The 72,089-nt window shown below is 36.4% G+C and overlaps 2 protein-coding genes and 1 non-coding gene across 7 annotated transcripts in view; 1 reads left to right on the forward strand and 2 right to left on the reverse strand.

Annotated features, from left to right (window-relative positions):
- The window catches only part of nolo (ADAMTS-like no long nerve cord), a 752,674-nt gene extending 747,978 nt beyond the window's left edge, over positions 1 to 4,696 (forward strand). For all 3 annotated transcript variants that reach the window (XM_083130826.1, XM_083130827.1, XM_083130828.1), the window contains one exon: positions 1 to 4,696. This exon is cut by the window's left edge and continues 1,601 nt beyond it. The gene's annotated coding sequence lies outside the window, so the exon portion shown is untranslated.
- Positions 4,697 to 16,578: 11,882 nt separating this feature from the next.
- LOC145994684 (hydroxylysine kinase) lies at positions 16,579 to 45,483 on the reverse strand. 3 transcript variants are annotated; one of them, XM_083130831.1, is made up of 8 exons: positions 45,325 to 45,483; positions 36,716 to 36,911; positions 33,293 to 33,425; positions 27,873 to 27,980; positions 23,064 to 23,203; positions 22,159 to 22,333; positions 19,815 to 20,062; positions 16,579 to 17,706 (listed from the first exon to the last, which is right to left on the reverse strand). In XM_083130831.1, exons 2-8 carry the CDS (start codon positions 36,899 to 36,901, stop codon positions 17,512 to 17,514), a joined length of 1,185 nt encoding a protein of 394 aa, XP_082986957.1. In that variant the 5' UTR covers positions 36,902 to 36,911; positions 45,325 to 45,483; the 3' UTR covers positions 16,579 to 17,511. The 3 variants fall into 3 exon arrangements, with proteins under 3 accessions (XP_082986957.1, XP_082986958.1, XP_082986956.1); XM_083130832.1 differs by lacking the exon at positions 45,325 to 45,483 and adding an exon at positions 45,262 to 45,292; XM_083130830.1 differs by lacking the exon at positions 45,325 to 45,483 and adding an exon at positions 38,122 to 38,192.
- A 2,615-nt stretch (positions 45,484 to 48,098) lies between these two features.
- TRNAI-AAU (transfer RNA isoleucine (anticodon AAU)) lies at positions 48,099 to 48,172 on the reverse strand. Its single transcript has one exon. It is a non-coding gene; the product is annotated as a tRNA-Ile (tRNA).
- Between the last annotated feature and the right edge of the window lie 23,917 nt (positions 48,173 to 72,089).

Raw genomic sequence — 72,089 nt, forward strand, 5'->3', positions numbered from 1 at the left:
ATATAAAGATTTAGTTTTTGTCAAATTTTATCAGTCTGGTCATGGATATTGTAACTGGTTTCAAAAGTGAGTTTCGATTTCATGAAGTTCATATACTGTAATTCAATTAAGTGGAAGCAGAAAATTGTAACTTATTCGTGATTTTAATCCGAGATGCTGAATATCTGTGTCAGTATTCATCACTGGTGCCATGCAGTGAGGGGTAGCAATTCTAGCAGTGTTAGATGACTCAATTTTACAGTTTTTATAAGTTTAAATTGCAATATTTATTGTCCTGTCAAAGTTGAAGTTCATATGCAACCCTCTTTTTCCCCTGATGCTTTTTCATTTCATTCGAGGAATTTGGGAGAGAATTTCTGCAGTCATCATATTATTTATATATTCATATATGGTTCGGATCCCACTTTAAAACTGTAGGTCCAGTCCCGAATAGCCTTACTGTGCACAAAGTGGACTTAAAATGCCAAATCAACCAACCAACAAAACATTAGGAAATTATGTTTTTTCTTCCTTTTTCTCAGTACGGAAGAATATCATTTCCAAGAAATTGCTAAAATATTTTTTCTATAAGTAAACATTACTGCAATTTATGCATTTGTGTGTTGGGTGAGAGAGTGCATTGCCTTAAAGCACTAATTATGGGGGTGATAAATTTTAATATGTCGATTTGTGCATACAATATGTATTCTATTTGAAATAATTGTCTACCCAGCTTCAATTGCTACACCAATGCCGAAGCCACTGCACATCCCTGGATTTTTATTCATTATTTTATCAGTTAATTACTGGTAAAGAATGTCTAGACCCTGGATTAAAAGCATGTTTTAACTGTATTTGTATTTCATTCAGTTATTTACATTACTCAGTGTGCATTTGAGTTATTTCATACGTAAGAGAAAAGTTAATTTTTTGGAAATACAATTCATTCTTATCAACATCGCAAAACAGTATATTAACATCACAAATATGTGCTTTAAAAATGTGCATGTTCAAGTTACGTAGGGTGTGCAAGGGAATATAATGCATAAAATGAAAAAGTACTTATTTTACAGAGAAAATCAAAGTGGAAGTTGTGTGATAGCATGGATAAGTTATTCTCATGCAGACATTGCATTGTCTACTATCAGATATACAGCATGGTCCACAAGTACAGAAACACCCATTTAAAATACATACAGAGGGAGGAAAACAAATCAAGCACCCTTATACATATTATAGGAAAGGGGGATATGTTACCAACATGACCATTTTTTAGTGAAATTCACAGAAAGGTGACATATCCAAACGATGTAGAATTTCATGGGAAATACATTTGGCATGCATAATTTTAATGTAATGTTAACCTTTCTGCTGCTGGAGCGATTATGTTTTTTTGTGGTCCGTAAGTGTGGAATTGTGTTGTTTAAACAACTATGGATAGACCAATTAAAGTTTGCATCTCTATTCATGACATAAGAAAGGGGAAGAACTTGTTAGGGTATGTTACCAACATGGCTATCATCCTCAAGTATTTCCTCTTGGACTCTACTTCATTTTCTTAAATGAAAAGGTGGCCATGTTACATTCCCATTTAAGAAAATAAAGTTGACTCCAAAGATGGCAGACTTCAAGATGGCTACATTGGTAGCATGCCCTAAAAAAGTTCCCCTTCATTTGTGTTGTGCCTATCCATGTTTGTTTTAAATAGTTAATGTTATGTTCAAATTATGTATACCAACATGTTTCTTGTGAAATCCTAGCCCATTTTGATTTCACATGACCACCTTTCCATTTAAGAAATGAAGTTGAATCGAAGGTGATTGACATCAAGATGATCATCATGTTGGTAACATACCCTAACAAGTTTTCCCCTTTCCTATATCACGTATCGCAATGTTTGATTCGTGTTTCCCCCACCGGTTCTAAACAGATGTTTCCGCACTTATGAACTAATGGACCACGCTGTTGTAATCCTGTTAGATTATTATTTTATGTGCGTGACTTAACTTTGTGTCATTTGTACTTTTTTTGTGTGTGTCATTTGTAAACTTTTATTTTGGACAATGAGGCAATGGACTGAAATTCTGTGAATCTCAGCGAATAAAATCTGACATGAACAACTATTATATCCAAAACAAACATACATGTTTTGTTGTTGCATACTGTTTGGCACAGGTAATTATGATCAATATAGGCTTCTCAATTTCAGAAATTGCTTGTACCTCTAAAGCAATGACTCCTCACTAAAAGCAATATGAAGGTCTATAAGTTATTTTGAACATACTTTTGTTAATACATCATTAAAAAGACTGAACAATTTATCACTGTAATGATTTCAAATATTTGATTTGTGATATATTCATTTTTGCATGTATAGTGCAGACAACTTTCACAAATGTTATGTTCCTCATGAACACCAGCTTCCTCCCATTCATTCTATTTCAGTGATCGACGATTAATCTTTTGAAAAAAATCTCTCTCTATAAACTGCCATTACACTGCAGTAAAACAGTGAAATAATGATTACCTGCATGCTGTTATGCATCCTATCACTAACTCAAGATCCCAAAAAAATTTTAATGTACTTACAATTTTGACCAGTGCTTGAAGTGGGTGGGGAAGTTGTTTGCCTGAACCATGGAGGAGCTGGCTGGGGGATGCTATGATTTAACTTGTGGACAATGAAACAACCGGGGTGGTACTATGCATACATTTTCTTAGCTAGGGATGCATTCCTCCTCACTTTGAGCACTGATTTTGAGAACATTCATGCACAAATGTTAAACATTTAATTTCCGAGAAGAGAATGTGAAACATACAAAGAATCACACATTTCCAGTTTATAATTTACCAATTGCTATGCAACCAAGGGTTCAACACAATTTTGAAAGCCAATCTTATCGAAAATCCAGATCATGTTTGCCATTGTTCATGCACTGATTGAAAATGTAGCAATTATAAAATTGCAAAACCATTGAATGGCTTGCACAATAAAAACATTGAAATTAGTTTGTAGAATGTTTACAAATTCAACTACGTTAATTTATCTTCTATGAAAATTAATTTTACCAGGATTCTACAAATGTGGTAAAACTCGGTGTTATTCACCAACAAAAAGAATATCTAAACAAAATATTATCAGTGACATTTGTTCCACAGTAGAATCCTTAATATTTTCTTGTATTATCATGGTTATCACTCTGGAAAATACATTTTAAACTTTACATTCCTTTACAAGTCTGACTGTATTTTTAATGAAATAATTGCCTATACTGCATTTCACCAACTCATGAAGATTGTTTTTTTATATGTAAAACTTTATAATAGTCATATTCCTCGTGTTTAATTTTAACTATCCTGTTTTTTACACAGGCAATGCATATAAAGTGATCTCAGTTTTCATTATTTAATAGAATAGACTTAATAGTGTTTAAGTTTTTTTAACTGTAATAACTATTTTGTGCATTTCTTAATTTGTAGTCTGTGTGGTAAGGGTTTGTTAAACAAGATTATAATCTGAACCAAATGACATGCATTTTAAATTTAAGTTTACAAGTACCTACATTTATGTGATATACATATCAAGGTATTTCTAAAAGAAAAAGTCAGTGCAGAAGATCTTAACAGAAAAATATAGAGAAAAACATAATCTACACAAAACGTAGTGTCTAACCCATTAGCCTCATTGTAAGGCACAGGCATTTCATGTATCTTTAGTCTTGTTTCAGAATAAAGGGATAATTTACCTGCCACCTACACAGAATGTCATAATCATTAAAGTTGTGTGTATATTTTTGTGAGCGTTGTTTGCCTGTTGTATCTATGTTTCTATTATATGTTCTTTTATATATATACATATATATTTATTTATTAAAATGTGCATAGATTTATAATGCACCATATTTATAATGTATGATTGAAAGAACATTAATAATGATGCAGAGCGGAGAAGATCTATAAATATACTAACATGTTAACATAATTTTTAAAACAATGTTGCACATAGTAAATTAAGAGCTAAAAAATGGTGACAATTGAGTGTACTTGGTAGTATGAGCGTGTGTGTGTGTTCTTAGATGATATTCCTGAATTTATTATTTTTTTTTTGCATCCTTGGTAAATCCTGATTCTAATTCTTTACATTGAACATATATTAAAACTACCTAATGTTGTATACAAATGGTGTCACTGATTTACATGTATTATTTTTTTAAAACTTTTTAATAGACGTTGCCAGTAAAACTTCATATGCCACTAATAAACAATTTTTCTTTGTTTATTTAGGACGTGAGACATTTGATTTTTCTTATAATTGTCTGTTGCATAATGAAAGCAATATTTTAATTGTTCAGCTACCTTTAGCAAGTCCTAATTAAAAACAGTATTAAAATACCAACGAGATACAATTCTGTTCCTATGTAAACATATGAAAGCATTATTTGATGTTGAGTGTTTCCTACAATATAGTTGCTACCTAAGAAAAGCTACAATTGAAGCAATGAGCATGACATTCCTAACAGTTTTTACGTAACGAGAAGGTGTAATTCTGCAATAAGAAGTTTGGATGGATTTTTTTTTTTTTTTGTTCAACCTTAATCCAATGGAAGTAATGTACAGTGAACAAATTGTGTAAATGCAAAGCAATATGTGTGAATGTATGAAGCTGATCTTGTTGATATGATGAATACTATGTTTATTTTACAATAAACCATGAATATCTACCAATATTGTTGTTTAATTTGATACGCAGAAATTCTCACACTTTTATTGCAGGTAAGTATTACATACATAATTTGGAGAAGAGAGACGAGGTAGTAGATAAATACAGCGAAAAAGTACTCACTGTATCTGCGAAACTGTTTTTTTTCTTCTTTGTTCTATTAAAATAGCAGACGACACGGACACAGACGTACAGTTAACAACAGCGCACCTACAGTCGGGACGCGCTAGCAAGCGGCGTGAAACCACCCACTCTGGTAGCGACGCGCTGTTGCCGGATTGACCTACTTCAGGATTTTCGCGAGCCCACAGAAACACATGTAGGATTAAACATCTGGTTAAACAGTCAACAACGGGACACTTCCATTGTTCTCATCGAACTTATTTGGGCACAGGTCAAAGGGCTGGTAGCACAGAGGAACACTTTGCCACCTTTCACACCGTCCAAGATTTTGCAATTGACAGAACAGGCTATCGGGGATGTGACAGCAGATAGGTGGTGTTCGGCTATAGAACACACAAGGAAGATTATTTCCGAAGCATGGGAAAAGGAGGGAGTTGAAGAGCAGGAAATGGAGGATTTTGTAATTTCACTTGGGCAGGAAGACAGCAGTGACAGTAGTAGCTCAGATGAAGATGTTCCTTTACCAACCAACAATGATGATGATCTTGGGATAGCGCCACTGCAATGGTAGCCGGTAAGCAAAAACAACTGATTCTTTAACTACTACTTCTGTTCTTTCATTCATTTTTTATGTTTTTACATACAGGTATCTCAAAGCATTAATAACACATGTACCAAATGTATCATTAATGTTAAGGAAATCTAGCAATTGCCAAGCATTTCGTTGTAATTTGTTGAACTCTGTATTGCCAGAGCCTGTATTCTCATATAGCTTCCCAAATTATCTCACTTGACACACCCACATGTGTCTCCCCGATGGCACAGTGGTAGGGTAAGTGTTGTCGCCTTGTAATCAAGTAGTCCAGGGTTTGATACAGTGTCGAGGCACATAGTGGTTCGGATCCCACTTCCAACTGTAGGTCCATTCCAGATTAGCCGTAGTGTGCATAAAGTGGACTTTAAAACACCAACTCAATCAATCAATTCACACACATTTGATTTGTTCTTGATAAATTCTTCTCCGTAATACAGTAAGTCAGTTCTGTAAAATTCTGTTTTAGAGGTGAATTTTTGTAGGTTCCTCAAAATATAATTTAAAAACGTGTTAACGAAACGAAGTTGTACGTAATTTGTTTATACGTAATTTGCCCTAATTTTCAAGAAATACATTTCATTTGTACGTTCTGAAACTTCAACAATCGCGGCGTGATAAAGAAGGCAAAGAGAGGCGGCATGAAATCAAAGGAGAACGATTTGCCACAGTGTTGTTCATAACACAGGATGCATTTTCTTTTGTTGGTAATTGTGATACGATACAACATAAGTAAAAAGATGCCGGTAGCTGATGCTTGCAGTGTACCATAATAAAAACACAACAAAGGAAACTTCAGATTCAAACTTCTAGATTCGTTAAATTATCTCTTTACGACGGAAATAACATATATTAGCATACTGATACGTACGTGCTTAATTTCACGTGACGCTTTTTTCCCGAGCTTGCCAACAGCTGACTAGCCTGTCCGTGTGTTTGTGCAAACGTGGCAACGTAGAAACCCCCCAGCTACATGGCAGCCAACGAGGAGACAGAATTTGGTCACGTTCTACCGTTCTGCGTTCTGATTGCATGCCGCTTCTTATCGCATCCGTACTGTAGCAGCAGCCAGAGAACTACGAACAATAGAAGCACGCCAAGCAATAGTACAAGTTCCAACGAGGATGGTTGCAGTGGCCACTGAAATTAATAGGACAAAGAAGAAATAAACAGTTTCATGGATACTGTGAGTACTTCCTTCGTATTTAAGTATTACAGTTGGTTATTCCCCCTAATTTGCAACTAAACATGAATTTTTCACCTATTCTGCCTTAAAACACGGTTACAGTGATCGAATTAAAGTAAAAATGTATGATTGTATGTGACATTCTGAAATCGAGGGAATTTTTGGAAGAAATGGGAAATTTTTGCCTTGTGGAAGATCTTCACAGAAACCAAGAACAGTCTTCAAAGATTTGCTTTTCACAAACTGAAAGAGAGTTCGGCAAAAAATCCGGACATATTACGACTTGTAAGTGGTGACGAATATTATCATTAGAGGACAGAATTTTTATGAAGTTTGCCCCCTAAGCATCTGTTGATGTGGAGACGTCATTCTCCGCATACAAACACTTCCTGACCGATAAACGATTAAGCTTTGAGTTCACCAACATAGAAAGGCACAACATAATTCAGTACAACACATTCTTTTTATATTCAGAAACCACTGCGAGGGATGAGTGAAGGTAAAGACTCAAGGGTTCTCTACTGGCGAGTGTATATGTATGTAATCAAAGTAATCTTCATTTCTCACAACTTTGTAACATTTAAAATGAAAAATTATGATACACATGAATGTACTTTAGGTTTTCTTGATTTCTTTTCCCCCCACCTAAACATGCACCTATTTTGGCTTTCTTTAGGCACCTCTTTTTGCACCTAAACAGTCAAAAGTTTGCACCTAAAGATCCGGACTCTGGTAACTCCTTCAACATAAAAAAAATCAGTGATCAAAAAATACAACTATCCAAATATCACTTTTTTGTCTAAATTTCAAAATAATGGATCTTAATAACAGGAACATTAACAACAGCAAGTATGAACTCTTTCTGGGTCACATACCTTAAAGTTAAAGATGCTCATTGGCAGCAATCCATGGACAGATCCACAGATCGACAAACGGCAAATATGGTTTCCATTGGAGGGAAAGCACAGGCACACTCAATTACATGTCATTCAGTGGCTTTGTGGTTTGCACATCGTTCTTCACAGTTCCCCATATGTAGAAATCTAACTGTGGAGATCCAGGAGATTTGGGTGGACATTCGACATTTCTTACATTGCTCAAAAGAAAAATTGCTCACCTCTGTGTACACTAACGCCTACCACCTGGTGGGCTATGATGAATCTGAAAACAACAGAATCCCCACACGAGCTCTAACACACTTAACACAAACATTTCAGCGTTATTCAAGTTCAAAGACCGTAAACACTATTTTGGGACATACTGTGTGCTACTAAAGTGGCTAAAACAGTTTCCCACGTGAAGCAAATTAAACCTTTATCCAGTAATAAGTTGAAAAGAGTAAAATCCTCAAAGGGCATGTGTAAATTATGATGGAAATCCTAAATAAAAACAACGAAACTAGCGAAATTGTGGTGAACAGTTTCATGTCAACAGCATTATTCTGAAGTTTTCCGCGAAGCGGTTTTACATTATTTTCTATTAATTTCGGTAGCCACTGCCACCATCCTCGTTGGAATTCATTGTGTTGTTGCTTGACGCGTTTCTGTTGTTTTTTCCTAAATCGCCGCTAGGTGTGCTGCTGTCGCCTGCATGTCTTCATATATGTCGTCGGCTGTTCACCGGTGTTAATTGCTGCAGTAACGGAAGCCAGGCGTGGTGTGCCTGACCACTATCTATGTTCAGTTCATGGTTGTAGTGCATGATGGAATGTGTTTCTTTGATTTTTGTGTCTATGAGAGAGTGTGCTTTGTATTTGACATGTACTTTCTCAATTTTATGGTTGTGGAATTTGATATGCTTGGCAAGTCCGGTAGTAGGTTGGGCTGTTTTTGCATTTGATAGGTGCTGCTGAATTCTCTCATTGATGGGCCTGATGGATCTGCCGATGTAATGAGCCTTGCACTCTCATTCAGCATCATACACACCTGGATTGTTGAGGGGGAGAGGAAGTACCGTTTATGCTTGTTTAGTTGGTTAGCTATTTTGGAGGTTGGTTTGTGTGCTATTTGGATGTTGTAGGGGCGGAGGGCTTTGGTAAGGTGGTTGGATGTGGTAGGATCGTAGGGAAAGGCAAACCACTTGGTTTTGCTACTGGGATCTGGTTGCGATGGTGGAGCAGGTTGTGTTGATGGTGCAGGTTGTCTGACTTGGATTTCAACTTTGCTGCACCATGTGGAGAGTTGACATTCAGTATATCCATGTTTTAGTGCCAGTTTTGTGATGGTTGCTATCTCGTCCCTCAGGTCTTCTTCTCTGGAATAGTAGGAGAAGGCTCTTCGGAAGAAGTTTAGCCATACGTTGGTCTCTTGCTTGGATGGATGGGTGGATAGTGCATGGATATATTGGTTGCCTGCATCTGGTTTTCTGAAAACTGTGGTTGTGAATTTGTTGCCCCCGCGGCTGATGGTGAGGTCCAAGAAATTGATTTTGCCCTGCTTTTCATGTTCTATGGTGAATTTTAGTCTGGGGTGGATGCTATCTAGTTTTTCCAACAACAGGTTGATCTCTTCTGGTGTTTTGTATATGACTATGGTGTCATCAGCATATCGTCCATATCTGATGAATTTGAGTCCCGGAGTTTGGAGTATGCTTTTGTCGGCCAAATGCATTACTATGTTTGCTATGGGAGCCGATAGTGGGTTTCCCATGGCAAGGCCTTCAGATTGCTCATAGAAATTATTTTCAAATTGAAAATAATTGTGTCTTAAGCACACTTCTAGCAAATTGGCAGTTTCGGCTACTTCCAGTGCAGGGACTTTGTTTATGGTCAGCCACCTTTCAACTGATGTTAGTGACTACCGAAATAGAAAAGACTTTGTTTATGGTCAGCCACCTTTCAACTGATGTTAGTGACTACCGAAATAGAAAATAATGTAAAACAGCTTCACGGAAAACGTGAGTACCTTAATTATAAATAGTATGTTCAAATATTACATTACATTACAATATTACAGCTATGATAGCAGAGAGAAGAACACTGGGCTGGTATGGCCATGTCATGAGAATAAGAGAAGAAAGAAAACCGAAACAAGTAATGGAAGCGAGACCAGCTAGAAGGAGAGGAAGACCTCGGATAGAATAGGAACAATACCCGTTAAGAGATGGTTACTAAAAGAGGGAAGACACTAATGGAAGTTAAGAGAATGGCACAAGATTGCAGACCCCGATGCCTAACAGCACAAAGGGGAAGAAGAAGTAAGCAAATATATTGCATTGGCTTAAATAAAATCTCTTGTCTACCCTGATTGTGACACATTAATGGTCAAAAAAAAATGTCAGAACTATTTGACCATGAGGTAAAACTTGCCAATCCATTGCAGATGCCTTAGTAGACACCATGTGTTCCTGTGTCATGTAGCAGAAGCTGTTTGGTACAACTTCATATCAACTTTTTCACTGCTCTAAGCCCAATTCAGGCAGGTCATGGTTTATTATAGTACATGCGTGTGTTTTGGAGAGGAGGAAATATGTTATATTAATACATACATGAATGAGTTAGTTTGTCTGTCTACTAGTACTTGGTTGTTTAACAACAATCCAGTATTCTCTCCCTCAATACTCTACATGTCGTGAACATTTTCACATACAAACATAAATAAAAGTAAAAAGTAGGGATGGGCCAATATGAAATTTTGGCCGATACAGATAAAAGTACCGATACCGATATTCTACCAATCCGATATAAAATTCCAAATAGTCCTTGAAGAACCTGAATGGATCGTTGACCTCCTTAATAAATGTATGTTTCGAGGTGACTCCAGAGCAAAGAAGTTGAACATTTAGACATTTACTTTTTTTAAAAGTAGGGCATGGAGATTATTCATAAAAAATTTAACAAATTGGAAGAATTTTACACTAAATTATAAGATATTTAAAGATATATCGGATCGGTAAAATAATCAGTAATTTTACCAATAAACTGATATGTCTATATCGGCTGATACCAATAGAATACCAATCAATCTGTCCCATCCCTAGTAAAAAGATAAAATTCTACCATTCATTTGGCCACCAAGGTGGCTAAGGATGAAGAGTGATTAACATTTTTGAAGGAACACCATACCTAGGCAAGGACTTGAACCTGGAACCTTAGGTTAGAGATTGGGAGTTTAAAATCAGACAAAAGTAGGGCTGGCTCAGTTGGTAGTTCAGTAGCTCCTGGGTTAGAATCCCAGTTCGCACATGGATTTTTGTGTTCGTCTGACCTGACTGAAAAAGATAATTCAGCTACATTGATATGAGTGACGTGTGGGGAAGGCTGCTGCTTAGGATTGGTAGAGCAATTGCACAGTATACCAAAGACTTGGGTTCCAGTCCTGCCAGAGCCTACATTTTCCACTGAAATTTCTACACAGAAGTAATGTGTTTAAAACCACACAATCACCTGTGATAACAGCCACACCACTCTGACACTTCCTTTAATAATGGTGTCTCCTGGTTGATACCAATGTGTGTATGTGATCTAAACAAAACTAACTAGTCAACTCTCTATACAACGACCTTTCACAGTTCCCGGGAAAAGGGTCGTTATTTCGAAGGGGTCGTTATTGGAATTTGCACCAATTTTCAGCTTAAATGGAGCTCAAACAGACAAAAAGATTCCTAGGAGACGGTAACACCATATATCCTGGTAGTTATACAACCTGTTATTCACAGGATGCGTGTTGTGAGAAGGAAAATAAAACATGCAAAACGTTTTTACAAAAAATATTTAAAGTAATGTTAACTTTCTTTCAATTGTGCACAGTTGTTGCTCTTCCAGGAAATTCTTACAATTCTAGTTCATGAGAAACCCCTTTGCACTGAGACCTATGGAAAGGAAAACAATCTCTCGCTTATTTCAAGCGAAACTCGAAGAATCTTGACCAGTGGCGGTCCCTCCATGGAACAGAGAGAACAGGTTGTTCCCTCCTACTTACTGCGCTTTTGGGCTATTTAAATTATTTATATTAACATAATAGAACACTTCTTTCTCCCGAAATCAACGTTTCCAAAAGTAACACTGAACAAAATCTTTCACCGTGGCTGGACGTTTGTTGATGTCATCTACCCCCAACGCATCATGGTTCTCACCCCATGCTCTACCATGGTCTCTTAGTATCATGCCCTCTACTGTCTGAAGCCGAGTATTTCCGACCACGTGCGAAATTAAACGATCCCCACGGCACCACGGAAGCTGAACGCTCTAGCTGTTCCCTCAGATAGATATTGCGGATTCACTTTTCTTCCAGTTTTTGCTATGTGCTGAAGTTTAATCGCGTCATAAGTGATACTTTTGAGTGCAGAAAGTCCATAACTTCCTAATCTCATTGAGAACTTGCGTCTGACATTCATAACGAACTGAAAAAATCTTCTACAGTCTAAGCGTCTGCTAAATGTCTTGGCTAAACGCTGCAAAATAGCTTCCGAGGGAACAGCTCACATCCACCTGTTCCACCAACCCCAAGACCAAAGTTCCAAGGCACGCAGCGGCAGGACAAGAAAGCGAATGTTGCGAGTGTTGTATGATCGACCGGCTGAGTACGAAAGCCTGTAGTTCATTGAACTTTGCAGAAAATACAACAAACCAACACACATCCTAACTGAATTAAAAACTAAAACGAAATCATACACAAGGCATTTTCAAACGAGTTACTATAACTCTGTAAAATGATTAACTGGATATTCTTCCAGTGGCAAATTATATTGTTGTCCTTGTTTAATCCTGAGAAGGGAGTCTGGAACAGGTCGGGTTTTGTCACATTAACAACTTCTACTAACAGGGTGGCTACTCACTGGGAATTTCTTGAATTCCGGGAATTATGCGTGAATTATTGGCTCCGGGAATTGTGCGTGAATTCTGCTTGAAATTTTCTCCGTAGACATGAAAAATTGCAACTTTTTAAAATCCCAATTCCATTGAATTTATACATATTTATTAATGACCTGAAACAAGTTTTTCACAGTTTAGATTTTATTTTTATCAAGGAAGAAAAAGAAAGCTGCGTGGAAAATGAAACAGAATTCTCCCAATCCGTTTACTTTGTTAGTGTTCTTTGCGGAACAATCCATCTGATGGACGGAAGATTATTACAAAATAATATATCTTGAAGTTGATTAGGTAAATTTAAAATTCTTATAGAATTAACAATTTTTCGTAGATTACTATTTCCCGTAACATTTGTGACTTGTGTTTGTAGATGTATTTATAGTCCCGAGTAGCAGTGGCATGCCCAGGATTTTTGTAAGGGAGGTGTTACCTATACTTTTTCTTGGTAGTCAGAACTCATTTTGTTATTTTGTCGTATTTTCCTACCATTGACGTTCTTTTTTTTTAGGAATATTGGGCCAAAGGGGGGGGAGGGGGTATAACCCCTACCAACCCCCCCTCCCCCCCGGGCACGCTACTGCCGAGTAGCTATGTGAAATGACAAATGTAAACTCTGCACCTTAAATTATATATATGTACCGTCCAAGTGAATTAGAATTATTCGATTCATTGGAATCGCACAAACCATAGAGGCCTATTGTTAATATAAGAATTTGTTTGTGTGTATGTGTGTGGGTGGTGAGAGACGGTAAAACCTTAGTTTGAAATAGATAAAACATCTGCTTGAATTTTTGTAAAGTTCGCCTTGAAAACCAGTAATTATACTTGAATTTTATTATGGTCCTACAGTAGCCACCCTGACTAATCTAGCAAACGTCATGAAAAAACTCAACCATCTGCGTGCCATTATTGCATTGAGGAAGTTTGAATTACAAGAATACTCAACTCTATGAAAAAACATCAACTTCATCTACGAATAAAGAGATGAAACAGGTCACGACAAAATATTATTTTCTTTCTCTGATGACTCATAAATTTATATTATCAAATTTTTCTTTGTTGCGCATTAACAATTTTATTTTTAATGTTTTCTTTATATTATATCACATTTGCTTTAAAATTATTATTGTCATATAATTTTAACGTGCCTCATGTTTGTCACTTCTGACATTTCGATAAGGGTTGAATTTTACTTGATCTATTGTATTATATTAAGACACCCATGCGAGGGGGAGCAAGTGCAGGTGACCTGTTCCCCTGCCTGATATATTACCGCACGCCACTGATCTTGACACTAGTCACACTAACGCCAGCAAAAGTCTGGAGATAATAATCGAGCAGAATGAATGTTGGATTTTATACGGGTCTACTGGAGCATTGTCTGTTACAAGATTAACTGGTAAGATAAGATCTCTGGAGACACAACACAACCTTTCTAGGCACCAGATAAGGTAAAAAAGGTGTAATTTTCGTTCTGGTTCGGCTGTGTAAAAAACATCGTAAGAAAAGTCACGTTTTCTTTGCTTCGACCAACTTCATAGTCACCCCCCTCCCCCATTCAAGGGGGCAGTCCAATCTCCTTCCTCGACTTGCATTGTAATCCAGCCTGAAAAAGGAAACACTCAACTTGCGATCATTTTTTCACCTGATGCGTATTCTAGGACACATTAAACAGGGTCGCAGTCAATAATCATTCGGGTTTGGAATGGGTTGGTTGGTTGATTTAGTTTATTTTACTTCGTGTTTTGTGCCTCTTGGCTAATTTGCGAAGATGGGGATGAGTGATGAAATGATGAAATTGATGAATGGACATTCACAAACAACCAAGCCCGACCAGGATTCGAACCCGGGACCCTTGGCGTCGCAGCGCGATGTGCTAACCACTCGGCCACAGGGTCGGGCAGGGTTTGGAATTGGATTTCACTTTAAACTGTATATTTAGTCCCGATTAGCCCATCAGCATAAAATGAAATCAAAACAAGCGTTATGAAACCTGCGCATTTTCAGATATCAAAATGGGAGATCGTTATTTACTCTCACGTTAATCGACGATTTAATGTTGGATTTAGGAGTATTCTCGATGTCAAACATCCGCTTCTCCAAATGTTTTCCCCTTGAATGTTTCTTTAAATCAGTGTGAGGGTCTGAGCGTCCATCCTTACATTTGAGTCCTTCTTTCCCCCACACATGAATGGTTCTGAAGAAAAGCGGTGATTATATTGTGTGCATTTCCTTCCAACACGCTCCCAAGTGTTAAGGAAGTTTATTCTTGTGTCAGATGCAAAATAAAATTTACAGTTTTGCTTATCAGAAGGTGCAGAACATGAAGTTGTTTTAACTCTCGTTTTTCTTTCTGGAGATCGAATTTCGTTATCTTCAAATCGAAACAGCTTTGAGAGATTCAAAACAATGACTTTTTGCTTTGCACTGGATGAGTCATTGATGTTATCAGCAAGAAACAGCTTTGCAGACGCTAGACAAAACACTGGTGCCAGCTGCAGTGGAAAAACAAGACCGGCTGGAAGTTTGAGCAACAGGTGGTCGAAGAGAAAATCCTCAGCATTTTAAGATAACTTTTAGCAGCAGTGTGAAGAAGAAATAAATTACCTTGCTTTACGTTTTACTATGCAACAGACAATAATACGGGCAATATTTGCTTTGCAGTAAATAGCATTAAAAAAAAAAATAGGACCTGAATTCTGCAATTATCACATTTCCTCTCTGACATTACCGTGCACACCAGTGGTGGAGATTTTTTTTTCTTGTCATATGGTTTGCTAGTTTTCAGGAATGTATCCAGAACTGGTTGCCCCATTTTAGACGTTAAAGGAAAGGAAGAGGGGTCCACTTGCACCCTTGCCTGTAGTCACCCCGTGTGCACACACGAGCAGAAAATCGCGGCTGAAACAATCGGCATTGCCTCCCCTACACGTTTGCTGAGAGGAAGAGAGAGAGAAGTCACTCAGCCAAAGGAACACTTTTTTTGGCAAATATTACGACATAGGCACAGTTAGGAAAACGTATGAAGTGGGAAACTGGAGTTATGATGCACGTAAGATCGAAGTAAACTTTTGCGGAAGCTTGGATGACAAATCATTAAGTGGATTGACGATCTTTAGTTGGCCTATGTGGCTTTGATTATCTCTAACAGTTTCGCTTTTTTATGAAGTGTTTCAGGGAACAAACAACACGTTTACTGGAAGTTGTCGGCTACAAGGCCAAGAGTTGCTCACTCACGGGAACCTGCTGAACTGTAGGTCAGAGCTGGACAGATAGTCCAGACTTCCAGGCACCACACATCTGTATTTTGGAACATTACTGCGATCTTATCTCTAATTTCTCAAGCTGGTGTATTTATCGATGAAAGAGCTTGACCTGCCATACACATAGACAAAGACTGCAAGTCCAGCACAGTCATTTCAGGCTGCTCCCCCTCCCCCCAATCCAGTTGTCAGCAGCTCTTAGGACAAGGAAACAAGTCAAGGGCGATTTAAAATAACATCGAAGCACATTCGATCTTCTGTTCTCACTTATCAAAGATCAAGCGAAATCACAATGGCAAAACAAGCCTAGTGCATTGGATAGCAGCCGTCAGGGGCGGGGTAACATTGGCACACTTGGGGGGATGGGAGGGTAGAGGTCAAGTGCTATTTGATATCACTCAAGCTTTGTGTGGTGGTGTCTATTTTCAGATCAGATGCACTTGCGAGCGGTAGAGCGCTCGTGAAGGGAATGAGTGTGAATAAGACAAGTGCAAAAAACGAATTCTTTGGCCGATTTCCTCCAATTTTTCAATTTTTTTTCCAAATTTTTCACGGTTCCTTAGAAAAGGGTCATTACTTCGAGAGGGTTGTTATATCCAGGGTCGTAGAATCGAGAGTTGACTGTATATACCTCAGCTTTTCATACCAAATGTGACTCCCTGAAAAAAATCCCTCCTATATTAAAATAAAATAATTTTGTGACTATAGTGAAAAGTTGGGTTTGTAATACTTCAAAAGGTGTCATCAATAGAAGATTCAATCCATGCACCTCGAACTTCAGGAAATAGCCAACTTATTTGGATAAACTTAATATGGAGTTCTTTGTCCATAGTAAAATAATGATATGATCTGGTATTGAAATCCCATAAAATTACTTTTACTTTTTAGGTAAATGAATGAATTGAATTGAATTTATGAATTACATATTATTAAATTATTCCACGTAATACATATAATAATACATTAAACATTTTTTCAACAGAATTTGTAATGGTTTGCAACATAACATGCCATGTCTTCATTACTATGAATTACTCAACAATAGCTAAACTGAAACATTTTTAAAAAATGGGGGGGGGAGTCTTAATGCATTTCAAGAAGAAAGTTAAACTTAATTTGCAGTTCTTGTGCCTCATAGTGAGTCAGTCAGTCTGGATGCACAAATGAATGTAATATTGAAATGAGGATGCACCAAATGGTGACTCATTTGCACCTTTACAATTGCATATTCATATGTCCATAACACACAAAACATACCTTTAATGGTGGTTCTCTTTCCATTTGAAAACAACAAAACAGTCTGGCAGTGAACATACTTGTATAAATCACACAACTTGCTTTCCTTTCTATATTATATATTTATGACTTTGTATTGCTTTTGTACTGGGTAGGAATGAACCCAGACTCACCCATGCCATAAAATTTTATTTTCATCCATTCCTAACACTTATAAAGTGTATTTTTTAGAAAGAACCCTGATTTTATTTTTTCAGGACACCAAGATAAAACATAAAATGCAAGAAAATTGTATAACATTATGCTCTACTGGGAATGTATAATACAGGAAAATGTAAAATTCAGGAACGTAAAATCAGGATTCCACTGTATCAACATTAAGCAGAAAAGTGTGATATATATTTCAAAATGTGAATGTTTGGCATTAATACAAAACTACCTTAGCATATAGTTTCAAAACTTCAATGTAAAAATTCAAAAATGTAAATGTTATTGCTACGAGTACCTTGAGTAATATCCAACAATGACATCTTCTGTCAACTTGTCACCCTATGCACATATCCTATCTAAAACAATCAATCATCAGCATACTGCTATTTGAAACTAAATGCTTTTGTTATATTTCTTGATGATAATTTTCCACCGTTGGTACAAGTCTTCCTCACTTGTTTTCCACAGCAAGCTAAGCTGTTCCCACCCAGTCTTGGCTGTGGTCAAAATGTACTTGTTTTCTGGATCTTGATGATAAGAATAAGCTCCAAGCACAAGGGACTGGCAATACCTTGCTGCAACACACACCTGTTGAAGAAATACATTTTTTTTAAAAAAATGCATATTTACAGATAACTGTATTGATTATATATTGTATAAAATTTATGATAATTGATGAAATGGATATTGAAACAGTCCCAAAGGAACATCCATGCCCAGGCTGGCACTTGAACACAGAACTTTCGATGACAAAGTCATGTAGTAACCACACAAATCCACTTGGCCACCAAAGCAGTTTGAGATTTGCAAGCCAATCTAATAATCTTATACATATTTGATTGACTTGAAATTACTGTTGTACTGATTGATTAAAAACATGATTTTCATAATATAATATGATAAAATACAAACATACTTCCCAAGATGATCTTTTCAAATGTTCATGCCTAACATCGTATGGAGATGTATGGAAATGAAGTTATCCTGCAGAACTGCAAAAAAGTAGCTGACTAACAACCGATTAGACTTGGCTGCTCACCCCATCCCCTCCATTCAACAAATCCAGTGCATTTCCAAGTCAGACATGAACTTCTATGAGCCAAATAGGACATTTTCTGTTCAGTCCATTATTTTAAGATTACAGTATCAACTTTCGTGACTACTCCCCCTTTTTTCTAAATACAATCAACTCTAAATATGACAACTTTTCATGGTTCCCACAAAGAATCGTTATTGGAATTTGGACAAATTTTGACCAGCTGGCAAAATTACATGTTATATTAATTAAATAATTATTTATTTTAATAGGAAGCCCTCTTGTACTTTAAATGATAACGTACAGGTGCAGATGCACCCAAAGGCGACATTAACATTTCGAGAAGAAAAAAAAAACAGAAAACCATGCATTGATCGACCTAATACAACAGCTGCATGCTGAAAAATATGTAGTTCATAAATAAAACTTCATAATTTTAACAGTGATTACAATGATACATCACAGGTGCAGCTATAACCACTGATTACATCAAAATTTTCAAAAAACAGGACTGTGCATTGCGCTAAGGTTGCACTGAGGCAAGTAATACATGGCCAGTACTCTTGGCCCGGCCTCACATGGTTTGCCCGGGGACCAAAGCCTCAATGACCATGAAAATGGAGTTGTAAATATTGCACTCCAATGATGTGCATACGCTTAGCACATGTTTACATGTACATGGTAACTGTAGTTATGTTTATCTATGTTTATGTACGTTTACATGATATACATAAAATGGCACATACTTCAAATATTCAACCCTATCAAATTCACATCAACAAGCATAACAAAAAAAACATTGCTGGAAAATTAAACTGACACAAAAAAACGTAATTTTAAAAACACAAACACTAATAAGTCAAAATCACAAGTCCATATCAAATAAAAAAAATAGCATGGGTCATCAAAAATTATTCACAAAATCAAGCCAAAAATGTAATCAAATCAAATTTAAAAAAAAAGCGTAAGTCATCAACCGCAGTAATCAAACCCAAGAGAAATTAATATTATAAAAAGGTAGCACACAATTCAAGCTGCATTAGCACATGCTGAAAGATAGGATACTGTATCCAAGAGCATGCGAAATCACAGTGGCTAGATGGGTCTAGTGCATGTTGTAACAACATTTGTGCATGGGAAAACATTAGCATGCTAGGGGGAGGGGGAGCAGACAGGATAAAGTGCTATTAGCTGATGTCGATATCATAGTGTGGTGGTGGGGGGGGGGGCCTCCCCCTTGGTGCAGTGGTAGCGTCATTGCCTTGTAATCAAGGGGTCCCAGGTTCGATACCCGGTGGAGGCACAAGTGGTTCGGATCCCACTTTAAACTGTACGTCCAGTCCTGATTAGCCTTACTGTGCATAAAGTGGACTTAAAAAACAGCAACTCATAGTGTGGTGGTGTCTGTTTTTAGATATGACCCCTATGTGAATAGTACAGTGCTTGTGAACAGTATCACAACACAGCAACTGAAATACAAAGAACAGCAAAAAACATAGTTTTCAGCCGAATTCCTTTAAATAACACAACCTTTGTCCCTAAATTTTTCATGGTTCCCACGAAAAGTTTTACATCAAGAGAGATGATATTCCTGGGGTCATTAGATAGAGTTAAGAATTTTCACTTGATTGTGTCGCACTTTGCTTGAATGAACACTCACCTTCAACGTGTTAAATTCAATGCGTGGAATTTTTCGATTCTCAAGATAACCAGCTATTATATATCCTCCAGCATTGAGTGGATCCACTGTTTTGCACTGCATCATCATGTAACATATACTGATGGCTAATTCAAAAAGATAACAGGAATGCTGGCTATCTCCAAAATCCAATATTCCACAAACATCTCTGTCACTGCCAGATTCCGAAACCAGAATATTCTGTTCATTGATATCTCCATGGATCATGCCTGTTCGAAAGTGAAAAAAATACATGCTATAATTTTATTTAGAACAAATCTTTCATAACTATAAATTTTCAATTTCAAACAATGAAAATGCATATAAAAGTATGTATGAATGACCAACCAATGCTCTGGCATTCTAGAACGTCATATTTATATTATTATACACATTTTTCTGATATTGTCACTGCATAAAATGGCTCTGTGGCCCAGCTTCTAATCTACCTGGAGGCAAAAGTGATCAGAGCATGGTGCTGATCTCATAACCCCCCCACTATAGTTGTGATTGAGAATATGTAGAACCCCACTTCAGAATTCCTTGTAGGTCATTGTGGCATGGTGCAATGCACAGGGGATAACTTTACCTTTTTTTAAATATAATTATTAATGTTTGGGTAACAATATCCACATTTTGTTTTTAATAGAAGTTGTGGTATGTAGTTATGTATATCTATTTGTCAATATTAATCAACATGCATTTTTCCAGCATCACATTTTCATTCTAGCCTATCCTCACAAGCCTTAATTGTGGCAAAATTTGCAGCATGCACAAAAAACATACACTGGATAATCTTTTAATCCTTGTTGGCTGACATGAGTTCTGGTAGTAATATATGAAAACAGCATGCTCTGTGACCAAGAATGACATAAGTGATCAACTTTTGATCTCACCACAGCAGTTTCAGGTTCGAATCATAGCCTGGCATGGCTGTTCTTTTTTAGTATTAATTTTAAATTCCATACAATCATCACTCGTCCTCAATGTCTCAATTAGCCAGAAGTGGCAGAATTGATGTAAAATAACAAAAATTAAAAATATGAAAGCAGTCAAAGCTCTCAATTAATACAAAAGCAAAAATTATACAGTAATAGACAAGACTTACTTAAAAATTACATTTCTCTGTATTTTAATAATCCCATAAACCCCTAATCATAGAATATTTCAGAGCAACAACTTGACAGATTAGCAAAGAACTTTATAGCTATCACAGTAGTTTGGACAACTTGCAAAAATTAAGAATGTTAAACCATTCAGCTACGGGAGAACCAGAGATTTATTATCATTATAAGTAGGAACTAGTAAATAGGTCATGATATCATTACAAACAAGCTCAGGTTCAATAATAACAAATACGAGGGATGATCAAAAAAAAAGGTTACAAAGTCTATTATGGCGTATGTGTTAGACATAGCTGGAAGATCAACACACCTGATGATGGAGGGCACTCAATACTAGTCCTCGATGTAATCACCTTTTTTGTTCAAGCACTTGTCACAACGGTAGATGAGGTTTTCCATACCGGTTGCACAGAAATCCGGGTCAAGTTCTCGTAGCCACCGTGAGGCAGCTCTTTTGACATCATCACATGTCAGATAATGGTGGCCAGCCAAACAAATGGTAGTACCAGCTCAGCTGATATTGAGCGTAATGTTCTTCTTCTGTCCTCACGAATACACTCATCTACAAGAGCACAGTTCACGTCAGTGGTTGAGCTACTGGGCCTACCGCTGTGTCCAGGGTTGTCATTAACAATACTGGTCCGTCCTTCTTTGAAGGCACGACACCACTTCACTACATGTTGCCTTGAAATTGTCCCCTCCCCATACACCTCCACAATCTGCCTATGAATGTCAGCAGGTGTAGTGTTTTTTGCCCACAGGAACCGTACCACTGCCCTCACTTCTACTCTTGACCAATTTTCTAGACGAGTCACCATTTTAAATGTCCGCTTCTCGGGTATACATGGTCAGAATCCGAAGTCCTCAAACTCGCAACAAGACAAACATGTTATTAATTTACACATACATTTTCGTTATGTTACAGTGAATAAAACAAAAGTTATATGCGTTGTAACCTTTTTTTTCCGATCATCCCTCGTAAATAGTAATTGTTGTTAGTAATTGCATGACTCACTTCAAATTTAGTTTTAAAATGTGAAAATAATGATTAGTACTTTTAGAAAGAAAAAGATTCACATTAAACAACATTAGTTATTACACAAATAATAATATGAAAAATACCATTACATGTTCAGTTTCCCTTGTAAGTTCTTAACCATGAGATTTTTTCCTGAATCTGCATGACAGGTGAAAAACACTACCTTTTTCAAAAACATCACACTTAGAAAGGACCTGATTTTGAAAGCTGTCTATAACTTCATGCACTAATTGCTGCCTTTCCTTATCCTCGACAGCAAACAGAAATTTATGAAGGCCTGGTAAAGACTCCATCATCCACATGCTTCTGTGAGTTTCGTAACCTGGATGAGAGAAGGCCTGAAAAAAATAAAGAAAAATAACATTTCAGTATTATCTATTGTACCAATATATTGGAAAACCCAATTTTTCACAATTAATAATAAAAAAGTGGCTGTCATATTTCACAATATTAGGAAACAAAACTAAAGTATGTTTACTAATGAGTGCTTTGTTAAGTAGCATGTGCAACACATGCTATAAGGCAGACTTCGCACCTACATGACAAATGGCACATGTCATGCGTCAATTGAGGATTTCAACAATAGCCTGTCTGTTATGATATGAAACGTTCATGTTGATTAGCCCATTCCAAAGTGGCATGTGCTCTGTCACTTGTCACATCAGTGTGAAATCTCCCAAATAATTAACTTTGTAGTTTGGAGTTGAGTTGTTGTTCTATGTCCACTTTATGTACAGATAGGCTAATCCGGACTGGGCCTACAGTTTAAAGAGGGATCTGAACCAATAAGGCCCTCCACTAGGTATCAAACCAGGGACCCCTTGATTACGAAGTGATGACATTACCACCATGCCAGAAGAAAAATCCTGTGCAGTTTGGAATCTAGCATAGTAAGGACAGCCAGTTCAAGATTCATCCATCCACACCAATATTTCACTTCTTTAAATAATTGAGACAATGACCTAACATGCATTAAAATAAGAAAAATCTAAGCAAAACTTTATAAAGAGAACCGTTTCTAGATAGGTTCCTACATATTGCAATTAAAGAACAAAACAAAAACCTCACCTTTAGAACATTATCCAAGTAACCAATATATTTTCCAGCTTTGTAAAAAATATCTTCTGTACATGTTACTTCATGAAGCAGTTTGCCAGGTATATATGTTAATAATCTCACAATATGTTCTCCCACTGGACACTCCCCAACTATAATCAAAAAAGACAAAATGCAAATTACAGTATTTCATAATACACTTTGAATTACATTATCCTGAATTTGTACAGATATTCTAATTGGAAACAATGGTCATGATAAGATATAATCTTTGTAAATAGAACAGGATATCTTCCAGTCAAGAAAGTTATGAAAGTCAAGAAAAAGTAATCAATAGATAGGTCAAGAAGTCAAGAAATTATACTTTTGGTCAAGAATTATTGCTATCACAATGATTGATTGATTTATTTGTTTTACTTCGTTTTTCTGCTCTTTCTGGCTAATCACGAAGGTGAGGATGAATAGTGGTAAGATGAGATCAATGAAGCGACAATGACAAACATAGAGGTGTGACATGAGCTACACAGAGGAGCCCCAATACTGGTTGAGAGTCCAGACACCAGAGCAGGGGCGGCGCCAGAAATTTTCGACCGGGTGGGCAGAAGCTCCATATTGATAAATTAGGGTGGGCAGTATAAATGTAAGACCATATATAGTATGTGTATAAGACGTATGTATCCCCCTCTCTCTTACACTCCCGATTTTCCTCTTACTTCTTTTCCCTTTCCTTTTCTTGTTTTCCTCCTTATTCTTTTCTAATCTATTGTCGCATCTTGTTCCATTTCCTTTCGCTTTGTCTCTGATGGACATAATCATTTCAAGGAAGTATTTACCCATGCACAACCATACATTCTAACCACATTCTTCCATGCATGTTAATACAGTGAAATAAATGTGAATTAGGCTTAAGCTTGTGTTGCAAATACAAGGCACATACTTCATTTTATGTATTCGGCGACAATGATAGAAAGTGCGATGGTAGACAATCGTGAAGTTTCTCGTAATTGAAATGTATGTTCCGGAGCATAGTATTTTCATCGTATGAGTTTTTGACTGAAAGAGTTTTCTTACTCCTTGGGGGTTACTTTTCTTAGTATTCAAGGTTTTTACAACTGACAAATCTATCTGAATCTTTGTAGTAATAAGTAATAAAGAAGTAAGATTGAAAAATCTGTTCAGAATTGAAGAGATTATTAGCCAAGTTGCTATTCCTTTTCTGAACAGTCATGTTACTAATGCGGGAGAAACAATACGCGTATGGTTACATGAACATATTTTTTGAGGTAACAAAATTATTTAGGACACAAGGAATTCATAGAAGTTGATCACCGTGCCAGTAATAACTCATCTATTTTTCATAGATGTCTTGGGTTGTATGTCATGACCATTTCGAACACACTAGAATGTCAACCTCTATCCTGTGCAGCATACCCTGGAAACTTTATTATTCAGGGCAACGAGTCCCTGGCGCCTGGAACCACTGTCAAAGTAATAATTTATGAGGGTTTGTATTGAGTGTCAGCATGTGTTTGTTTTCGCCCCTTCTTTACATTCATGTAATCACCATTGAACATTACCGTCGTCAATATCAAAATTAGCAGAAAAATGACTTAAAATAAAACAAATCAACGAGAACTTACTCTTCCAAAAATGGAGTTTCATTAGTTCATACCTCATAGAAAGTTGAGGTGGTAGTTTCAATTGCACACCGTTTCATTAGTGGATCAAGGCAGCTAATTACGTGAACAATGACATTGTTTTCCGAAAGTCTCAAATATTTGTCTCAGGCAATCACCCTCTTAAAATGGACGCATCTTCTGTGGTGATAAAATGACACGTTTGGTGCGAGTTCTTTCTGTATATATTTTCTTCCCAATGGCATAACGCTGTCGTTATAATAGAGAGGTTCTGTGTTCGACTCCCTCTCCTCTGGTGGAAGCACAATGCACACTGGTTCGGACTACACGTTAAACTGTAGGTTTAGTCCCGATTAGCCTATCTGAGTATAAAAGTGGGCTTAAAAACAAACTTAACAAAATCGTCTTCTGGATACTTCGTGACATAACTTTATTTTTCTTTACTTCAGCTGCATCTACAGATTCTGTTGACATTTTCGGCTGATTCATATGGCAACATTTATGTGTGGAACGAGGATTTCTAAATAAGATAAGCCACTCATTAGCAATTGAATAATTCTCTAGTTTTTTCCACACATAAATGGTTTATTAAAATTTATTTACTTAGGTATTGTAGTGATTATTGTGATTCCTACTTATTAGTAGAACGAATATAAAGTTGATATTTCGCATACCATATTGATATATGAAGATGACAGGTATATAAAAATTGTAATGAAATAAAAAAAGGACACTTCTGGAATTTCAATGCAGAGCTAATTAAAACTATATTATACTCTGATCACATCACCTCCAGATTCGGCCGAAATCAAGAAAGTATGGGGTCCTAACTCCATACCCCCTATACGCCTTCATGGCGTGGTGCAGAGCACAGGGGAGCACTTTACATTACTTTTTATTATACTCTATATCATACTTAAACCCGAAGGTTTATGGCTGCAGCAACACAAGCCTTCCGTCTGTCCTTATCCGGGGCAAGATCAATCTAATCTTTCCCATCCTTACTGATTTCTTTCAGGTCCATCTCAACGTTATCCCTCCATCTCGTCTTGGCCTTCCTACTGGTCTCTTACCATCTGGTTTCCAAATAAGAATCCTGTAAACTATTCTTTCCTCTGCCATTCACGTCACATGGCCTGCCCATCTAAGTCTTCTTGATTAAATTATTCTAATAATAATTAAAAAGTCGAAATAATTTATTGTGTTGCTGAAGAAAGTAACGCTAAGACGAGGTTTTTATTTGTTTATTTGGATATTTATTAACCATACCCAGGCAGGGATTTATATACGTATGTGGAGGCCCGGAGCTGCAGTCCTCAAGTTTGCCCTAAATTCTGATCTAATTTTTATCATACCCTGCATAATTTTGAGCCTCCTAAGCCTAACTAGCGGCTTTTAATCATGGAAGTATTCATTTGATCACAGTTTTTGTTTCAATAGCTCTAGTAATTACTTTCACTTTTTAATGACAAAATTGGCTTTCTATGGGTTGATAATATGTGAACACTTCAGCATAGATAATATTCACAAGTAAAATATACATGTTATGAACACCAGAATGCACCCATTTATTAAATCATTCATATATCCCCAAGTATATGTACTTATTGAATTTGATTGGGTGGGCAATCGGGTGGGCACAGGAATTTTTGGGTGGGCGCTTGCCCACCCGTGCCCACCCCTGTCGCCGTCCCTGCACCAGAGCCTCGCTAGTCTGTCAAATGCAATCTAAGGTGTACTATGTAGAAGGGAGATTGACATTTGAGTGTCTTCGGAAAGTGTCACACTTTTCACACCACTATCCAACAAGAAACGTACAAATGTAAAAGAAAAGTTATGAAAAAGTAAAGAATTTTGGATGTAGTACTTTGGTAGACACTGATAAAGTAGCAGAAAATCACTCTTTTAAAACAAATATACACCGAGTGCTCACTGAATTGCGATCACCTACCTAATACTTTGTTGGTCCAGCTTTGCCTTGGTGGATGGTCTGGATTCCACGAGGTGCTGATATGTCTCCACGGGGATCTGACACCATATATTCCTGATGGTATTCCATAACAAACCAACTGACATCGATGCAGGATGCATGGTTAGAACTTGTTCCACAACATCCCACAGATGATCTATGGGATTAAGATCGGGGGAATTAGGGGGCCAATTCATATGCTGCATCTCTGTGGAATGTTCCTCCAGGCAAGCAAGTACAGTCCCGCCTTGATGGAACCATGCAAACAGTTGCATTGTGGCGTGTAAGCGGTCCTCTAACACCTCCCGATACACAACAGATGTCAGTCACACGATGGTCCATACACACCAATGGTCCCAGTCCATGCTAACAGAAGCAACCCCACACCATACAGCTGCCCCCACCTGCATGTACAGCACTCACCATGCAGGAAGGGTCCATAGCCTCGTGCTGTTGGCACCACACACACACATGCCCATCACAGTGGTGTAGCAAAAACCATGATTCATCGAAAAAACACACTTTTTCAATCGTCCACGGTCAAATCAGCATGCTTGTGGGCCCAAGCAAGAAGTCTGCGACGACGCTTCGTGAGAAGTGGGTGACGAGTGGGTTGTCTGCTGTGGATCTGGGTGTTGTGCATCCACTGTTGTATTGGTCCCATAATTCCTGGATGCTGATGCGTTCAGCTGTCATGAGTCATTTGACTCTACTCTCTTCCTGCGGTGTCACCTTCCGTACACCCTTGCAATTCTGCCTCTTGTTGGTCATTGCCCCGTTTCCTTGCCACAGCACTGTACACCTTCACTACACTGGAACGGGCACATCCGACCAGTGTAGCTGTCTGGGTTATTGATGCACCTGAGGCTCAGGCACCCACAATCATGCCCTTTTGTAATGATGTTAAATCCTGACCACCTCCCATTTTAACGTGTGCTGTTCGACTAACATGTAGCATTGTGTCTATTCATTCACCACCATACTTGAAGTTGGGATGGTTGCAATTCAGTGAGCACTCAGTGTATAATAATTGCATCCAAGAAATTAATTATATTTGTGTAAGAAGTGAATTTCAACTGTTTGTGTTATGAATTTAATTAGAAGAATCTCTATTACATGACATGTTCATAACATGTTATTTTTATAATCAAGAGGGGCAACTTGTTCAAATTATTGACAAATCTTAATATGTCATACATAAACAATGTTACTTACTGTTATTTTTGGTCCATTCATCTTCAGCTTCAATTTGTAATTTTTCAAGTGAAAAGAATTCTCCCTTCAGGTTTGGCACAGGTTGTGGGCAACTGACTGCACTTTTTGCTGAAAAACAAGAAACTGTGGTTCAATTTTTAATATTTAAATCTAGAAATGTATTAACACTGGTAAGAAGACACAAAAAAACATCACAAGAATGAGGGTGTACAAAAACTACAAGCCAGAATAAATGGGCCAAGAAGGAGGTGATGTGACTATACAAAGACTGAATGATTTGGTTTATTTTACTTTACTTTTCTGCCACTTTTGGCTAATTGCAAATGAAGATGAGTAATGATATGATGAAATTGAACACTCACAATGAACACCTATGCCCAGGCTGGGATTCAAACTCAGGACACCTGATGTCATATAGCCCTGTGCTAACCACTCCACCACCGAGGTTGTCTATAACATGATAAGAGGATGGAGGATACCAAAGGAAAGACATAGAGGAAGACAGCACACAAAAAGAACAAATTGTAAAAGGGATGGAAAGAAATGAAAAGAACTGGGGTAAGATGCACATGGTAAATGGTAGATTGTAAATATGGAGGAGCTTGAGCTTGATGCAAACCCTTCAAGAGTATGATGACAGAACACAGAAAATAAATTATTCTACCATTACAGAAATTGACTACTGCAAGTTTCATCTATGTTAGATAATATGTTTAATTTAGATATTAACTGATATGAAATTTTTGCATGTACCAAAAAGGTATCAACAGAAATTTAAACAATGGCAATCCCATATAAAACTACGTACAAATGTTCTTTGGAGAACATTACCCGATCGTTCACACATACATACACACAATGCAAGAGTTTTCTCTTAAAAAGGAGAATCTGTATATCACTGGCTGAATACTATTATATCGTATGAGCTGATTGAAATTGGACACATGTGGATTTTCAATTCACTACATGATTTGCGCAAACATTTCATTAATGTTGATGACTCATACCACTTGACATCCCGATATGTCTCTTCAGAACAAGATTCATTAACATGTAGGGAACATGATAAGATCAACTCATTTCTGATGAAAAGTGGAGATACAACAAAGCAGTATTCAGCCAGCGATATGTAGACATTTACTTTACAAATGTAGTCAGGGAAATGTCTGATTGTTAAAGTACCAGCAACTTTATCCATAAACTGAAAATCCCACATGTCTATATAGTCTGATATAAATAGAATATCAATTAATCAGTCCCATCCTGAATTTTATTCATGTACTGTATAAGTATATGGGTCATTCTGAAAAAAAGGGGTAGAAACCTTATCCTGGGGTCATAAAATTTTTAAGAAATATTTACAATGAGAGTTAATTTAGTTACTATGTGGGTTGTAAATAAAGTAGTGGCAACACTGTCAAGAAAAGGTATGAGCAATGTCAGTTTGGAGCCATGCTGATGTGTGGAGTGTCAAAAGTGGTCTGTGCAGAGAGTGTTGTTGTGTATGTAGGAGGTTGAAATGAACACCATTTTCTGTGCTGCTCTAAAACATGTTTACAAATTTAGAACAGTCATTGTGGATCAAAATCCAGGTGACGTAGTCCATATCAATTAAGGACAAAGTAAGAAACCCATATTTTTTTGGTGTGTCCAAAAAAATTCCTGGCCCGAGATACAGGCTGCACCTCTGTAATTTCTCATGTTCGATTTTCGGTAAAATATTAAAATGCTCTATCTCTGGAATGGTTCAAGATATTTTGTTTCTGTTTATATAAATTATATATATTTGAAAGAGAATAATTTTCTGATTAAAATGATAATCTCCATTTGGAAATATTTGTCCAAGTTCTCTTGCGCCTTCTGATTTTATTTTTTGGAAAATCAAAAATATTTTTTTCTTTCAAAAATGCCAATCCCAACAATGATTTTTTGACTGTTGATCAGTACCATACAGTACTACATTCCCTGAAAAGGAGAACTTCCACTTTTGAGTCTAACAGGTTTTATTAAAATGTTCCAAGGTTATCATTTTAATCAGAAAATTATTCTCTTTCAAATAAAAAAAAAACAGCAAGAAAATATCTTTAACCGTTCCAGAGATAGAGCATTTAATATTTTGCTGAAAATCGCACATGAGAAATGACACCCGAGGTGCCATCTCTGGCAGCCTGTATCTCGGGCCAAGAATTTTTTTGGACAAAACAAAAAAATACGGGTTTCTTACTTTGTCCTGAATTTTAACATATGTTTAATTCAATAACATCTGAGACTATGAGGTAAGATTTTTTCTTTGCCTGCCTGAATTGATATGTACTATGCCAGGTTTAATCATGAGAAAAATGCACAAGAATGTGATCAAAACTTGCATCAAGCCTGAAGCAACAATAACAAACCTTACCTGATGGTTGCACAATGGTGACAATATGCATGATGCAATTTTCCTCATGTTCTCATGGGCGCATTGCAACCTCCTAAAGAAATGCACTTACCCATTATGCAACCATCAGATACTGCTAGGTATTGTTGCTACAGGCTTCATGCAAGTCTTGCTGTTATTGTCGTGCAATTTTTCCACGGGCAACCTGGATTTTGATCCACAATCAATGTTCTACAGCAGTACAGAAAATGGTGTTCATTTCAACGTCGTACATACATCACAGCACTCACTGTACCAACCACTTTTGGCACTCCACACATAGACATGTGCCCAAACTGACATTGCTCATAGCACCACTACTTTATGTACAACCCATGTAGTTACAAGATTCATCAGTTTTATTTCTTCCCGAAATAATCTTTCCTCTCTTCAGAATTTTATACAGAATATGCAGATTTTCCCCTCCGTGGACTGTCTGGAATCAAAATTTATGGATATGGACAAAAAGTTCATTTTTATTATATTGTAATTAATTTCATAATCACTTTAGAACCACCTAAGAAAAAAATAATTTTAAAAAGATCTTAGTTGAGTAAAATGTAAAAATATAATGTTCGAAGGTGTAAGAAACATAGCACTTCACTGCGTGTACTCCTGTAATCAAAGTCTGCAGGGGCAGTTCATTCCGCAATGTTCCCAGTCTCGTAGTGCACATGTTGACTCGTTGCGTGATGGAAGGTCGAGTGAGTTTACGAGCTGCCGTAACCCACTGGGAAATCGTCCATCAGGTGACACTGTTACGTCATACCTACTCTAAGTAGCCCTAGTGCTGCCATCTCGTATCATTTCAACGAACTACGTGGTCCATATACACAAACTTGGGAGCAATCAGGCGACAAGCGCCAGCGACAAACTTGTAAACGTAATTTACGTAATAATAAATGCGGAAATACGTTACAAAGGGGAACTTTCCACTCTGTGGACACTGGTAAAAATTTCCCATAAAAATCCATAGATTGCCACTACACATCAAGAAATTGAAGGGAATGGATGCCATTGTGATTTCAAGAGACAGTTGGATGTGCTTGTATTGCATTTTGTGCGAGATTTCTGGGATTAAGTTCAAAGTTTCCAACTTCGTTGTCACATTTCCACTCTGCGGACCAACTTCTCTAGTCGAAAATTCTGTACAACATTCATTAATATGATTTGAGTTATTAAAATGATGTACAGAGCTCTCTGAAAATTTGCCTAACTTGAATTTCCATAAAGTAGTACAACAAAAGAAAACATATTGTCCCCTACCTGGACATCTCAGTCTAGGGAGGAAAAAAAATTCATGTTTTTATCATTTGTTGAATCCAAATTAAATTATATTATATTGTAATTTTAGGCTCAGGTATCCTTTTGAAGTGAGTTTCAGTAAATTCCATTTTTCTTTGTTTTCTTCTATCACTTGTTTACCAAATGAATAATTTAACTTATTGATAAGTAAACTTGTTATTGGTATTTCCATTATTATAAAAAAAAGTTAAACTTGCCATTCTACTAGGCCTGCATAACTATACTGCAATTTTATGGATTACATGTAAACAATTTCTGAAAATCATGTTTGATGTAATTTATTTCTGCTCCTCCTCCTCCACTCCATGGAAAAGCCAATTTTACAAATTTTAATTTTCAGACGAACTTGGGGCAAATGATCTCGGCCAAGGTTGGTATGTGATTAGTTTCTTAAGGACAGAATATTTCATTATTTTAAAAATTTTAAACAATTTCATTTTCTTGTGAAATCATCTCTTCGTTTCTACCCCTTTTTCTTAGAAGACCCATATACCATATGCAAATAGACTTGTTCTAACTCCGGATGCATAAAAGAGGGAACAGACCAATTAATATGATCAGTGTGATTAGCTGTCAATAATGATATAATATGTATACTGTTATTTCACTAATTTTACAAATCTGAAATTTTTGCATCCATTTCCATGAGTTAACCCTTTATGTTCAGCATGACCCAGCCTTGGTATTTTACATTTCTCCTTATGAAAAATATAAATATGCTGACCAAGGCAGTAATTTATTTTAATAAAAACATGAACTAAACGTAACGTTTCAACCTTCTAGCAAGGTCTTCATCAGACTCTGTATCAAGTACAAAAGTAACAAGATACACAAAAAGGGCATTATATATACACACAAACTTTACTCCCTCCAGACTATTAGAAAGTTGTTAGGAACTTTCTAGCAGGTGGCTTTCACTTTCCAACTGTACTTTCATCTAAAAGGCTAAACATAATTACTTTCATATAGAATGTGAAGAGATATTCATATTGAATATCTCACGCTCTTTTTCCTTCATTTTTCTCCCTTCTCCTCTCCTCTTTCTCTCTTGTCCTTTGCACTCTTTCTAACACTTTCTTCCATTCTTTGTTTAACTTCAGTCCCCCATTCCAGTTCATTGTGTCTTCTTCACCTTTCTTCTCTATTTCCTTGGCTTCCTTCCATTTTCTCACTAGCATTCTCTTCTCCCTTCCTATCTGCTTAGCCTCATCCCACTCTATGTCATGTCCTGTTTCTCTCACTATATGAAAGTAATTATGTTTAGCCTTTTAGGTGAAAGTAGTTGGAAAGTGAAAGCCACCTGCTAGAAAGTTCCTAACAACTTTCTAATAGTCTGGAGGGAGTAAAGTTTGTGTGTATATATAATGCCCTTTTTGTGTATCTTGTTACTTTTGTACTTGATACAGAGTCTGATGAAGACCTTGCTAGAAGGTTGAAACGTTACGTTTAGTTTATGTTTTTAATAAAATAAATTACTGCCTTGGTCAGCATATTTATATTTTTTCATAATCATGGAAACAAGGCTTAATGGTGTTATTTCTCCTTATAACCCTCTTCTTGTGATTTAATTCCTGGAAAGGATCCAACATGTCAGACAGAAGCAGTTGCACCAATTCACAAGTCCTCAGCTTTACCACACATGTCTGCACAAGATACAAGTCAACCTGCCACATCTGATGAACTGCAATTTTTAACTTACCCAGGTAAACCATCATGGAATTTTGCCCATCAACCAACATCTGGTTCTTAGAATCCAAGGAATTCATCACTTTCAGAACATATCCATGAGGCCAGAGGCTTGAAATATGTTTGTTTGCATGCTTGTCACTAACCTGTAAAAATAAAATAATGCATTTTCCAAGCATCTAAGGGAGAAAAATATTGTAGATAAAAAAAAAAACATATGGCTATAAAATACCATGTACATTCTAAACTACAGTAAGATATCTATTGAGGCCAAGTGCATCAACAGGATCCACAGAAGGGAAAATTATGTTCCTGCAACAATCTATACGTCTTACCTGCAATATATAAGTCCATTACAATAATTAACACAAATTATTGTGGTTGAAATGAAATTATGTGAGGGGTTCAGAGCACAAGCGGTGAAACTGCACATCTCGTGGAAATGGAGTTAGATGGATAACTTACATTTTACTGGTAGAAGTAAGTATCTTCTAAGTTACAAATTCTTGCTCATAGAGGCACAACTGTGTGCTCCAAGCGCTAAGCACGGTACTAAGTTATTTAAATGTGCCTTTTTCTCAAACTGTTTTCAATAGAGCTACGACATTTGTGCTTTGAACCCCTCATACATGTGAAATATCTAATTTTACACTGACATTCATTTTACATGGGGAACACCCACTTCACTTCTCCAGATGCTCATGACTGCAATAATTATACACTGGGGTATTTTAAGAACTATACTTAAGTGCCACTTTGGCATTTTCCTTATCATATATGGTATGTTCGAATGCTACAGCATAAAGTAGTAAGCCTTATAACATTTCAACATTATAGCATCTTTCACGAATAGTATTGGACCTGACTTTACTATCACTTTCCACTGAATAACCAATCGGATTCAAGTGCAACATCACAAGTTCAGATATAACAGCAACTCTCTGCAATGTACACAAAGTATAACTTTAAATTTTCAAAACATAATATTGATTCAACTGATAGGAATAAAAAATCCACATTAATAAGAATATGCACAATTCAATATGAATTTCATACATATATACCTGATGGCATACACAATGCATGTTTTAAAGAATGCAGTAAATGTTAGCAATTGCACTTGCATTATAAATAGCTGAGTGGTGGTTCACACACAAAACTGAAGATTCGTGAATTAGGGTGAGTGCACCAGAAAATGACCAGGTAAGAAAATTTTACCATAACTCTATTTCTAGGTCAAAGAAAAAAGTGAATCCAAGCAAATTGCATGAATAAATTTGGCATAATGTTGGGTTTCATTGAATACTATTTTACAGTAAATACATTACTACTTTGATCTAGCCAAAACACCTATAACATCCTTTCTAACATTGCTACTTACTTATTCTGCATTGCGAAACATTCTATAAGGTGTAATTATGAATTTCTCACGAAAATAATTTCAATTTTTCACATTACGAGTAATTATTGTTGTTTCTTCTTTCGCTTCCGTGACACACAATATGGTGCGAGCGTTCTGGATCATCGTGCGTCATGCTTGTTTTTTGTTGATTTTGAGTGGGTATGCAGTGTTTCCAACCTTCTAAACAAAAAAAAATCCTACTTCCGTGTTATTAATTTTCTATTTTTTCCGGTGTTTGAAATTATGCTAATACCTAAAATTTGGGGTTGTATAACCATTGACAGATATATCCACGAACCATTCATGGTAAGGTTAGGCAAGCATAGCTAAAATTTGGTGTTACGTCATCTTCTTGAAAAAACACGGGGTGGTTGGAAACAAAAGTCATCAAATGCAAGGAACATGTGGATCTCGAAGAGGAAGTACATGGAAGTAACAGCAATTGCGATATTTTTATACATATAAACATGAATTATTGCTAAAAGAGATGAAACAATGACAGAAAATATATTCAGGAACTTCAACAATGTTACAGAAAGTGATTTGCATAAGTAGTTCCTTATGTAAAAATGAAGAAATCCATTTTGACTAGTTCAAAGTGTTACCGTAAATACATATCAACATGAAAGAAATAGTTAAAGATTGGTGACTTCTAACCAAAACACTAGTGAATGACCAGCAAAATTCAGTGAATGACTACCTCAGTACCAGTGAATGGCCAAAACCATTTTTAATAACAATAATAATGTTTCTTGAACAAACATATGTGAAAAAAAATACAGGCTGTTTTTTTGTATATTTTAGCATTTCAGGTACTGTATAGTAAACACCACAAAAACGTTTCAGACAGAATATCTTTGGAGCTTGCATATGCTCCTTGATGTCACAATGATTGATCAGCTTTGTTAGGCCATTTCCATTTGTCAGCTTCAGTTATGCATAACTTATTTCAGATTCATGCTCAAATTTACGAATGACTATTCCTGGAAAATATTCACCATCATAACACACTATAACATAATCACCAACATTCTGCATAATGCAATTTTCACTGCATTCACTCTTGTTTTGCAATGAAAACTTGTGTAAATCTCATTCAGATTCGGATGACAAGTTCTTTCTTTTGACATCTGATCAAAATCAGTATTGGTCTCACTATCTTCTTCGCAGGGATAGATGTTGATTTCTTCTGAACATCACTTGTGCTGTTTTCTCCCTCGTTGTTCTTGTTCATGATATTCTATCCATTTCTTTGATGTTATTGCAAATGCTAATCTTAGTTGGTCATATGTCAGTGTTGCAAATGATTGGAAGGCCTTAACAATTTCAGGTGGAACTTTTTTCTGAATGCAGTGGTCATTCACTAGAGATGATGTCAAATTGATATCTAGTGTGTGACCCTTCCCTGTTCTCTTGCAATGCTATGCACAACAGAGAATATGTGATTTTTTTAATAGCCTATTATTCTGATTTGATGATGTAGCCATTACATAAGCACAAATTTTACACAACTTGAATGTTTCTCGTACACATGATTACAATGTATTAATCCTTATCTTATTAGCAATACCCGGTTCTTGTCTTGTCCGCTGAACTCACACAAGTGTGCTCATACCCAACATCTTTAACTCCCTACCTTGTGACCTGGACAAAACAATCCCAACCTACACAAGAGAATATGGATTGTAGATGAATGCAAGGCTATTTCTTAATGGCTTGAGATTCTTCCAAGCCTTATTTTGCTTTGTAGTATTTTTGAATAGTCATTCACTGGAGATGGTCATTTACAGGTGCACTCACCCTATAAGTTATCTTCCTTCCAGGATATAGTGGTAATACTGATATTTTCACCCTTGAAAAAAATTACAGGAGTAAAAACTGCAATGAATTTACTTTTTGTTTAAATATTTGCAATGAACTTGTAGGTTACTATGTTTCTGAGTTATTCACTGGTCCAATATTTCTAAATTCTAAGCTTACTTCCGACCGCCCAATGAAATCATTAACAATAATGGCCTGTTACAAAATGCATACCTGTATAAAGAAATTTTTGTCATCATACCCATTTAATTGTTTTATTTTCACACATTCCAAACCATACAACTGTTTCACTAGTTGCCTTGCTAATTGCTCGTTGACAAATGGCCTGATCTGGACACCTGGCTGGAGCAGATTTGCATCACCTCCAGCATTATGTGTATGGTTGGGATCCTCATTCATTTTGTGCAACCTAGAAGAATGGAAATAAGTTTTTTATATCGTATTTCTCAAAAACATTTTGCACGCATAATGGCTAAGATATGGTAATTATTAATAATAATAATAATCCATGACATAACAGCTTGTGAGGACCAGTACTTACCTACCGACTGCCAGCCTCACTCTCACCGGAGGTTACGGGGTGTTGTGTAGTCAGGACAACAAATCCCCTGTCATTGTAGGTTTTCTTTGACCAGGTTACACCATCATTCGTAGCTTATCAATATCTGCATTATGGTGGAAATACACATACACAGATAAAAATCTAAGCAAAGTTGCTACGCTTTCCTCAGGAGACTCGAACCTGCAAGCATCCCATAGTTAAAGCCCAAAGCTTGCACCTTAGATCTTTGGATCACATGGCCACTCCTAGCCTTGTAGTTAATAAAAATAAATAATAATAAAAAAAAACAAGCAGCAGCTTTGGATGGCATCCTAGGCTTAATCTCCCTTAGTCTACCCCTTGACATGAGCCTGGATGATTTTCGCCAATGTAAGCATATAAGTGTATCGATAATTTTACTAATCTGATATATTAATAAATAGACTACAATTTAGTGCAATATAATGAAATTTTATTATTATTATTATTTATATGACTAAAAACATGTAATTCATGTGTCATGGTTTTGTAAAGTAAATGTTAAATGTGCAGTTTGTTTTTAAAAGAAAAATACATCGCAGTCAGTTGCTTACATAGATTAATTAATAAATAAGGTGACTTAACTATTCATATTCTTCAAGGAACATTTCCAATTTGGTATTGGCTCAATAGAATATGGATTATTGGCATCAGTAAATTTTATATCAGTATAATTTCTGATACCAAGAACAAAACTAATTCAAGAATAAAATTACATATCTAGGTAAGACTCTAGTTTACGTCCTTTTCCTAAGGAATACGTGTCATATATCGTTGGAAACATTATTTTATAAGGAATTCAACAACATAAATCCCAAAGCGAGGAAAAATTTCCTGGAGGAGTAAATCGAGAAAAACCGATGTTGTCCGGATATGCGTAATTGAACGTACTGAGGAATTTTTTCGATGATGAAGCACATATTTAGGGGTGAAATGAGTGCTAATGGAACCTAACCTAACCTTGTAGGCATACCTCGTCCCAGGGAATGGTTAGTGGGGCTATCGTGAACAGAAAGTGTAAAAAGAAAAAGGTACTTACCCGAAGAGATGCCGGCTGCCGCACCACGAACGCGAAGAAGCAAGCACCATGCAGATAAAGACGTAAAGAAGAGTCTACCATATCTATGCATATAATTAAGGATTAAGGTTTTCATGGAAGTTAAATTTTTTCAAACTGTATCACACTACATAATATATAAAACCAATATATTCAATATATTTTGACAATCAGAAGTTTACAAATTGACAAAATATAAATTAATCAGTAATACAAAATAAACATGTACCTAAAGGCTGTATCGCCAAAGCAGCTTGTGTAAGTAAGTTAATAACTAACTAACTAACTCTCTAGCCTTCTTAAACCCGAAGGTTCATGGCTGCAGCAACACAGGCCTTCCATCTTTCCCTATCTTGAGCAAGATCTATATACCCTTTTCCATCCCTACCGATTTCCCTTAGGTCCATCTCAACGTTGTCCCTCCATCTTCGTCTTGGCCTTCCTACAGGTCTCTTACCATCAGGTTTCCCAACAAGAATTCTGTAAACTCCTCTTTCCTCTCCCATTCATGCCACATGGCCTGCCCACCTAAGTCTTCTTGATTTAATTATTCTAATAATATCTGGACATGAATACAAATTATGTAGTTCTAAATTATGTAACCTTCTCCACTCACCTGTCTCATCCCTTTTAGGTACAAATATTTTCCTAAGGATCTTATTTTCAAATACTCTCAATTTATGTTCCTCTTTCAATGTAAGGGACCAAGTTTCACATCCATATAATACTACAGGCAAAATTACTGTTTTGTATATTTTAACTTTTAGTTTCTTAGATATTAAACAAGAAGACAAAAGTTTATGAAGAGAGAAGTAACATGCATTTCCTGAATTAAGCCTACGTTTTATTTCCTCTTTAATATAATTTTCATTTGTTAATATTACTCCTAAGTATTTGAATTTGGAAACTGGTTCAAACGAGTTGTTATCAATAATTAGATTTTGATTCTTACCTAATACTTGGTTTCGGCCTGTAAGCATATATTTAGTTTTCTCTTTGTTAACTTCCAAACCTATCTCTTTAGCAGTTTCGAAAAATATTTTAGCATTATTCTTAATTGTATTCACATCATCCCCCAGTAAGTCTACATCATCTGCATATGCTAACAACTGAGTCACACCATTTCATTTTAATCCTTCGTTAGTTTCTTTTACCTTCATAACAGCATATTCCAAGGCAAAATTAAAGAGCAATGGAGATAATGCATCTCCTTGTTTTAACCCATCATGAATTGTAAATTTGTCAGACATATTAATACCCACACGAATTTTACTTTCTGTTTCACTGGTGCATATTTTTATCATACTAACAAGCTTCTTAGGTATTCCAAACTCTACTAATATATTATATAATTTCTCTCTTTTGACCGAATCATATGCTTTTTTGAAATCAATGAATAGCTGATGGACATTTTGATTATATTCCCACTTTTTTCAAGTGTCTGTCTGATGTGAAAAATTTGATCTGTAGTTGATCTGTTATGTTTAAATCCACATTGATAATCACCTATAATTTCATTAGAATATGGTGTTAGTCCTGTTAAAAGGATGTTAGACAATATTTTGTACGTTGTTGAGAGTAGAGAAATTCCACGGTAATTATTGCAGTTCATTTTATCACATTTTTTAAACACAGGAACAATTATGGATTCTTTCCACTGTTGAGGGATTTCTTCTTTATTCCATATTAAACAAATTAATTTATGAATTTGACATATTAATGAATTTCCACCATATTTAATTAACTCAGCTGGTATTAAATCAATGCCAGGTGCTTTGTTATTCTTTAGCCTTTTAATAGCATCTTTAACTTCAGTCAAGTTAGGTTCTGGAACTAAATGTTCTGCTGTGTGGACTTCATTTACTTCTGATTTATCTCCTACATGGACATTTAAAAGGTCATTAAAGTAGTTCTTCCATCTATTTAGAATATCGCTTGGGTCAGCTAGAAAATCACCTTCTTTATCTTTTATCAAGTTTACTTTAGGTTGCCACCCCTTTCTAAACTCATTTACACCTTTATATAAATCTCTGATATTTTTATTTTTGCTGTTTGTTTCAATTTCGTTAATTTTGCTTTTCAAGTAATCTCTTTTTTTACTTCTAAACCTGCGGTTAACTTCTCGCTTTATTCTATTATAATTGTTTAAATTTGTATCATCAGAGTTATTTAACCATCTAAGTCTAGTCTGATTTCTTATTTCTATTAGATTATGACATTCATTATCAAACCATGGCTTACTTTTTCTCGGTTTATGGTATCCTATACTTTCTTTAGCTGCTGATTCTATTGCATTACGTATGTGTTCCCAATTCTTATTTACATCTGTTTCATTTATATTTTCATCATCATTTAAATCCTGCAAAACATCAAATCTATTTGACAGTTTAATTTGGTAATCTTTCTTAATTCTTTCATCAGTAAACTTTCCTGTATCAAATTTTAGAACTTTTAGATTTTGTCGCTTATGATTTATCACCGAGAGTCTCTCTTAATTTAGCAATTACTAAATAATGGTCACTGGCACAGTCAGCACCTCTATGTGTACGAACGTCAATTATACAATTATACTAGTATGCCTTCTCTTATCAATGAGAATATGATCTATCTGATTATGAGTTTTACCATCTGGAGAAGACCAGGTATATTTATGGATATTTTTATGTTTAAAAGTGGTACTTTTCACAATTAAATTCTTTGAGGTTGCAAAAGTAATCAATCTTATACCATTACTTAATTCACGAAGACTTTCTTTTCCAATCGTGGGTTTAAATGTCTCTTCTTTGCCAATCTGTGCATTACAGTCACCTAACGGAATTTTCATATCATACTGAGAAAATTTATCAAAGACCTGTTCTAACTCTGTATAAAAATCATCTTTAGTATTATCATCTTTATCTTCCGTTGGTCCATGTATGTTTATTAAAATAATTTTACACCACCTACCCTGTAAAACTGCATATGATATCCTATCATTAATAAATTCTACTGTTTTAAAAGCCGAGATAATTCTATTATTTATGAAAAAGCCTGGGTAAGAGTCTAGTTTACGTCCTTTTCCTAAGGAATTGGTGTCATATATCGTTGGAAAGGTTATTTTATAAGGAATTCAAAAAAGTAAATCCCAAGGCGAGGAAAAATTTCCTGGAGGAGAAAATCGAGAAAAACCGATGTTGTCCAGATATGAGTGATTGAACGTACTGAGGACATTTTTCGATGATGAAGCACATATTTAGGTGTGAAATGAGTGCTAATGGAACCTAACCTAACAGGCCTAACCTAACCTCGTAGGCATACCTCGTTCCCGTGAATGGTTAGTGACAGAAAGTGTAAAAAGAAAAACTTACTTACCCTACGGATGTCGGAGCACCGGCTGTCTGCTAGCATGGTTTTGTAAACGGGCAAGGAGTGTGCAAGATAGATGTAAACGGTTAAGAAGGAGTGGGCAAGAAGGACGTAAACTAGACTCTAGCCAAAGCCTGTTCCAAGATTACGATTTTCAGTACCACCATAGAAAAAAGTATAATTTTTAGTTTTACAATTCCCTTCTCCTGGCCACCTAACTTCCTGGACAGCTACTACATCTAATTTATACTTAACTATCTCATTAAATGTACACTGAAATGCCCCAGGCCGGTAAAGGCTCAGAACATTCCAGGTGCCTAATTTAATATCCTTATTCCTAATGTAGATCTTATTCTTAGTCCAGGGACCTCCCAAAGTAGTCCCCACCCGGAGATCCGAACGGGGGACTATTTTACCTCCGGAATATTTTACTTTGGGAGTAAGTAAGTTAATAAAGTTGTAATTATTATCAACAGGCAGGAGCATATTATAGTCCCTCAGATGTACTTCATGGTACATGTTCATCAATTAGATTACTTTTCCAAACACAATATTGCTGTACAAAAATTACAAATATTAAAGTATTTTGAAAGGAACTGCATAACCATATATAAATTATCACAATGTATATGTACACATAATAATACACAATGCAAATTAATGAATCCATTCATTTATGTTGTTTTTATGCTACCTGCACTGCAACAGTGTTTAGTAGCTCTCAGAGGAAAAAAAAAAAAGAAAAGAAAGACTACAGTCGCCAAGAAAATCAAAATCAAAATCAAATATACATTAAACAACATTAACTAACACTGAAATACTTTCTATCCCATTCCATGCATCACATGTCACTTGATTTCACCAACTGAATGCAGGCTGCCATGCCAAAATTATCCATGCAAAAAAAAACCCTTGGCAGTGGTAACTTTAAGTAACTTTTGAGCATATAAATCTTACTTTATTACAATTAATATTTTATATTTGGGGTCAAATTTACCCCCCCACGCACCTACTTAAGGTGATGAAAGAGGCACGCCTGGTTAAGAGTTAAATACATTTCTCAAAATTATATATAGGTCTTATATATACACGTGCTTAAAATGCTGCAACCTTAATGCCATGGTAATGTTAATGTAACAGGTCATTGGGCAGCCAACTCAGTGTGCAATATGCATCCCATTGAAAATATCCTTTGACCCTTACATTAACTTATGAGGTATCAGAAGAGTTGTTTTGAGCACCTGTATTATAATTGGAATTAAAACTTTAAAAGAAAAACTGCTATGCACTTCCTTTAAAAAACGAATTTTGTCATAATATGCTTGGTTATTTTCATGTCGTTTCTTGGTTTAATCACAATGATAAGGGTGAATAATGAAACTGATGACAATGGTAAATCTGTGTCTGACCAGGGTTTGAACTCTGGCTTTGTATTAGATTACACTGATCACACCACCATAGAGGCAGATATACTGTGCTCAGGTATAATCGAACTGGGATATTTCATATAAAACTTGTAAAATGCACATCAAAAATTATGAAAATCAATTTCATTTAATTCCCACATATCATGTGGTATTCATAATTTCATGAGAAAAAGACTGAGAGACTGTTTAAAAGCTACCACATAAGTGTTTTTGGTGGTGGTAGTTGTTTCTTGAATAATCGTCATCATAAATGAGATACAAATGGAAATGACAAGTGTGAAATAAAAGTTAGGGTCGTTTGAATATAGAAATGCTTTGAAATTGTATGTGCCATTGTGAGGGGTTAAGTTGTGAACCAGCAGACAAGAAAAATGTTCTCCCTTTCTCTTATGATTCCACCTGTCCTCAATTGAGTTACATACTGAAAACTTGTGCAGTCTATGACAATCGTATTCGGTAACAGTTCTGTATATTGGAAACACATTTCTTCATTTTTACAGAAGAACTACTTATGGAAATGAGTTTCTGCAAGCGGCCCAAGTTCCTTTTGTTTTATTGCGATTTATTGGTTCGATTTCAATGTATGTCTGTTAACACATACTGAGGAGTTTCAGCGATTACTTAAGATTTTGTGCAAGATATCCTTTTGTGGTTAGGTTAGGCAGGTTAGATTTGGTTCCCTTAGCATTAAAATAAAGTCCCTAAATGCATTATACTAAGGTTCCAATTTACTTCTACATTCATTCCCACGGTTCTACGATATTTACTGGCGCTTGTCGATGGAGAATATCTTGTCCATGAGAAGTGTGTAAGGTAATTTTCAAGATATTTCTTTCAACATAAATAACTCTTTTCAAGTCCAAACAGTGCTCATTACTTTAAGGTAGGTTCAAATTTCGTGTGACAATGATTTCCCAAATTCTACGATAATTAGCCTTTGTGCTAGGAGAAATCATAAAACAATCAGAACCGTTACCCTGCAAGCTTTCCAACGTTCGTCGAGGTACTTTCTTTCATCGTGGAATCTACTTGACTGGGAAATCAGTAACACTTTACTATACCGGAGACGGATTTCTTCAAATTTACGGGAGAAAGTACTTACGCAAATCATTTTCTGTAGCGTTGTTGATGTACGGGAATGTAGTTTTGATCGATTTTAATACAAATGCATGTGTTTTTCTACGAAAATCTATTTCCGACGCGCTATTGCTGCTGCCGCCATTTGCTTTCTGCACGTCATCGAGAAAAAACGATGTTGTCCGTATATGCTAAATTGAACGAAAGGAGTGCTAATGGAACCTAACCTAGCCTAGTAGGCATACCTCATCCCCGTGATGGTTCGTGGGGCTATCGTGAATTTTTGGGCTACGTCAATGGTTTAATAATTACTCTTTATGTCAAAATTTCAACTTTTTTCGTTAAAAAATTTCGTGAAATGTTTTTTGTTTATTTCGGTATTTTTAGTTAGAAATTCATTATTTCACCTAATAATTCCGCAATGCAGAATAGTACGTTAGCAATGTAAAAAATTGCAAAATAAATCATTGATAGGTGTCTCCGGTATAGTAAAGTAGTACCAGGAAATCTTGTATTTTCCAAGAGAAACAACTCACCGACGCATAATTGCCATTGCTTTCGCTACGTGAACTGCATGCTCCGCACGTTCGAAGACGTAACCCACTGTCAAACTCCTTTTTTTTTTTTTTTTACTATGCTTGCCTAACCCAACCAAACCTAACCTTATGGAAATGGTTTGTGGGGCTATTTGTGGGTGGTCCGTGGGGCTATCCATCAGCTACCGTGCATAATGGTTCATGGAGCTATCTGTGAATGGTTCGTGGGGCTATCTGTCAGCTACCCGTGCATAATATATAATTTCCACCGGTGACGAACACGGTAGTAGGTATTTTTCGGTGAAGAAGGTTGAAACACTGTATACCCACAAGGTGAGTCAAAATGTGCCCGCCATATTGTGTGCTCCAGAAGCGAAGAAAGAAATTTAAAAAAAGCACTCGGAATGTGAAAAATTGAGTTTGTTTTCGTGTAAAAAGCATAATGGCACCTTGAACCATGTTCCGCAAGGTAAATTTCTCGTATCGGACAAACAGATTTCTTCAAATTTACAGGAGAAATTACTTACCGAATGCAGTTTGGTAACCTCGTATTCTGTTTACATCATGGTCTTCGATCTTGAATTTATGTTACAGCTGAGATTACATACGAAAAGCATCTCATAACTATTTATCGGTCATAGTTCTGACCTGTCCGACAAAAATCATTCTATGCGATTCGTTTATGCATAACAAACTTACAGTATGTATTATTTTTCGTTCATGCATAACAAACTTACAGTAAGTATTGTAGCTTTCCAACATTTTCATTTTACAAATTAAACAATTATGAAATAACTTACGAGATAGAGTAGGTTCACCGATCGTACGTTCTATCATGCGGCAAACCTTGTGTTGTTAGATAACGATTGCTCTGCTGGTAACTGACACATCCCTCTTGAGCAATTAATCTGTTCCACTTCATTTTTTTTTTTTTTTTTTGTCCTTTTAAACTCAAGCGGTGATGATAACAAGGGGAGAAGATCTTCTAAAGGAACACAATTGTGTGCGTGCGTGACGTAATGCAGTGTTGCCACAATCTGAGAACACAATGTCCTTTACGAGAGGCAAAATTTCCCTTTCTCGCCCATTTTTTCCCTCATCGAAAGAAATCACAATAATAATAGTAAGGCCGAGTCTGCTGCCACGCACGTGTCAGCAGTAAGAATAAGCGTCAACTTTGCTGCTGCCACGTAATTCGTCTGCTAAGATGATGTTACAAATCTTAAGAACAGATTAAGACGAGAGAAATGCAAGTTTATGATTAGTGGGAATGAATGTACAGGTAATTTAGAACCTTTATCTTTAGAAAACATTTACGATATTATTTTAATGCTAACAGAACTTAACCTAACTACAAGAGCATTTAGGTTTATTATTAGAAGAATGCTGAGGGACCTAATCTTAAAACATTTTTGTGAAAGTAATCGCTACAACTTCACAGTATGTGTTACAGACGTAATTGCATACATAGCATGATGAAATCACGATAAAACAAAGACCGAGTCTACTGCCACGCCAATCTTTTTTGAGGTTCCAGCAGAAAAAGAACGTGGCAGCAGACACTGCCTAATAGTAAAGTAATAATTATTTTAAATTTATTTAAAATTTAATAAAAATAGTAGTGCCCCCCAAAGCAAAAAGTTTAATTCGCACAGTGGGTTTGACGGACCGGTTTAACCCCTCCTTCTTCCGACGTCCATGTGAATAGCCATAAAAGCGACATCGTACAAAAACAAAACAAACAAAAAACAAAAATAAATTTATAATTGAAAGTTCACCAGAACCATTCGCCAGGTTCCGGGTTCGAGTCCCAGATTGGGCATGCGTGTTATAATGTTATTCATTGGCAATGGCAGATTAACGACTCTCATGGGCAGGTGTATTTTTCCTGTCGGCGTCTGCGTTCATCGACTGTCAGTGGCGGCGATTGGGTTCCAAAACTAAGGGGTCAAGGTTCCAAAACTGGGGGGCAAACAGCTTACTTTCTGTATGCTTCAGGAGCGATCGCTTAGGCATCGGGTACGGGGTGGGGTGACCGCTGAATTTTAGAGGTCAAGGGACTGCGGATATTTATTATAGGCGTATATTAATGAACAATTATTATAAGTTTCCTTCAGGTCGATTGCCGCCTCCGCCCACCCCTTAAATCGCCCATCCTTCTTTTGTGATTGTCCTTAACTTATTATTTTATAGTCGCGATTAGACAAAACTGATAGAAAAACTACACTAAATCAAAAATATCCAATAATCATTAGAACTCGTGTCTTCTGTTAGTGAATTTGTTTAACACAACCAAACTAATGTGAGACTTTTTACAAACTCATGAACAGAGCAGCAGATGTAGTGTAAATAATAATAATACATTACTTTTGAATCCTTCGTTGGCCGGTCGACTTTCGGTTTCGATACCGAAGTTCCCAGGTTTGAATCCCGGCTGTTCTTTGCAGGGATGGCGACACTGGCGAGCCAGAATGGACCACGGCTTACCCAAAATTAGACTGACTCACTCTGTCAAATAGCAACAGGCAAATTTCACGATAAAAATAAAACAAAGTGTATGTGTATGATGAATATACACTTTTCTTTGAAGTTACGGCCCACTTAAATGTTTGACAGCCACCCTGTTCCAGTGATCCATCATCATCCAATCATCACTCATCTTCATTATCGCTATCAACCATAGGTAGCAGAAAATCGACGTTAAATGACTAAAATACAAAAAATGCACAAATTCTGAATTTAAATTATAATATAAGTATTATAAATATATAAACTGTATATAGCAATACATGATCATTATTTACTTGATTTTAAATTGCAAAATATGATGATAGCCTCTTCAAGCCTGTTTGAGGAGTCCATAGCCCCATCTACTCCAGTGACACAGTCAGAAAAAATGAGTGGGTAGACAAACGGGACGAGAATCAGGGTAGGCGCCAGAATATTTTGACTGGGTGGGAAGGAGCCATATTGATAACATAAAGTGGCTACTCGTTCTTTCCTTCTCTTACTCCCTTTCACTCCCGATTATCTTCTTATTTCCTTCTCTTTTGCTCTACCCCTCTCTCTCCTTATCTTTGTTTTTCTACGTCTCTCAATTTATCTAACACCCTAACACCCCCGCAAAAAAACTTTTCACAAATATCCAATTTATATTCATTACAACTCTAAATCTACAATTACACGCCCCTAGATGAAAAATTCTGGATAAATTCTCCCTTGATTCTTCATTTTAATCCCGACAATGAGGTGAGGATGAGGGAATGATTAGATGTAATTGGTGGATACTCACAAACGAACACCCACGTTTAAGCCGAGAGTCGAACTCGAGATCTTCGGTTGCGCGTCATTCAATCGCTGAACCGAACAGTGTGAACTTTCAATTACATCCCTTGCCGAGACATTGTCTGAGACCAATGTCTGATAAAATAAGAAACCACGTCAATGAAACAAAGCTAAAGTCATGGATGGCTCTATCATAAAGTAATCACTATGCTTTGTTCTTTATACCCTTTACCAATTATATGGAAATGTAAGGAACCAATTCAATGTATTTGTAACAAGAAAAAAAAAGTGGCCAGTGTGGGGGTCGAACCCACGACATTCGCGTTATTAGCACGACGCTCTAACCAACTGAGCTAACCGGCCAACTGCACGGAAGAGCTATTATTGTTCATCACACAGCAGAGTATTTCCAACTAAGTTTGTATACATACAGATAGTTTTATCTTCTTTCACTTGGCATTGTCTAATTTCCTATACACACACACTCTTTAGCACGACTTCGTTACTTCAAAAACAAAACAAAAAACTCTTCGGACGGCCCTGAAGCTTCGTCCTACTTCTTCTTGTGTGTTCAGCTCAAAAGTGTTGCCATCTGGCAAGTCTCCTAAAAAGCAACTTGATGCGGGTTTTACATATATAAAAAATATCTTACGCATGCATGCTCATGCGGCGTTGGCAACCTCAGGAGTTGAATATGACCATCTGGGAAGGTGGAGCGGCAATTAATTTTTTTAAAAAATTCGTTGTAAACATTTGTGTCGTCAGTGGTTTTAAGACAGCGAAGTCGATACTTCACCATGAACAAATAACGGGTCTCAGCCAGTGCCCCCCTGATATTTCTTGAAAGAGTTAATGTAATTCGAACGGTGAAATTTTAGCGATATGTTATAACAAAAATTATTGTTTTCTGTGACATACAGCAACTATTATTATTATTATTATTATTAATGATAGTATTATTATTGATTAATTTGGCGTTTTTAAGTCCACTTTGTGCACAGTAAAGCTAATCGGGACTGGACCTACAGTTTATAGTGGGATCTGAACCACTATGTGGCTCCACCAGGTATCGAACCCGGGACCCCTTGATTACAGTGACAACATATTATTATCATTATTGTTATTATTTTACAGTACCCTTCGGCACGTAAAAATATGGATTAGAGGTACCATGAAGGACAGTAGGTTAAGTGGTCTCTGACTGATTGATATCTGTGCATTGTGAAAAAGTACAAAAAGATAAAGAACTATTCATCAACAAAGTGATAGCCTAGATGTTTATTAAAGGAAGAAAGGCGAATCCAGTTTCTAACTAACTAGTCGACTCGAGTATACAAGTTCAACTTGTATTCAACGCCAAAGTATTTTCAATCCAATTTAAATTTTATGATTTGTAAAGTAGTAGTTGTAACTTATAATAATAATTATTATTATAAGTATAATAACAATAGCAATATAATAATAATAATTATTATTATAATTATAATAACAATAGCAATATAATAATAATAATTATTATTATAAGTATAATAACAATAGCAATATAATAATAATAATAAAAGTTTCTATGACTCTGCCCCCTGAGAAAAAAACTGCGGACGCCCTTGGGTTTGACACAATTTATATAAATTTTTATTTTAAATAACTTTTACGTACTTTTTATTTTCACCTCAACCAAGAGAAATCTCAGAAACCAAGCTCAGGAACCTGAAGTTACGACACTCAGTCTTTATTGTGGCACTTCTCAAGAAAATACTATTTTTGGAATTCGGAAAACTATAATTTATTCTTGTGGAATAGGTACGAATTAACTAACATTATTATTATTTCATTCAATCATCATCGTCGTCGTGATTAGCCAAAAGTGGAATAAAAGCGACGTAAAATAATTACCCCCCCCCCCCCCCCGTGGCTCTACAGCCCGTAAGGGCCTTGGCCTACCTCCCGACTGCCAGTCTCCCTCCCACAGTCCTACCTAGAGGTGTGGAGTTCTTCAACCGGTAATGGGCAACGGGTGACGTGGGGTCAGCACGTCGAACCCCCAGCCGCTATAGGAGATTTTTATGATCAGGTTACGCTACTCACTCCCCAATTTCCTCACGATGGTGGGTTGCCACCGGGTCCTATACATACGCCGGAAACGCATACACTGAATCCAGGCGGACTCGAACCCATACCGTCCCGCAGTCGGAGCCCATATCACAGCGCCCTAGGCCGCACGTCCACCGAGGAGGACCGACGTAAGATAACAAGAATGCACAATTGAGGAGAAACTTTGTGAGATAATGTTACTTTTTCAGTAATTTCGTTAGTACAGAAATGCTACACTATTTCTCTGATATAATTGAGTCAGAGGGGGGGCCACTCCGCGACTTGCACGTTATTGGCTAGAGCTTGTGACGTCACCAAGAGGACACGAGAGAAAAATTCTATGCGTAGAATGTAGCAGATGGCCCATGAAACGCTGTGTTTTCATGCATCTTTTGATATTATACACCAAAGCTGTTAATTTAATTTGACAACAAGAGATGAAATACGCGATAGAAGAATACACTTATTCCGAAACAATGCATAGTTTATTTTTCAGACATTATTATGCGTGATATCTTGTCCCTGTAGGCTGTAGTCCACTGCCGGCTTTTCTTTCCAGCTAATCTATTGCATTTATTTTAAATGTCTAATACTAAGGAAAGTTCTTGTCCGGGCATATTCTGATATGAATTTTTACTGAATGTCCCTTTAATAATTTTACGTTACTTTTCAGATTCTCCAGTTGATCGCCACGATGAGGATGAATTTGTTTTTGTTACTTAGCGTCTTCTTCCACTTTTGGCTAATCGCGACGAACAGGATGAGTGATGAATAGTTTAAATTGATGAAGGGACACTCGCAGCAGGCACGTATCCAATGAGGGGCTTAGGGGGCTCAAGCCCCACCGAAAGTTTTCGGTTTACAATACATAAAATGAGGTTCTTTGTTTCTTGTGGTGTGAAATCAAATAATATGACGATAATTTAAGGAGATAAATAATTATCTGGTCAAGCACGTATCCAAGGTGGGAATCAGGGGGCTCCAGCACCCCCTTCAGGAAATTACGCTACATAAAATTAGGTTCATGGCTTCTTGAATAATGTGATGATAATTTGAGAGAAATAATTATCGAGGTAAGACACAGAATGTTATATTGCCCTGTTATTGTTAATAGCGTGTTTCCAAGGTGGGATAAGGGGACTGGAGACCCCCTTAAAATTTTTCAGTTTACACTAGATAAAATTAGGTTTTTGTTTTTCTTGAATAGTGTGCCGATAATATAAGGAGAGAAATACTTACCAAGGCAACACGGAGAATGTTCTATAACCCTTTTGTTGATAATATTGCATTAAAACTTTTCTTGCGCTTTCGGTGTTGTCGCAGCACTATGCAATGACCTGTCAGCATTTGGAAGCAGAAAACGTAGCGCCACACGTAGGGCGATTCATTGTAATATTTTAATCTCTGTAAAACTTCTTGGATAAGAGAAGGAGTCGAACTACTGGCAACATTAACGAATCGTTTTATCTGCGGAACGTTCTAGAAATTTTTCCAATGTTTGGCATTTAGGAATTAGGTAGTTTGTGTACTCCTTGATTCGTTAACATCGTATTTCTCCCTCTCGAATATTTACAGCGATAAGGATATCAAGGATTGTGTTGCTGAAGCCATAAACCTTCGGGTTTAAGAATGCTGAAGAGTTAGTTACTTAAGGATAGATATAATGATGAAACTAATGAAAGAACATCTCTAACTCTCATGCAATTGTCGGAACTCCAATAAGGAACTAACAAAGACAAAGGAAACATAACGCTTCTTTAGTTTTTGAACGTCGTCCTATTATAAAAATTCACACCTGTTAGACCTATTCTGAAATATATTGATACGATTTACAGAGGCTAATAATTGAACATATTCAGCTGTAAATGCCAACAACAATCAAAGAAGAATCTCACAGCCACTGAATACGTCCACCTACCAGGCAGGCAGCAGATTTCGTAGCAAGTTTGGCGACTCATGATTGCATACGACTTAGTATCGAATGATCAGTGACTCCTTGATTTCAGAACACATCTTTAATAAAGTAATTGCGATCAAACCAAACTAGAAAATGTACTTACATATTGTACTTGTTCCAATGGAAGTTTATAATGGAAAATGTAAATTTTACTTTTTACGTTTTCGGTAGAAATGCGTCTACCGCACTACAAAAATCTAAGGGGGCTACAGGGGTGGGCTTCAGGCCCCCTAGCCTCTCTGCAGCGCCGTCCCTGCTTGTAGTCAAGGGGTCCCGGGTTCGATACCCGATGTAGGCACATAGTTGTTCGGATCCCACTTTAAACTGTAGATCCAGTCCCAATTAGCCTTTCTGTGCAAAAAAAAAAACGGACTTAAAACACCAGTTCAATCAAGCAACACAAATATGAAATATTTTATCTATTTTTTTAAAAAAAAATTGTTTGGTTTATTTTACTTCACTTTTCTCCCCCCTTTGGCTAATTGCGAAGATGGGGATGAGTCATGATGATGAAATTGATGAATGGACACTCACAAACATACCCAGGCCGGGATTCGAACCTGGGACCCTTGGCGTCGTAGCGCGATGTGCTAACCACTCTGCCACGGATGCCGGCTATTAAATCTACGTGGAAAGAGTTTCTGCAGTATTTTTGAGTTGGGTCAAACAAATTTCATAATGTGTATTCTCGCGGCATGTATTCAAATGTGTACTAATACAGGGCTAAGGCCTACCTACCAACTGCCGGCCTCACTTCCACCTGCCGAGGCGGGAGGTCATCCAACCTGTTACGAGATGATGTGTGGTCAGCACGACGACCCCCAGTCATTTTTGTAAGTTCCCACGACCGGATCACGCTACTCATTCGTAGGTCTCCAATTTCCTCACAATGGTGGGTGGCCATTAGTCCCATACACAGTCAGAAACCTCAGAAGGGAAGTTGTTACGCGTCCGCTAGGAGACTCGAACCTGCGCGTTCCGTAGCCAGAGCCCAAAGCATGACGTCTTAGACCGAACGGCCACGGTGTGCGACTAAATATGCACTAAGTTTTAAAAGCAAAAGTACCTTCTGCGCGTTGTAACATGCCATGAATGAATATAGGGTTTATGATTCACAATCTCGACCATTTATGAAGGTGGTGTTAGCATCACGTTCTGGCCCACAAAATACTATGTTTTTTAGACCCCTGGTGAACCTCAAAGCAGTTTTCATGCAAGGACGTTGCTGAGAAGTTCCCCCTCGAGACCAACCATCCTGGGAACATAATCCTCGTCTTCAGCGTGACAGTCAGATTATTTACCTACTGAACCAACGAGGCTTTTTAAAGCACATATAAAATAAATTAAAGCACAATTTCTCAACAAAGAACATAAAGTAAAGTAACACAGTGCAATTGTTAATTATTGTTGGCTACCTACGAGATGTTCAAAGTATTATTTTCGCGGGAGATGTTTCAACTTCAAAGCTAATAAAATCTTATCTTGCACTCAATATTCAATGAAGCAATAATTAGAAACCGAGTTCCGATTGTGTAATGGTTTTTGAAAGTTGCGTACGTGATGATACGGAAGGCGAATGTGGAAGTAAGGCCAGAGGCGCAACGACGAATTTTTGTCTGGAGGGAGCAAGTACCAGGATAATAATAATAATAATAATAATAACAACAACATTAATAATGACATTATTATTACTAGTGGTAGTAGTAGTAGTAGTATCAAAGACGTTATTATCCTCATAAATTACGCAAAAGGGGGGTAGATGTCTGTGCTAAAGCATTTATTTGGAACAAAGGATTTGAAATATTTCTTCACCTGCAATTTTTCATGAGCTAATAATTTAAAACAAGCACACAAACTGTATTTTTGAATGGAAAAAATGAATGATAAATGCATGCCGAAGATATTTTTTTGTACATATCACATGTATAACTTTCATGTACAACATATGTTTTACATATATGCAACATGGAGCGACATAAAATAAGAAAATACATATGCAAGATGCTAGCACTAAGTTATGTACGTATTCAAAGTTTATTAAATACATACATACAAAACATAATATTTAAATACATTACATTACAGAAAACAATTATATTGCGAGCAAAGCGAGGAAGAAAATTTTTAGATCCAATTTTTGCAATTTAAAACAATATTGATTTAATAGGGAGCAAATAATATCACATGGCGCCAAGGCATTCTCTCTTTCACAACTTTTTTTAAGTTAGATCATTTGGCGCCTACGGCCGACTCCCGCCGCCTCCTAGCTACGGCTCTGAACTTGACGAGGCTGAGAAAAGTTGCAAAGCGAAGCGAACAAGAACATTTTACGAAATGTATTTTTATTTGCATAAAATTTGAAATAGAAGGGGGCAATTGTTCCTCTTTGCCCCTCCTAGAATTGACTTCCGTCGAAGGTTGGGGGGCAATGCCCCCTGCCCCCCCTGTGGTTGCACCACTGAGTAAGTCCGAAATTTGGAGGAACAAATTCAATCAATTCTGCTGCAGCAACTTGTTTTTCTGGGAAGCGATGATCACTTTATTCCAGGCGATTTTCTTCTATTTATTACACTGGTCTACAAATTTTCATGAACTTTCTGCTTATGTATATTTTTCAGCCTTATTTTCATAATTTGGACCCGCTGAACACGAATATGACATTGGTTTTGCTGTAATGTCAGTTTTTCGGATAATATGGGTCGTTTATTATTTCGTATTCAAAGTGCAACGTGTAGCCTATATGTTAGCCTATATGTATTATATAGAAAAATATAAAATTACAAACACAGTACAGTCAGTACACAGTAAATTACATATAAAATGAACAGTATAACAATGAAAAATAGCTAAAGCAATACAATGAAATGAACAGAATACAATAGTAATATTACACATCAGTCCCTTAATTTAGTTCATCTTATGTGACAACATGCTCAAGAGTGAATATTTGTTGTTTGTTGTCTTTTTTTGGAAAACAGTCCCTTCTCCTTCGTCACGAACTAATTCCCAAATGTAATCACCCATCAGTAGTGTAATTTACTATAATACTGGCGCGATAAATGATGAGGTGTTTTGACTGAATAGAAATACTTGAAACTAAGGCAAAATGTCTATAAAATTTTATTGCTACTGTGTAAAACCTACGATTTTTGTAAAAAAAAGCTTCCGAGGAAAGATGACCCCCTCAAATTGATGTGGCCAAACCTGAATTTTGCTAAAATTGCTGTTTATAAATTTGTTAAAATTATGCTTTTTTCGATATTGTTTTAACTACACTTAAAACTAATCCAAGATGCTCTTAAGAGCTACACCTATACCTATACTTATACATATTTATTTTTGGTCCATTTCTGGTTTTATTTCTGGTTAAAAATATGCCTGATATTGCCCTATTTTGTTAGGTATAAATTATATTTATACTTTTACTTATCACCGAGTGGATATTAGAAAACGACAAACAGAATTTGTTGTTTTAGAAATATTCTACAGAGCCATCTATGTGCAAATGTCTGAACTTGGTGAACAGACTCGGGTCAACAAGTCAACTTTTTTCAGTACGTCAATACTTTAAACTCTCTCTGCCAGCAATAGGGAATGGTAGTAAGCGTTAGACAAAGTACTTTGGAGCTAAATATGCCTTTCTTAAGACGTCGTATATTGCTAAAATATCTTTAATTCACATATTTCTCATACCGCTGTATCTTGTTCTATTAGACCTCTTCAAGAAAATCGCCAATTAGTGAAAACTAATTGAGCACAACAGCAAATGAGGTGTTAATAGGGCAAGCATACAGTGATATGGGGATATGTGAATTGTCGGTTTCTTCGATTCAGATAAATGGATCGAATTGAAACTGGGATATTTTGCATTTTTTAAATATGATAGCTAAAAAACAGAGATTTTGATTAGCTAATAATTTATACCTGATTGGTTTAAGTAAGCAAGATTTCTATTTGCTCTATAAATCTATATAAATCAGAGCACAGTGCCGATATCTTACTTTTGCTAGATTAGCGGAGGAACCGAGGGATAGAACATAGCTCTGCCGGGCTCTGCCAAAATATTGATCCACAGAAAACAGTGACCTACAGAAGCGATACATAACACACGCCATTAGGTCATTGCCACATCACGACGTGCCTGTGCTGACATGCAATTGAGGTAGGTCACTGTTTTCTGTGGATCAATATTTATTCCACCTTCGTGCATGTAAGCTATATTGGCATTACAATTTGTCATAGTTTTATTAAGTATAAAATTTTGATTTGAAACCCAAGAAATTTGATATAATAAACCGAGGATAAAAATTAATAATATTAACATATTAAATATATACAATAATTATATAAAGTACACTGCTGAACCCAATTCATATTTTATATTAAATATAGAGTTTTAATTTAAACCCCAAGAAATCTTATAACTAATAACAAAAATGCCAAATCAAAAATAATGTGATCAATGCAATACGAATATTTCTAGCCCCAATTGGGCTAGGCACCAAAAGAATTGTAATCCAAACAAATATAAAACTCCCACAAAAATATGCCCAAAATGTCATAGAAAATATAGTCTGGAATATTTCTTATATAAACATAAAAATAATTGTTCTGCACAGTTTTCTACTTTATCACAACTATCTACATCTTCATCTGGTCTAAAAAGAAAACTTGAAACACCTATTAATTATAAACCAGCAAAGCAGCTCTGCTATACACCTATTCATAGCAGTTTTAATGGTCAACTAAAGGATTACCGTTTTATATCAGAGTCAAAATGTGATATTAAGAATTTTTTGAATAATATAAATTCTGATGTGCAGGATATTCTAAATAAACAAAATAGCTCTTATAAATTATCTTTCAAATTATTTACACAATATAAGAAACCAAATGGAACAAAATTTACACACCCCCACATAACAGAAACTGTAGTTATATATTCAAATACAAATTTAGACAAAATAATAAGCAGTTTGATAGAGCAATTAATTATTAAACACTCTGAATTTGCTGCAAAAGAATCAGGATGGAGTTTATGTGGATCTCCACACAAGTTATATATTAATATTTCTAAATTTAACCCACTACAAGGTTCTACATATTTGCCATTACCTGCCAATATTAAAAACAAAAAAGCTGTGGTTAACATAGAAAATAATGATGAGAAATGCTTTCTGTGGTGTATTTTAGCTGCTTTGTTTCCAGTTTTAAGGGATCCAGAAAGAATAAGTTATTATAAACAATATGAACAGAATTTTGATAAAGCAATGGAGGGCTTAAAATATCCAATGTCAGTTCAGAATATTGATAAATTTGAAAAAAAGGCCAGAGATATCAATGGTAAACCATTATCTATTAATGTATTTATTTGTTCTACTAGTGCTGGAAATTGCTTGATAGAACCTCTCAGAATTAGTACACTTGATGATGATTTTGCTATTCCAATTGATTTGCTTTTAATTGAGGGAGATGGCACATACCATTACACTTTGATACATAATCTTGAAGCTTTAGTAAGAAAACAAATAAATAAATCTAAAACAATATTTAAGTTGTGCCGAAGATGTTTAACTGTATTTGATGGTCAAAAAATGGTAAATGGGGTTCGTAAAGAGAATGCTGAAATTGCTAAAAATAAGTTAGTTGAACATTTAAAATATTGTGGGAATCATAAACCTGTTCATATGGTGATGCCTAACCCAAATGAAAATGCCGAATTCAAAAAATTTGAAGCTTTGTTGGAACACCCAGCATATATAGTTTGTGATTTTGAATCAAACCTCAAACCCCTTGCATTCTGCAGCCCAGATCCTGATGAATCTTTAACTACATCATACCAGGTACATGAACCTTCTAGTTTTTGTTATATAGTTATACAGAATGGAGTTGCTAGTGAACCACACTTATATATGGGACCAAATGCTATCAAAGAATTTGCACATAGAATAGAAAATGAGTGCCATGACATAGCATCTGATATCTTATTAAAATCAAAACATATGATGCCTTTAACAGAAGAACAAATTCAAAATTTTAACAATACAGAAAAATGTCCGGTATGTGATTTTAAATTTTCAGATACAAATATCAAGGTGAAACACCATTCCCATACAAATGGTAAATTCTTAATAGCTCTGTGTAATAGTTGTAATATTAAGATCCAGAGACCAAAATTTGTCCCGATATTTTGCCATGGTGCATCTAATTATGATTTTCATCATCTGATCAGGTACGAGGGGTTTGACAAGCAGAATTTAAATATTTTAGCAGAAAATGATGAGAAATAACTATATAGCTATTAGCAAGATAATTAAAGTTAATGGTGTTCCTATTCACTTAAGATTTCTAGATTCATATAGAATTTTGTCGGCTAGCTTGGCTACTCTGGCCAGTCAATTATCTGATGATCAATTTAAAATTACTTGTGACACGTTTCCAAATCAGGACTTGAAATTAATTAGGCGAAAAGGTGTATATCCATATGATTATGTTACAGATTTTTCTAAATTTGATGAGTGTACTCTGCCACCAAAAAAGCATTCTACAGTAAACTCAGGGCATCCGAAATCACTGATGAAGATTATCACCATGCCAAGTTGATGTGGGACAATTTAAAATGCCAGACATTTGGTGATTATCATAAGGCATATTTAAAACTTGATGTGACTCTTTTAGCCGATATACTTCAGGCATTTAGAAAATCTTCAATAGAAAATTATAAGCTGGATCCAATTTATTTCTATAGTGCACCAGGCCTAGCATGGTCTGCAATGTTTTTGAACACTAAAATGCAATTAAATTTAATCCAAGATCAAGATATGTATCTTTTTATGGAGCAATGTATAAGAGGGGGCATGGTGCAATGTTCTCAGAGATATGCTAGAGCAAATAACAAATATATTCCCAATTATGATCCAGCAATGCCATCAAATTATATACTTTATGTGGATGCCAACAGCTTGTATGGTCATGCTATGATGGATAAATTGCCATATGCAGGGCTTGAGTGGGTTGAAAATTTTAGTATTGAAAATCTTCAGGATTTTGATGACAGTAATTATGGCCTGTTCTTAGAAGTTGATCTGACAATTCCTGATGATTTGCACAACAAGTTTTCTGATCTGCCCCCAATTTCTGAATTTAAGTGTTCACCTAATTCTAAACAAAAAAAGCTAATGATGACTTTGGAATCAAAACAGAATTATATAATATATTACAAAAACCTCCAGTTTTTGATGCATCATGGTGTTAAAGTAACTAAGGTTGGCAAAGTTTTGAGGTTTAGGCACTCAAGATGGTTGAAACCATATATTGATACGAACACCGAGCTTCGAACATCTGCAGTAAGCCAATTTGATAAAACTTTGTTTAAATTAATGGTTAATTCAGTGTATGGCAAAACTATAGAAAATGTTAGAAAACATACTGATGTTAAATTAGTTACCGACCCCAGCCGGAGCAAAAAATTAGTGGCAAAACCTAATTTCAATTATAGAATAATTTATGATGACAATATAACACTTTTTAATATGAAAAAAAACAACAAAAATTAAGTTTGGTAAACCTATTTATGTAGGAGCTGTGATATTAGAATTGGCCAAATTACACATGTTAAAACTCTATTATGATGTGTTGAAACCTTTTTATGGTAATAGTATAAAATGAATGTACATGGACACAGATAGTTTTATTCTTGATATTCAAACAGAAGATGTTTATAAAGATATATCACATCCTGAATTAATTAAATATTTTGATACCAGTGAACATTCAAAAATTCAACCTCACAACAAAAAGGTGCCTGGCAAGTTAAAAGATGAGACCCTTGGCGATGTTATTGTAGGATTTGCTGGGTTAAGAGCTAAAATGTATAGTTTTAAAACATGTAGTGGTGCTGTTGCCAAAAAAGCTAAGGGCATTGGTAGAGAAATTGTAGACAAAGAGCTTGAATTTGAAGATTACAAAAATTGTATCAAATCACAGAAGTTAATCAAAACATCAGAAAATAGAATTCAGAGTAAAGATCACTTGTTAACTAGCAATATTGTAAGAAAAGTAGCTCTAGACCCACATGATGATAATAGATGTATTTTGTCATGTGGCATACATACTTTACCATGGGGACATTGTGACTTGATAAGTGGCAATCAATGTCCAATCACAGAGCATAATTTGAAATAAATAAACATGCCAATGAATTTATTTGGATTTTAAAAAAAAGCTATTGTGGACTTGCCAACACCAGCACCTTCTCCTGATATAATATCTAAACTAAGTGGTTTGTTAATTATTCATCTGAATAGCATACTTACAGATGTTTATGATAAAACAGGTAAAACATTATACATATTTAATAATAATTTAAATCATTACCAATTACCTATAGGTGGTCAATTACAATTTATTACAACTCCCGAGGGTGATGTCAAAGTTTCAGTAGGGAGAAATATTTATAGAATTAAGCACTCAAACATGATTTCTGGCACTGTATATACTGTTTCTGCTGGTGATTGTTTATATATTGAGGTCCCGGGATATTATGACAAGCTTATACCTTTTTTATAGAATTAAGAATTAGATATTTTATAATAAATAACCACTAAAACAAAAAAATAAAAAATGCCTAATGATATATTTGGCCATACAAGACATGAAGATCACAGTGATGAGATTCTGATGCTTGACGTCAGAGTTAAAAAATTAAGAAGTGATTTACAAGCTTTACAAACCACACTTAATGCCAGTCTTCAACTAGAAATTACTAATTTACAATCACAATGCATGGACCCTCTTCTTAAAATTGATTCAGAACTTAAATTATTGCTTCGAAAATATACTGACTTGGCAACATTGGATAATTTTCAAAGTTTAGAGGAGGCTGTAGCAGCTCTTCAAGCCAAATTAAAAACTCAGGCTACCAACTCTGAACAATTGAAACAACAATTAGAAGAGCAGATTAGTAGTGTCCAGGCACAGCTCCAAACAATTGTCAAAAGCATAAAATCACAAGAAGATTTTGATCTAGTAATTTCCACTCTAAAAGAACAGATTCAATCACTACAAATACCTAATCTGGACCCCTTGAACAATGCCATAGCCGGGGTTAAAGAAAAAATTGAGACACTTGAAACTTTTATGAACAACTTTCCATCTTCTGATGCTCTGAGTGCTATAACTCGTAGTGTTGCCAACATTAAACTCCAACTTGAGACATATGAAGATTTTGGAAAAATTCAGAGTACCATAACCCACCTTGAGAGTATCATAGCAGCAGTACAAAGTGATCTGACAAATTTACAAGAAACTCTAGAATCTCGCCTGCCTGGTATTGTAGACACTCTTGTCAGTGTCCAGCAACAAATCACCAAACTTGAAAACCTCAACACCGAATCTGAGCTATCTCATTTTCACCACTTGATCGATGATATCCAAACAAAACTTGAAATTTTACAACAATCGACACCTACTCAGGCAGACATAACCCTGCTCCAAGATGCTATGCATAGTGTGGTTGATGCTTCTGAATTAAATGATGTGAAATTGGCACTTGAATCTTTGCAGAATACTGTATCCAATCTGGCTACATCACAGGAACTTAAAAATATTAAGAGAGCAGTAAATCGCATACTGAAATCAGAAGATATCAAGAATATCCAGACAGAGATCAAACAGCTTACTCAAACAGTGGCCACTCTACCAACCAATCAACATATTAATGAACTTTATGCTCTGTTTGAGGATATCAGAAGACAAGTCCATGATCTTACTGCTCAAAGTTCAAAATTGGCAGTTGTTGAAAATCTACAGCAAATTGTAGCTAATATCAAGCAACAACTAGGGACCATGGAATCCAATCAAGCAAATGTTCTGTCTGTTTTTGCCACGCAGCTTCAAGAAATTGTGCAACAATACAAAAAACTTGCTGTTGACATAAAAATCAAGCCAGGCCACGATGATGTTGTTAGGACTATCAATGAGCATCTTGAATCTGTAATGAGTAGATTGCTTACAGCAGAAAAAGAAATAACTGGCCTAATCGAGAATCCTAAGCATACAGTAATTCTTGAATTGTACAGTATCCCCAACAAAGAATATGATTCACCATTTACTCCAGGTGGCAAACTGTATATGCTGTCTCCTGCACAATTTTATTACCAGTTTTTTTTGTTGGAGGCACACTCAGACCAATCAAGATCAAATATTGGTTACAACCACAGGCTCACCACTACCCTACTTTATCAATAACTAATGCTGACAACAAACCAAAGGTCACCAGTATAGAGTTAGAGGATTTTACAGACCCCAATACATTAGAGACAGCTTATGCTGAAGATGATTGTTCTCTTGAATTTAATATACAAATAGGAGACAAACTATATTTAGAAAATCCTGTTGTATCTGCTGCTGAACACCCTATAGTTGCAATATTCTTGTTTACATACTATGTCTAGACAAATTATTGTTGATGAGCTACACAAACCAGCCAGACATAACTATAAGCGACTGCCAGTGGTTACAAAAGGCATAGATGATTTATGGCAGTGTGACTTGGTTGAAATTGCCCCTCATGGGGGACAGCTAAAAAACTTAGACAAGATCAACAAAGGATACAAGTATATACTTACTGTTATAGACACATTTTCAAAATTTGCTTGGGCTTTGCCGCTCAAATCTAAGACTGGAAAATGTGTTACAGAAGCTTTTAGGACAATTATTAATCAGAGTGGAAGATCACCATGCTATCTACAAACAGATAATGGCAAAGAATTCTATAATTTGGTGTTCCAACAATTTATTAAAAGCCAGTCAATAAAACATTACTCAAGTTACAGTGATCTCAAGGCCTCTATTGTAGAAAGATTCAACAGAACTCTAAAAAATCATATGTATAAACAATTTACTCTTCAAGGTAATTATAAATGGCTTACTATCCTACCAGAACTTCTAGATAAATATAATAATTCAGTTCACACCACAATTAACATGAGGCCCTCTGAGGTAACTTCATCTGATGAGCAAAAATTGATCAGTACTGTTTACTATCCTAAATACCAACCAACAACAAAAAAAGCTAAATACAAAGTTGGTGATCAAGTAAGAATTAGCAAATATAAGCACTTATTTAAAAGAGGTTTTACAAGAAACTGGAGTACTGAATTATTTACAGTGGTTCAAGTTAAACCTGGGACCCGTAATACATATATAATAAAAGATGACCGAGGAGAAATTCTCAAAGGCAGGTTTTATGAAGAAGAACTTAACAAAACTAAACAGAGAGACACATATCTTCTAGAAAAAGTTATTCGCAAAAAAGGCAATAAAATACTGGTCAAATGGTTAGGACTCCCAGAACACAGCTGGATCGAGGCAGACAAAGTGATACTATGAACACCTGGGATGTTATAAAGAGACTACCAGATCCTGAACAGCAGAATAAGAGAAATGGAAAGCTGCTGCCTGATAATATTAGATGTCTTATTGTTGGGCCATCGGCTTGTGGTAAAACTACACTAATGATTGATAATTTTTTATTGGCACCTAACTGGTTAGACTGGAAAAATAGGCATTTGTATGTCTTCTCTAAGAGTTTAGAACTATTAAAATATCAGCAACTAATAAAGTTATATGATGGACTGGATATAGCCACTTTTGAATCAGATGTTAAACCACTTCATGAATGTCTCGATAACTCTGTTGTTGTATTTGATGATATTATACTGGAAAACCAAAACAAGGTTAGAATTTTTTTTACACAGGGCCGACACAAAAATATAGATTGCTTCTACCTGGCACAAACTTTTTCTAAAATACCAAAACAGCTGATAAGAGACAACAGCAATTTTATATGAGTGTTTCATCAAGACCATACCAACCTCAAACACATACATGATGAATATGTAGGTGGTGACTTGAGCTACAATAATTTTTCTAAGTTTTGCAGTAGGTGCTGGAACCAGGACAGCTATGGGTTTGTCACAATTGATATGACAAGGAAACCTAATAGTGGTAAATATAGAAATAAAATTAACAATTTTCTAGACATTGAAACATATATAAATAACCATGAAAAGACCAATTATTGATGATCTTAAATTAAGAGACTATCTTGTAAAAAGATTTAAGGGATGGAAAGTAGAGAACCGAGGTATCTATGAACAACACAAGCGCACAGAACAACCTATTATTGATGCTATTAGTGAATTAGGTAAAAATATCAAAACTGTTACAGAGCAAAATCAAAATTTGATCACAGAGCTTGTACCTGTAGCTGCTAGGAACATATTAGATTATCCAATCACCCCACTTTCTAGTATTCATACACCTAGTCCTGTTGCTCCTCGAAGAATTGAAGCTACTCAGGATCCTATTGAATTGGGTCTTCTTGCTCAAAAATATTTAAGCACACCTAAAGACAACAAAGATGAGGTTTTTGGTTTATATGCTGACACAGAGGTTGATGGTATAGTGGAACCACAAGCAAAAAAACCTGCGCAGAAGCACATCGCGCCGGTGGGTGCGGGAAAGGGCAGGGAGGAAGGAACATTCTGCCGGCTCACGTCAGCGTTGCCAGGCCTAATGTTTTCTCGGGAGAATTCATTAATACACTATTGCTATGGAACCTCCAACGGCCAGCTCAAAAACACGTTTCCTGCTCATCTTTACTTGAACATGGAGGGGAGATGTGGAGCGGAACTCCACTCAGCCGTGAAAAGTGCTGTTTGAACTGTGAAATTATGTCAAATGCTACTCAATTGTGCTAGGAAATTATTTTATTACTTTTACTACATTACTATTTTTAGATGGCTGTATTTTATCCCACCCTAACTCTATTTCTATTTTAGTTATTTTACGTCGCTTTTGTGCCTCTACGGGCAAGTACGACAATATGGATGAATGAAAAACTGATGAAATGACACAGACACAGTGAAAAACGTCCTTACCTTACTAGGTAGAAACACTGACTTCGTAGCGTGGGCAAATTATGTTATACATGTATGAGTTTGTGGGTGTGTGTGTGAATTTCTAGCAGATGGGGAGGATGGGTGGCACCCTAGCATAAGCGTTGCTATCTTGAATTATTGAGGAAGACATGCTGTCTAATTCACCAAATATATTTCACATACGTAATGCATTTTTTCATTATGGTGCAGGACGCGTGCCCACCCCTATCGATAGCTGTACATCGAACACCAGCAGAAGGCAAACTGATTTGTTATTGTTAGCATTCGACTTGAAAGATTGTGGAAAATCGCCGACAACGAAAGGCGGCACGTTAGCTTCATCTGTGAACACAACTTTCTACCATTTCCTGTCATAAAAATTCCTCGCGATAATAGAGGCATTGCAAACCCCTTGTGTCGGTGCTGAGAAAGGGCAAATTTGAGGGTGTTTTCCACGCACCCTCTAACCGGAAAATGCGGAAGAGATGAAAGATGTGGTCGGTTCCCTCGGGCGGTTTACTTTCTTTTGTTTGAAACATGTCCACTCCTGAAATGGAGATCTTCGGTATATTTTCGCCAAACACAGGGTGCTGGGTTTAGCACCATTGTTACAAAGGTACCTGTGGCGTTTACACCGTAAACAATACGCGCCACTCCCCTTGCCGCCCCCCCCCAGTGCGCACAACTATGCCGCCCCTCCCCCCCAAGAACGTCGTTCATCCGCTACTATTAGATCATCTGATTTTGTAGCAGAACTTCTGGTTTCCAAGGAACAATCTCCCGAATTTTTCAAATCTGACCTGGCAACACTGCCCCGAACACCGATAACGGCAGGGAAGTTGCGCGAACGCTTTGGACGGAAGGTTTTTTTCCTTGTGGTCGAGCTATAGCATCATACATAGAATTGGCAATTTTAGAGTAACATTTATGGGAGATGATCTAATAGTATATTCAGAATCTCATCTTGGAGAAAGAGGTGGTTTTGTTAAGTATCCTGGAACACCTGGATTATGGGAACTAATAACTCGTAAGAGACCTAGCAGCTATACAGATCAAGACTATGAGCACTACAAAGAAATATTAATAAAATCAGATGCTTTATACCAGAACAATGATCCCACACAAAAAAGAGTCAAGTCTAGCAGTGGAGCAAAATACAACAACTTAATCAAACCCATATTGTCACAGATCAAGACAGGTAGTGGGATCAAACAGTACAACACCCTGCCTAAAGAATTTGTTTGGGTTGACGATGTCAGGAAACTTGTAGATAGGTTGCTAGTCATAGCTGGGGAAGAAAATGCTGGTAACCACAATTTTTACAATGAAAAGGTTGGAATTATGGACATGATAAGCACCAAATTGTCTAATTTTATAGTGAATGACACTAAGGGCATTGGATATCTTATAAAAATTATTAATACTCTACCATCTAAATTTTGGAATATCTCTGAGGGTCGGGGGCTGGTTAATGACAACATAAACAAGCTGCCATTTGAACTACACATACCAGGCTATCAGTATTGTGGTCCAGGTACCAAACTAGACCATAGACTAAACAGAGGTGACCCTGGTGTTAATCCTCTAGATGCTGCTTGTAGAGACCATGACATAGCATACAACACACATACCGATCTTGACAAGCGACATGTGGCAGACAAAAAATTAGAAGAAGCTGCATTTGGTAGATTTGTAAGCAAAGATGCTTCTTTGGGTGAGAGAATAGCAGCATTGGGGACCACCATAGCTATGAACACCAAACAGAAACTGGGGTGGGGGTTGTAATTGAGTAACTAAATTAGCTACAATTTAATTGAATTAGTTAATCCCAGAATATGTATATAATAAACCAAAAATGAAGGCCAAGGGTGTTATGTATCAAATACCTTATAAAGGTAAAGGTAAAGTGTTCCCCTGTGCATAGCACCACGCCATGAAGGCGTATAGGGGGTGTGGGGGTAACGCCCCACACTTTCTTGATCCGGTCGTGAGTGGAGGTGATGTGATCAGCATCACGCCCCTGACCGCCTTTACCCCCCAGGGTTTCCCCCAGGTACCCATGTTATTCGACGCTGGGTGGGCGCCGGGGCCGCTTTCACCGTTAGAAAAGTTCCCGGATTTGAACCGGCCGGGGATCGAACCCGGGACCTTGAGCATGGTAGTCAGACGCGTTACCGACTGAGCCACCGCGGCCACCTATCAAATACCTTATGCAGGTCTTAAATCTCTTAAAACTATTGATAGTCTTCTAACCAAAAAGCAGCGCAAGTAAAAAAGTTCTTGTCTTGTCAAGGGACATTATTACTTAGTATATCTCAATTAAAAAAATTACAGCAATCTAGAAAAAAATCACATATAGGTGGCTTCATATTTAGTATCCCAGCTATTTTAGCAGCTTTGGGGGCTGTGGGGAGCTTGGCTGGGGGGGTCGGCTGCTATATCAAAAACAGTAATAGATGCCAAGAAGAATAAGGCAGAATTAGATGAACAAAAGCGCCATAATCTGGCTATGGAAAAACAAGGCAAAGGTCTTAAGAAAGTTATAAATAAGTTAATAAAACAAGAGCAGCTTACCAACCAAGATATTGAAGCTTTAATCAAACCACTGGGCATCAAAAATTTTAGAGGAGTATACATGTCTGATTCTTTACCAGAACAACCACTCAAAAAAGAGTGTGGCATAATTAATTTGGATAAGTATAAAAATCAGGGCAAAAAAGAGTGTGGCATAATTAATTTGGATAAGTATAAAAATCAGGGCACTCACTGGATTTGCTATCTTAAATATTTAAACAATGAAGCATTTGTGTTTGATTCATTTGGAGGTATTCCACCTGAGAATTTAGTAAAATATCTAAAATCAACTAATCTTTATTACAATAATACCCGTGTTCAAAATTTCAAAGATGTTAATTGTGGACATCTGTTCTTAGATATCTGTCTCAAATAAATAAACCATCAATTGAAAATTTTCAAAAAGCTTTGTGGTATCTAAAATATCATGGGAGTATTCCATCTTACCAGCCAAAATTCAATATTAAAGCTCAGATTACATGATGATATAGTATATCCCAAAACAATAGCTCTTAGAGCATTCTATGGCATGTACTTGATCCCTAATATTACACACCACAACAACACAATCACAGTTGGTGACCAAAAAATTGTTATCACTCCAGGGCAGTATAATCTGTCTACTTTAAATGCTCAGTTACCCAGAGGTATAGTATTAACTCAAAATTCTGTCACTCACAGAGTAGAAATTGTGTCTGCTACAGAAACTGTAGATCTGGGTACTATAGGAGAACTATTAGGATTTGAGAACAACACAAAACTTGAACCAGCCATTAAACACACTGCTATTAATATACCTAAATTCTTAGCTATAGAAACTCTAAATATTCACTGTAATGTGGCCGAGGGTATGATCACCAAATCAAATGGCATAGGCACTCACAAACAAACCGGCATCATTGCAACATTCAAACCTAATTCTGAATTTATGGAACCGATCATCTACACTCCATCACCAACATTATATTTTCCTGTATGCCATAATAGAATAGACTATATTGAGTTGATGGTCACTAATGAAAAAGAAGAATTAGTTGATTTTGCTGGAGCCACAACAACTGCTATCATAGAAATTAATATTTAAATAAAAATACATATAAAAAATAAATAAATAAATAAAATGGAAAATATTGAGAGTTATGAGTTACAAACATTCCCCCCAAACCGGAGGACCTTTGCAAATTTAAATCAAGCCAACACAGAGATTGAGGTTGACCTTGATGTAGGAGATGGCTTTATACACCCTCACAGAGCAGACCTATATATTAAATTTGATATTGTCAAGCTCGATGGTACAGATTATCCGGTTAACTCAAATATAAGATTGGTAGACAATTTTGTGCCACATCTGTTCTCTGAAATTGAGATTAGAAAACATGGTGTTGTTATAAACAGAGTAGACTATCCTGGTATTACCTCTACAGCTTTGGCCAAACTAAAATTATCCAAGACCGAAGCCTCATACTACAAAATAGGTGGATTTGAGGCTGGTGATAAAATAATATCTAAGAGCCACACAGTGCTGTTCCCTATGCGCCTGTTGCCAGGATTCTTCTCAGATTACAAAGATATTATGTGGAAGGGTGGTTTAAGAATTACATTTAGAAGAGCTGCTAATGATAATAATGCTTTGATGAGGTACAGTTCATTAAACTCTACTGGGGCAGCTCTGCCTAATACCCTACCTGATGAAGGCAAATGCCTTATTGAGACTATGGAGCTAAGAATTCCAGTAGTTGAATATGAAGCTAGTTATGCTCTTAAATACAAAGCAGATATACTAAAAAATCCACAGGTGCCTTTACAATTTTATACATATCAATGTGTGCAGAAGCCTGCCACTGGTAGCTATTATGAATTTGATGCTACAAACTCATTCTCCAGTATACAATATGACATGCCAGATTTTGTGGTGGTACTGTTTCAGACTGGAAGACACAATAATCAAGAAAAAAATTCAAGTAAATTTGATAACTGCAACATCAAAAACATATATCTTAAAAATGGCAGAAATGAGGTGTTCCCCAGAGAAAATTATAATTTAAACATGTCCAAGGATGATTTTCTTAAATTATATGAGGCATTTACAGCATACAAAAGGGTCACAATTGGGAATACTGACATGTATTACTCACCAGATGAATTCAAAGCACAGAGACCCATGTTTGTCATCAATACCTCAAAAAGAAAACAAGTTGTGGTTAATGACAGGACAAACATTAAAATTATCTGTGAATTCCATGATACACTTCCTGATGACACCATATGTAGTGTTATTCTTATAGGTGAAAAATCATATGTTTATGATGTAAGAAATGAAAGAGTCACAGAGCAATTCTAGAAGAGTTTTGCATATTACATTGTCTTAGTATTAATTAAACAAATTGTACCTGGTCTTGAATTAAAATATTTAGAATATTACAGGTCAACATATTAACATAATAATATAAAAATATTTTGAATAAGTATTTAAAATTATATTACAGTGTACTACTGTATAATCAAAAAACTCTTAAGAGCATCTTGGATTAGTTTTAAGTGTAGTTAAAACAATATCGAAAAAAAGCATATTTTTAACAAATTTATAAACAGCAATTTTAGCAGATTTAAGTTTAGCTACATCAATTTGAGGGGGTCATACTTTCTCGGAAGCTTTTTTTTACAAAAATCATAGGTTATACACAGTAGCAATGAAATTTTATAGACATTTTGCCTTAGTTTTAAGTATTTCTATTCAGTCAAAACACCTCATACTTTCTCGCCCCAGTAATAGTACAAACACCACTACTCCCATCATGGAATAGTCCCATCTTCCCTGGTATCTGCCATCCATGAACTGAATCCCTTTTGAAAGTATTCTTCGCTTATCTCTCTCAAATTCTGTCAAAAGAAATCAAGATGCGAATGAAGCATGTGTAATTTTACTGACATTCTACAGCTTAGTGCTCTATATCTATCAATTAGTGTCTTAACTTGATCGTCAAGAGCTTCACTTCTGTTGTGGACAAGAAATCCCTTCACCAGTGGCGTGGCGTGACTTTTTAAAGTGCTACCGGCTATCAGTACGACAATTATGCCTGCAAGACGTTATTACAACCCCAAACCCCCTTTCGGTATAGAAAACATGTCTTCGAGCTAGATATTTGTTCATTTCGTTCTTATTTTGCAATCACCACAGTGATTTAGCCACTCCTAGAAAGAACTACCATTCATGAGACAGTTACCACGAAAATCCAATGAATGGTGATAGACCCTTGTCAATTCTTCAATTCTTCATCTGTCTCCGTTTCTTTGCAATGAGCTGCGAAGGGGAAGAACCACACTTTTTCCGGGCCAGTTTGACGTTTGTGTGGTAAGCACTGAGCAGACGACAGAACTCCGCTTCTTCGTGGAAGGGAAACCCAGCTGTACGTACTACTGTTGCCAACTAAGTATTTTGGAGCAAGGTTTGTCCAAATCACGAATCACACCAAGGAACTATATTTTCGTCTATTACCTAACTGGTCTCAGTTGTAGTTCAATCCAGCCTTGGCTTTGCAGTCTACTTTGGTTGCTTCACAGAAATTGTATTCCTATTTTAGGCGGAATTTAGATCTTTTCTGTCAATCCGATGTGACAACACTGGCTGCTCCGGTGGGTCTGAACGGCAACAGGGCCCCTTAACAGGCATATGAATAATACACGAAAGTCCTTCCCCGCTCTTTCCTTGCATTGGCGCCCTCTTCTCCCTTGTTGCCTCTTCAGGGTAGCGGAACGGCCTCCCTCTTCGCTTCTGTCGGCTGCAGAAAAAATGTCCTAGGCAATATCTACTCGACGGGAACGGTGTTCATTAACGTATTTAACAATGTTGTCATTTTATTGAAACAACTTTTAAATTCTTTACATTTTGCTGTTACCTGCGGTAACACCGGCTACATGCACGCCACGCCTCTGCCCTTCACCAAGTTGTGGAAGGCCTTCCAAGCATTTCTTTCCAGCTCGCTCATATTTTCTTTAAGTTCATTACTATTTAGCTTGAAACAAATCTGTGGTCCTGTAAAAATGCCACCCACAATTTTTGCCTCTGACAGATTAGGATTTTTTTTATGGACTGTAGAGCAGCTGACTCACTATCCTGTCACAAATTGTTTTGCTAAACTCCGTTTAATGTGCAGCGTTGGTAGGAGAATCTTCTCTCTGGGCACTTGCGCTGCGCTGATCACATTGTGTTTTCCTGGAATTAGCTCTGTTCTTTCAGGCCCCACAGATTGCTCGTACTGTCCCAGAGACAGAGAAAACAAGAATACTTTGTATATACACTTTGTAACCCAAGAAGAAAACCAATTATTTTGAAATCACCACATAGGCTATGTCCCACTGGTGTTAATCATATTGGATTTTCTCCAACATCAACTTCACACTTGAGTATGTTTCCTTCAAGTGGATGGAGTACGCGACTGGAATTGGTTCGTACTGAAAGCCAATTGCACTAAAGAGACCACTTATATCAGAACAGTAGCACAGCGACTCTTCCACAGCAAAATAAAACAACACGAAAACAGCTGATGTCTCTTTCTGAATTTTATTATTCTACAGGAAGGAAGTAGCAAGTTTCATTCCTTCAGCCGTGAAGCTAAAAGTTCAGACTTATTTTTTGGTAAATTCAGGTCTCGAATAAAGTTATCTAGCTCTTTCTGGTTCAGTAAATGAGGTTTCTTGCTATCCTCATCATCAG

Source organism: Lepisma saccharinum, chromosome 11, assembly GCF_977018435.1.
Source record: "Lepisma saccharinum chromosome 11, izLepSacc3.1, whole genome shotgun sequence".
In the NCBI taxonomy this organism is placed as follows: domain Eukaryota; kingdom Metazoa; phylum Arthropoda; class Insecta; order Zygentoma; family Lepismatidae; genus Lepisma; species Lepisma saccharinum.

Coding starts and splice junctions, on each gene's coding strand:
- LOC145994684 (XM_083130830.1), bottom strand. CDS start 38,171: ATGGTGCTTGCTTCTTCGCGTTCGTGGTGCGGCAGCCGGCATCTCTTC. Junction 27,981..33,292: donor TTCCATGATGGTTTACCTGG/GTAAGTTAAAAA, acceptor CTTGTTTTTCAG/CAAAAAGTGCAGTCAGTTGC. Junction 23,204..27,872: donor TGAATGGACCAAAAATAACA/GTAAGTAACATT, acceptor TTTTGATTATAG/TTGGGGAGTGTCCAGTGGGA.